The sequence below is a fragment of the Cannabis sativa genome, unplaced genomic scaffold, assembly GCF_029168945.1.
Source record: "Cannabis sativa cultivar Pink pepper isolate KNU-18-1 unplaced genomic scaffold, ASM2916894v1 Contig7, whole genome shotgun sequence".
Lineage (NCBI taxonomy): Eukaryota > Viridiplantae > Streptophyta > Magnoliopsida > Rosales > Cannabaceae > Cannabis > Cannabis sativa.
Genome location: NW_026870043.1, coordinates 9,104,629 through 9,176,717, shown reverse-complemented (window position 1 = coordinate 9,176,717; position 72,089 = coordinate 9,104,629). Strand labels below are relative to the sequence as shown.

At 32.1% G+C, this 72,089-nt stretch overlaps 1 protein-coding gene across 2 annotated transcripts; it reads right to left on the bottom strand.

Annotated features, from left to right (window-relative positions):
* Positions 1-49,055: 49,055 nt before the first annotated feature.
* On the bottom strand, positions 49,056-54,517 carry LOC115716478 (protein ALP1-like). Of its 2 annotated transcripts, none has more exons than XM_061108181.1 (4): positions 54,232-54,517; positions 54,032-54,120; positions 49,906-50,271; positions 49,056-49,779 (listed from the first exon to the last, which is right to left on the bottom strand). In XM_061108181.1, the coding sequence occupies exons 3-4, from the start codon at positions 50,263-50,265 to the stop codon at positions 49,288-49,290; spliced, it is 852 nt and encodes a 283-aa protein (XP_060964164.1). In that variant the 5' UTR covers positions 50,266-50,271; positions 54,032-54,120; positions 54,232-54,517; the 3' UTR covers positions 49,056-49,287. The 2 variants fall into 2 exon arrangements, with proteins under 2 accessions (XP_060964164.1, XP_060964163.1); XM_061108180.1 differs by lacking the exons at positions 49,056-49,779; positions 49,906-50,271 and adding exons at positions 50,377-51,015; positions 51,112-51,849 and having other exon boundaries at positions 54,232-54,504.
* Between the last annotated feature and the right edge of the window lie 17,572 nt (positions 54,518-72,089).

Here is a 72,089-nt window from a genome sequence, read left to right as displayed (position 1 = left end):
CTTATGAAAATTTGATTGGAGGACCCAAGAAGAAAGGGAGTAAACCTCACAATCCTGGGAATGGTAATGGGACGATAAAACCTGAAGCAAATGTTGCATCTGCTTCAAAGCCCAAATCGAAGAGGAAGTGGCACAACACTAAGAAGCGAACAAAAGCCAATAAAAAGGCTGCTCCTTCCGGTGATGCTACACTTAAAGGAAAGTGTTTCTACTGCAATGAGAAAGGTCATTGGAAACCCCAGTGTCCTAAACTTCTTGCAAAGAAACAAGGTATTTCCATTTATAAACTTTAAGAGTTTTAGTGAATTATTATCCATTTGGATTTATGATTCTCGACTAAGTTTGTTTATTTGTTTTCTTCTTCTTATAGGCCAAGCTACTTGAACTCAATTGAGTTGGATCAGAAAGCTGGAACAAGGGTAAAATCGTCCAGATGAAGATGAAGCTCTTCAATTTTTTGAATTAATTGTTTTAGTTTAAAGACAATTTGGATTTCAAATTTTAGTCAGGGATATTTATCCCTGTTTCTCTCATATTGTTGCAATACATTTTTTTTATTAATAAAGTTTCTAATTTTCGAAATTTACTATTGCAAATTATGAGATTGAGCTTTATTTATTTTATCTTCATCAATTATTACCACATTATATTTATATGTTTGTATGTGTAAGTGTTTTTTTTTATTATTGATGCAAATTCTATAATATTTACAACTCTTCGTAGAGTTATATTAAATAAACACTAGAAATTATTTCTATGTTTATCAATAATTGTTAATTCTCATACAATTATTAAGAATTTGTTTAATAAAAGGATCTTATGATCTGATAGGGGTGGAGAAAAGTTAAGAAAACTATGCAGTTCAACGATCTTTTATATCTAATGAACTCTGGATAGTATTCAACTCCACATAAACTCTATCACACTAAGAGAATAATGATCTTTACAACCTTTAGGGGTGGATCATAATCTCTATATACTTAGGGGTGGAGGTTATCCATAGTACCCTATATGTATATTCTTAGGGGTGGAGTCTATTCCACAATTCCCTATGTAACACATATTTTCTTTAAACATGGAAGTAATATAATGAGTCAGCTATTGTCAATATAAATTCTTGATCTTGATTGTATGTTCCATTCCGATTTTACTGTTGTAAGTAAAAGTTTGATACCTTTGAAAGTTATTTGTTAAAGTTTCACACTACCTTAATTGAGTGGGAGAATTTTAAAGTTCTATACCCATCTTCATTTGGTTGATACTTGTCATAGATACTTAAGAACACTACTGAAAAGCAAATCTAACCATTCACATGGATAGGTATAGCTTATCAGAATTATGAGAATAAGATAAAGAACTCTAGTTCAGTCCATTCGAATGACTTGAACCAAGAATTCTTAATCCTCATAAAAATTTGATGGTATCTTAATTTTGATTGCTTTATCTCTGGCATGTATTTTTCACTTCAAATACTAGTCTGCTATGTTGATGACTTAGTCTTGACTTAAAGTTTCAGACTAATACAAAAGTCACAACTAGGTAACTCTCCAAACAATCAGAGGTTAAAAGTATTATTTAACCAGACATCTGCTATTGAGTGGGAGCTATCTGAGATGTAATCAAATAGGGAACATTAGAAGATATTCAAGAAAGATTTATGAAAGTGATCTATATGTTAGATATTAAGGAACTGTGTATCAGTTATCCTTGTATCTCACCATCTAATTTCGAATTCTAGAGATGGTGTTTACTTTGGGGGTGGAGGAATTATTGTATAATAATTCAAGCTCTACCAGAGAAGAATTGTAACTTGGTCTATTCGAAAATACCAGAAAGTTATATCACTGAAGAAAAATCTACACTGTATTATCTCAATTACATATTTTAAAATATGAGAGATATGTCTTCTGTTTATTCAGATGTACTTTTAAAACAGTAAAGATTTCAGTATCCCTTGATGAGTAAAGCATATAGTAAAGGATGTTTCATAAGAGTTTTTATGAACTACTTCCAGAAGTTTGGGTGGATTCAAATATACTACACTTGATCTGAAGATCAAGACATCAGATTGACCTATTTGCATAGTTTGTTTTATATTAGTGCAAGTGGGAGTTTGTTGGGTTTTATGCCCTAAATAAAACTCTTTACAATCTGATTAGTTATCAATATAAGAAATTTGAAGTGATTGATGTTTGCATGAATTTTACATGCTAATGGTTTAATATGTTTATTACATTCATACACACAAAATCAGTTAAATCCAGATCATATGTTTATTCACAATTACAGTATCGTCAACACAGTGGAATGTGATTGTGATCATATGAATCAAAAGTTTTGGTCCCTGTTTCATCAGTGTTATTGGATTTACACTGATGTGATAATCAGCGATGATGTATACTTACACTTGGAGTAAGTGTTATGTTCTTTCCAGGACATTAGTAAAGTATACTAGTTTCGAATGTATGGAGTATACATTGGACTGGACCGATATTGCAACTAAGTTAAGATATTACAAACTTACCGTTATACATATCTTTCCAAGTCAATATCAGTAGTTGATCTTAAGATTAAAAGAATCTAAATCCTGATATGCTTAGGCTCAACTCAGGAGTGCTATTCATGTTCTTAGATTTATTAGTTAAGCCTACTTTTGGGTCAGGGTGATACGTATATTTTGGGAACATGATAGTATGATTGAGTGGGAGTGCTGAACATAAATATGGAATCTATAGCTTCCAATGTATACTCCATACATTCGAAACTAGTATACTTTACTAATGTCCTGGAAAGAACATAACACTTACTCCAAGTGTGAGTATACATCATCGCTGATTATCACATCAGTGTAAATCCAATAACACTTATGAAACAGGGACCAAAACTTTTGATTCGTATGATCATAATCACACTCCACTGTGTTGACGATACTGTAATTGTGAATAAACATATGATCTGGATTTAACTGATTTTGTGTGTATGAATGTAATAAACATATTAAACCATTAGCATGTAAAATTCATGCAAACATCAATCACTTCAAATTTCTTATATTGATAACTAATCAGATTGTAAAGAGTTTTATTTAGGGCATAAAACCCAACAAACTCCCACTTGCACTAATATAAAACAAAAAAGTGCGTTTCAAATAATCTCAACACCTTGATATACAAATCAAGTGTAGTAGTAGTAAACTCCTCGTAATAGGATCTGAAAGGTATAATTAAACACAACCTTTTCTCCACCATTACTCTTCCTTTAATCACAAAATCATTGATAATGTGAAATTCCTCTCTATATGTCTACTCTCTTGGGATACTGGATTCTATACATACCTTTGGCAACTACTTTTGGTTAATCAGGAAATTAACACTAGTAGTTTAGGCAATTTGGAATGGTAGCAAAATGTATAGAACTTTCCTTAGACTGAATAAGTACCTTTCCTGCAACTTTAACATTCAGTCCCTTTTTGGTAGACCTAGAGACTTCAGATAGGTTTTTACACATCTCCAAAATCAATATTGCACCCCCAGAGTAATCACCATCTTATCAGAATGATTTTCTAGCACAAAGGCAAATTTCGAAATCTGATGTGGTGTAGTCTAAGAGTTTTAAACACACCCTTATAGACTAACATATAGTTCTTCTTCTTTATCTTAAGATTTACTTGATTGTCTTCCAATGTTCTTCTCCTGGATTAATCTGATACCTACTCATTACTCCCACTCAACAGCAGGTGTCTGGTCTAAGGCATACTAAGGCATATCTGAGACCTCTCACTGTTGATGTAAGAAATTCTTTCATGGCTTTATCTTTTCTGGAATAGTTGAGACTTTTTCTTAGATAAATAAAATCTATGCCTAAGAAGTTGTGAAGCTTCTATAGATCGCCATTAGAAAGAAAATGCTTCAGCATCTTACTAAAGTAAGTTGCTTGCATTAGAGTAAGTAATTACCAGGTATACCACAAGCCATAGGTTTAGATAAACTCAAACCTATAATACTAGGAACAGGAAATTTTTTTAACTCCATTGAATAGACTTATAAACAAAAATTTCCTTTTATGTCCTTGTAATAGAAAAATTTAGGTTACTCCATGTGAATGGATTAAACCATAGTTCTATTGGCTTTTCTTCTTAGTTTCTTATCTTGACAATCCATTACTTGTTTAAACTCACATTGGATTTTAAATAACTAGTGTGTCCCAAGTCATAAGAAGGTGAATTCCTAGAAACTCTCCCACTACGACAAGGTACCGTGAATTATGTCTAAGAAAACTAAATGGTATTAACCTCTTTAGTTGTGACAAGACAACAGAGGCAGTGGGATCATCATATGTCATATAAGATGATAGAACACTTTTGGAATCAAGAAATAAATATCTCATTTATTTGCTACTTTATTTTCAGACTTAGTCATTATCTTAGAAAAGTAGTATTTGTTTGAACAAACACTTTCTTATCTATTGACTATGGGATAGTCCACCCCTAATCACTTAGAATAGCTAACAAACCATGGTTAACAGTTCTAGCTTTTCTTAAGATTTTGATTAGGTCATCCATGAATCTAGTAATGATTTACTTTAAGTATACAACCATTACATCATTCTGAAATTGTATTACCATAGAAGGATTTAGGCAACGACTAGTAACTAATCATCAATATGCAACTCGAAATTTCTGGGGAGGTAAGTTTGGATATAATTCAAAAATTAATTTAATGATCTTTGAACTGCATATCAACTAACTATTTCTCTACCCCTATCAGTTCGCAAGATCTTTAACCACTTACCTTAATGGTTTTAACCATTGCTAGAAATTAATGAAATTTTTCAAACATTTCAAATTTCTTGCTAAAAGGTATAATCTAGAGTTATCGTTTTAAGAATACAACGAAAAACTCATATCCACCCCTGAATGTACATCCATCTGCGAATGAGATGAACTACTTTCTGTGGATATAGGCATATTAACTCTTTGCAGAGATTGATCTTGTCAAATCCACTATGAACAAGATACAAATGCCGTAGATAAAAAAAAATGTGGTAGTGTCTTTTGATGACTTAGGTTTAGTTACATCAAAGAATTCTTAGAATAGTGCAAGTGGATCCTGGTCACAGAATACCTAACTCATATTCCATACAGTTTGAATCCATTAATAGAAGATGGATATTAAACACTTGGAAAGTGTAACTGTATTGCTTCCTGGAAATAGAAATATAAGAAAATTTCTATTTGGATTCTAAAATTAAAGTCAAAGACTTAAATTCAACCAAATATAATGAGTAATTCTTTCTTGGACCACCACTACTAATTTAACTCTAAGTCTGATTTGCCCATACAAGTAGGAGATTTCTAAGATTGAGGATTTATATCAATTGGGAATATAATTTCGGGATTATAATCATATGTGTCATTTAATTTCTTAAGAGAAAATATAAAATGACATTAAATGATATATACACCATTCATCCAATGATATGTTATTGAGCTAATTCGAAATGCATAAGCTAAGAGGAATTAGGATAATTTCGTTTATTAAATAAGAATCCAACGATGCTTCGATTAGCGAAAGTCAAAGTAATCTTATTTATACAATCTTCTTGTTTCATATCGTAAAAATACTAGTCTAAGGTGTCATCAATTGATGAACAGCTAGATGTCGCATATACAATATTTATCTTTCGAGATCTAACACTATTATGTATGTCTAATGGTGAAAATCCACTAGGGATTTATCTCATTAGATTAACAAACCAAGTTAGATCAACAATGAAGATTCAAAATTAAACTACAATTTAATAGCAGAAAATAACATGGTTCAATATAAATTCATACACAATTCAGAAATTATTAAACATATAGCAAGTAGGAATGACCAGTGAAAATACTAAAACATACAATCCTAAATAATTTCCAAGGTTTTTAACAAACTAATATCAGTGTCTCGTTTAGGCGAGAGTCAAAGCTACCATCCATTGAATAGAGTTGTCAGCTCATCTAAAATGTTAAACATTCTAGCAACCTTTTATTCGATCAAGATTGGAATTCAGCGTTGTCCCGTTTAGGCGAGAGTCAAGGCAATTCTATCTTATGAGCTTCCACCATTGTTTCGCAATTTGCAAGTCAAATATGGTCACCACCATTAGGGTGATCCATACCATATAAAACACTTACAAACTACTTATCTTTCGAGATTAAACGGTGTGAAATTGCTAATGAACGTTCCTTCATTAGGGAGGATTACTCACTAAAACAAACGCGATGTAAAACCAACAATGGACATCGAATATCTTAATAATAAAGCTCATTATTTAAAGAGAGTTGTATTTTCTTTGATTCTCTTTATTTAATCTATTTATTTTAAATATATATTTATTTAATTAAAATTTCCAATTTAGAATGAAAAATTCTAAATATAAATTTTAATTCAATATTTATAAATTTTACTTAGATGGATATGAAAATAACATGAATTATTTCCATCTTAGTAATAATTTCCAATAAATATTTAGAAAAATATTCAATTTAAGTTGTTACAAAATTAATTTAAATTAATTTACCACTCAAATTTAATTTTCTATAAATATATATTGCATTTCGAAAAATTAAAGTATACAAGAATACAATTTTCGAAAATGCATGTTAAAATAGAAAATAAATCCTCGAAAAATTATTCTAATTTAATGTTGGCCCAAAATTAATTAATAAAATTAATTTACAACAAAAAATATAATTTTCCTATTTAATTAAATATTAATTTTCTATTTAATTAAATACAATAGAAAAATACTTCAAGCAAAAATATCACCTATCTAGATTTTCCTTTGACTAATTAATTCAATTTCTAATAATATATTTTAATTCATTTATTTTAAATTAATCAATTAATGAAAAAATCATTGATTTAAGTTGGTCCAAAATTAAAATAAATAATTTACAACTTTAATCTATTTTTCAAATAAAATTCGAAATTCCAGCATTTAAGAAATGCAATTTCGAAATTTGATTAATAAAATAAAGAAAAAATATATTTTGAAAATTATTTAAATTTAGTTGAAAAAATAAATTTCAACTAAAAATAATTTCTATTTAATTAAGTGTCATGAAAAAGAAATATTTAAGTATCATGATGAAAATCAACTTAGATATTTAATTTTCAAATTAATTAAATGTATTAAATTCAAGAAATAAATAATTAAGTGTAGATAAGGCTTAATTATTAATCTCCAGTTTAATACTAGGAGAAATAACTATCTAGAAAATATCTTATTTGACTAAGTATCTTTTCCACAAAATTTGAAAAAAAAATTATCTAATTTAAGTTGTATTAGAAAAAAAATCTAGAACTTAAATATTTTCAAATTTAAATTTAATTAAATATCAAAAATTAAGTTGTAACCACTTAATTTGAAAATATTCCATTTTAAGTTAATATTCGAAAAGATATCAACTTAAAAAATATCTAAAATATTCCATTTTAAGTTAATATTCGAAAAGATATTAACTTAAAAAATATCTAAAGAATCTTAATAACCAATGCCTAAAATTCCTCAACTTAATTTTGAAATTTTAAATCCAAAAGATATTCAGATTTAAATTGATTAGTTAGACATAACTAAATATCAACTTAAATAGGAATATTTAATGAAAAATTTAAATTAAGCTTCAGAAAGAATCTAGATGGTTATAATTCTATATTTAATTAAATACAAGAAAATACACATAGTTTAGCTTAGAATAAAATTCTTTAAACTATGATTTTCTTAAATTAACTTCAAAATAAATGAAATTAATTATGTTGCTAATCAATTTTATTAGGTTAAACTAGTTTAATTAACCTAGTACAGTTATTCAAATCAGGCAAATGGGCCTTCACAATTGGGGTGGTTCATGTGAGGGGGTGCTGGGTTCAGTATGTAGTACCCACTTCTATGGCTCCCAACTCTCACACAAGGCCCAAAAGAGAGGAATTTAACCTTAAAATGAACAACTGTTATTAATTGAATAGGCCCAAAAACTAAATGGGCCTAAATAAAATCTATCAAGAACTATGATATTTTATTTAGCAACAACAACCTATATGCATCTATAATGAAATTAAACACATAGGCTCACACAGGCACACTTTGGATGTGTCCTATCATGTTGCTAGGTCATACACAGATGAAAGAAGATTGTAAATATACCTGTTACAAATTATTGACTTGACCAAGGGAGCCATCAGATCATTAGATCTGGAAAAAATTTAACCATGGCTATTTGCAATCAAGCAATAATAGGTTTTGAAAACTTACAAACATGCTAAAACATATACTCCTGCAACAAGCTAAAACAAGCTAAAACATATACTCCAAAAAAAAATAATTAAATAAAAAAAAAATTATTTTCAAAAATTTTAAAAAAAATTAAAAAAAAAATCGAAATTTAAAAAAATATATATTTAAAATTAAACCTACAATTTTGAAAAATTAGGTTTCAACCAACCTAAATATCATTTCAAAATTTTGCTAACTACTTTTAAATATTTAATGTTATTTTATAAATAAAAATTAAATAAAAAATTAAAAAAGATAAATGAATATCTTTTCCAGATTTTAAATGTAATTTAAATAAATAAAATAACAAAATTTAAAAGTTAGCAAAATATCTTACATCTATTTAAAATTACATGATTATAGTTATCTTATTTTAAGTTTAAATAAGGTCAAATTATTTAAAAAAAGATTTAATTGAAAATTTTAAAATCTGACCTTAAATTTAAAAATAAGATAAGATATAATTAAATTTAAAAAATAAGATAGATAATTAAGCAAAAAAGATAGATACTAACTATTTTTAAATTCAAATTACACTAATATCATGAATTAAATTTAAAAAATATTAATAAATTTAATTATGATAATTAGAATTGAATTAGGAATAGTAAATGTATAAATACAGAACTACACAAAAAATCGGAAGTTAATTCCATAAAAAAGCATGAAAAAATGAAGAAAAATGAAAAAATTGCAAGCTGTGCGGACAGTATGCCAAGCATACTGTCCATGGGCGCGCAAGGGGCTGCATGGGCGTGTAACCTCGGCGCAGGGGGCTGCTAGCAGCCTCTCCGCGCGCGCACGTGCCCTGTTGATCATCCCCGATTTTTTCGAAACTTCAAAAAATCATAACTAATTCAAATTAAATCGAAATTGAGTTCTATAAAAAAGTAAATTGCTTAATTTTTTCCATACTATCCAATAAAAATAATTACAGAAATAGATATTCAATTAATTTTCACGAAAATTCACAAACATCAATCAATCATCAAATAACACTCAATACAACATGATACCATCCAAAACATCAAACAATCGTTTTAAAGTCCAAATTTCTTACAAGCAAATCAATTACCATGGGTCTAAGGCCAGTTGCTGGAAATTATTTTACCACGATCTTAGATCTACTCACAAGTATGTTGATTAACACCCTAAATATAAATTTTCTAAAAGGATGAAATAAACACATATAAAGTTTAGGAAACCTTACATTGGGGGCAGCGGAATAATATGACTCGTTCCATTCAGATATCTAGCCCTTGGTGCTGAAAACTCCTTCTTGCTGAAAGTCTTTCTTCACGATCTTCCTCACTATGGTTGAGGTATCACTTGCTGTGTGTGGGCACTACTCATACACTAAGAATTTCGAAATTTAAGAGGGAAGAAAGAGAGAGGGAGTGGTCGGCCAGAGGGTGAGAGAGAAGGCTCAGGTTTTTCTCTGAATCAGAAGTGTAATTTTCCTGAAGCCTTCCCTATCTATTTATAGCATTCCACTAGGGTTAGGTTTGAATTATTTGACATTAAAATAATGAAAATATCAGTTTAAATTCCCTACAAAAGTGGCCGGCCATGCTTAGTGGATTTAGGCCTCACTTTTTGCAATTTTGCAGTTTTATCTTTTCTGCATCTGATTTTCTCAAAAACGCCAATTTTCCAATTCAACCATTTAAATGCCAATTCTAACTATTTAATAACTATAAATAATTATTAAATAATATTGTCATTTATCATATTTATTAATTGAACCATACAAAGTATCAATATTAACAAATATGCCCCTAAAACTCTTTCTTTACAATTTCGCCCTTACTTAGTGAAACAATTCACAAATAGACATAGTCTAATTTGAGAATTATAATTGATTAATCAAAACTAATTATATGAGTCTTACAAGCAATATTATCTCAACTAGTGTGGGGACCATGGGTCTATATAACCGAGCTTCCAATAAGTAGATCAAGAATTTATCACTAAAATTCACTAACTTATTAATTCTTTGTTGAATCCACGCATAGAACGTAGAATTGAACTCTCAGTATATAGAATGCTCTATATGTTCCACCATATAAACACATCATTAGTTATCCATTGTTATAATCCTAATTTGATCAATGATCCTCTATATGAATGATCTACACTGTAAAGGGATTAGATTACTGTTACACCCTACAATGTATTTAATCCGTAAAACGCTTAACCCCGTATAAATGATATTTCAGCTTATGTGAAATGAGATCTCCACCATTTAATTTCGTTTGGTCAAGCTCGAAGGAGATCATCCTTTACTTACTATTCGACAGATAGAAGCTATAGATTCCATGTTTATGTTAGCGCTCCCACTCAATTGCACTACCGTGTTCCCAAAATGTACGTATCACCCTGACCTAAAAGTAGGCTTATCTAACAAATCAAAGAACACGAATAGCCTCTTGAGATTGAGCCTAATCATAACAGGATTAAGATCATTTGATCTAGGATCAACTAGGTGATATTGACTTCAATAGATATTACAATAAGTTTAATAAATCTAAGTCAAAGTTCAATATCGGTCCCTTCCGATGCATACTCCATGCATCCAACCTGAGCTTTACTTTAACCAATGCTCTGGAAAGAACATAGCACTTCTCCAAATGCAAGTAAACTCTGTTGTAGATTATCATATCAGTAAAACCCTATGTCTGATAAATCTAGGAAACTTTATTCACATAGTCATGTTTACTTTCCAATGTGTTGACGGCACAATAAACACATTAAATGTTATTTATACATTATGTACATATAATCATGAAATAAATCATGTGAACCATGCAACATTAAATGTTATTTCTGATCTATATTAATAAGTAAATCTGATTATATTGAAATGAGTTTTATTTAGGGCATAAAATCCAACATTAGTTAGTAAATAGTAACCACATTCGTAATTGTATAGTTATTTTGGACAAACAAAATTATATATTTGCGGTCCCTTTGGGCCAAATACAATAGTATTTAAGCTAAGATTTGTGTATGCACTATTAAAGACATTAAAGAAATTATAAGTTAAGCATTTCAAAATTTATTAATTGATGATTATATTAGAATGAATAGCTTAAAGTTCTAAACTTACGTCTCTATCATCTCAACAATTATTGACGGGATTTAAGATTCAACCGAGTTTAAGAATACAACTCTTCCCGATGTCATTGCTATGATCAACAGCCAATGCTTGCTGAAAAAAGTAACAGTGTTATATTAATATGAAAACAAATATTATAGTGAAAGGGAAATAGATGTGTGATTCTTACCCTGTGTTCCATGGCATAAAAAAAATATTATCGTATTTGAGTCATAGTGTCTAACCACATTGATAATTTGATTCATGGCTATCACCTTGTCCTGCTCATTATTATAACTAAGAAGCTCGACATCATAAAACTTGTATAGCTCTTTTTGTCTCTGATTTAAATTTTCCCAATTACATCTATTTAAAAAAGAAAAAAATCAAATAGAGTCCTAAAAAAATAGGCAGAGTTTCCTCTATTTCCATAACATTCCCAAAATTTTTTAAAGTGCATAGCAATACAACAAATGGGCAAAGTTCTTCCTTATATCTTCACATAGTCAACAAACACAGATTCTACTTCACTACGGATGAATATCTAAGATATTCAAAATCCACTAACATAATATATATGTATGATACATTAGTCAAAGTTAATGAGATACATTAGTCCAAATAACATAACTGAACCCGTAAGTTCATCTTGAGTGGTCACTTGTATGACATCTTTGAAATTTATGTAGATGTGAAGTCGGTAGAATAAAGATGGGTTGACAGGAACCCTAACATACTCATTTTGACCTTTTACTCTCATAAATTCCAAGAACGTGGCCTAAAGAGAAATATGAGTCTTGTTGAGTACCTTTGCAATGAATGACTCATAAGATTCAGCTGAAGCAAGATGTTCCATTGTCTTCTCTTTTCCTTTACATTTCTCTTTCCCCTTCGAGTTGTTTGAACTATGAAGCTTCTTAATTAGAGGACCCTGCATAATTACAAGAAAAATTGTAATACAATTCATACATAATATAACATTAGTGTAAATACAAGTAAATTATTACATACCTCTTCAGTCAAATTCAATTTCTTAGGCCAAGAAACCAATGTGTTACATGCAGCATAAATATAGCATATTGCACCACTTGAATATGGGATTTCAGCTTCCCCTTGAATAGCTTGTGTGATTTGAACTCGTGCATAATCATTTGAAATTACGACACCATGATATGGAAAGAAATCAATTGCCTCAATTATGACACCCTCAGCCACGATATTGTCAATATTATCCGAACATAATTTTACACATCGACTTACATCCTCATAGTCCATTGGTTGTCGTTGGTCTTCATCAAGCTCAGGTTCTTGGTCTTCATTTGCCAAGGGTTTTTCTTGGTCTTCATAGTTGTCGGTCGGTTCTTGGTCCTCAGAATAGTCTTCATGTCGCTTTTCAATTCTATATTCATTGTCTAACATTTGAAGCTCTTTTGTTTGTGCATTTCTTTGTACTTTTAGCCTCTCAATTTTAGCTTTTAATATCTTGATTTCAGGGACATGTTCAATACCGACATCGACCTCAACTTTTTTCTTTCTTTGTATTCTACCAAACACGGTAGAAATCTTGGCAAATGACCTGCAGCATAATGTACCAACGTAGTTAGACTTTAAATATAGAAAAAAAATGTAATATGTCTCAATTAAAGAAACATCATACCCAACAACTTTAACACAACCTAGGTGCTAAGGTGTGCCTAAAGATTCTGTTAAGATATCATTCCAACTCTTAGCTTCAATTTCACCAGTACTAACTTTCACTTTTAATTCATTCTTTGAAACAAACCAGTGACAAAGTTAGTAACTTACATATTGTTATTGTTCATTCTTACCATAATTGACACTTACTATTTTCTGCTCACTTACCTTGTCATATTCTGCGATCAAAGTATTGTTCTTTGTCCTTCCTCTCATCCAGAGTTGATATCTCTCAACATTGTCAACACCGAGTTCTTTTTCCTGTATATAAGAACTAGATTAAATTTTGTTGGTGTTTTCAAAAGTTAACATTATAAAAGTAGTGATACTAACTACTTACAAAATCTTGTTCGACATTGGGCATGCCTCTACGAGATGAACGATGATGGTTAACGTGATTTTTAACTAACTATGCAGCTCGTTGCTAATCAATGAGTTTATTGAAAATCGTAATTAATTAATAATTTATTTAATTAATTATAAACACTAAAACAACATACTTATATAAAAGCAGGATCCCGTTTACAAAAGTATTTACAAAAGTTTCCCTGTGCATATACAAAAGTTTGTCGCCTAGCGACTATACAAAATAAGCCCTGATGTCCCAATGATCGTACGCTCCAGGCCTAACCGCCCCGACATGTACAATCTCTATCTACTCGCTATCACGGCTGCTCAACCTTAGCATTGCCCTTACCTACCCATGCAAACAATAACTGTGAGTCGACAGACTCAGTAAGAAAAGCATAAACAATAACATAGCAATAACTCGGATTGTAATTAGGCTCCCATAGACCTAACCATAACCCTATCCTTGTGTCCAACATGGTTCTTGTTGGCTTTTGTGCCCTAAATAAAACTCATTTCAATATAATCAGATTTACTTATTAATAAAGATCAGAAATAACATTTTATGTTGCATGGTTCACATGATTTATTTCATGATTATATGTATATAATGTATGAATTCTTTTTAAGTCCAGAACATATGAGTTTGTTAAAGATTATAGTGTTGTCAGCAAAGTGGAATAGATGCATATAGGAAGCCCATTTAAGTTTTTACTAAGTAAATAGACTAGGTTGCTAAAATAAAATTTGACATAAGTAATTTTATTTAGGCCCAATTAGATTTGGGCTTATTCAATGACTAACAATTGTTTATTTAAAGGTTAAATTCCTCTCTTTTGGGCCTTGTGTGAGAGTTGGGGGCCAATAGAAGTGGGTATGACATACTGAACCCAACTCCCCCTCACATGAACTACCCCAATTGTGAAGGCCCATTTGCCTTATTTAAATAATTGTATTAGGTTAATTATATTAGTCTAACCTAATTAAAATTGAATTAGCAACATAATTAACTTTTAAAATATATGAAATTTATTTTTCATTTTAATATTTTGAAGTTAATTTTAGAAAAACACTTAGTTAATGATATATATTCTAGATAGTTATTTCTATACTAGTTATTATTTCTAATTTTAATTAGGAAAATATCATTGATTGTAAAATTAATTGTTTCATAATTAATTTTGGTACAATCTAAGTTTAGTATATTTTCCTAGTATTAAAGTAGAATTAATAATTAAGTTTCCTCTATACTTAATTATTTCTTGAATTTAATACATTTAATTAAATTGAAAATTTCAATATCTAAGTTGATTTTCATCATGATACTTAAATATTGTTATTTTCATGTTATTTAATTAAAGTTGAAACTTATCTTAAAGTTTGGAATCTTAATTCAGAATAACTTAAGTTTGAATAATTTTCCAAATATATTTTATTTTATTTTATTAATCTTTTTCCCAAAATTTCGAAATTGCATTTCTTTAATGCAGAAATTTCGAATTTTATTTGAAAAATAGATTAAAGTTGAAAATAATTTATTTAATTTTGGACCAACTTAAATCAATGACTTTTTCATTTAATGATTAATTAAAATGAATGAACTAAAATATATTATAATTAGAAATTGAATTAATTAGTCAATGAAAGTCTAGATAGTTATTATTTGTTTTGCTTGAAGTATTTTTCTAGTGTATTTAATTAAATAGAAAATTAATATTTAAGTTGATTTTTAATCATGATACTTAAATATTTGAAATTTTTCTTAGATAATTAATTAAATAGGAAAATTATATTTTTTGTTGAAGATTGATTTTTATTAATTTTGGGCCAACATAAAATTAGATTAATTTTCCAGGATTTATTTTTATTTTATTTTAAAGCATTTTCGAAAGTAGTATTCTTATACACTTCATTTTTCGAAATGCAATATATATTTATAGAAAATTAAATTTGAGTTGTAAATTAATTAAAATTAATTTTGAAACAACTTAAATTGAATAATTTTTTTTAAATATTTATGGAAATTATTCATATTATTTTCATATCCATCTAAGTATAATTTATAAATATTAAATTAAAATTTATATTTAGAATATTTTATTCTAAATTAAAATTTTTAATTAAATAAATATATATTTAAAATAAATTGATATTAGAAGAAAATACAACCTTCATTAAATGATGAGCTTGATTATTATAAGGATATTCGATCTCCATTGTTGGTTTTACATAGCTATTGTTTTAGTGAGTAATCCTCCCAAATGGAGGAACGTTCATTAGCAAGTTAACACCGTTTAATCTCGAAAGATAAGTAATCTTGTAAGTTTTTTATATAGTATTGATCACCCTAATGGTGGCGACTGTATAAGACTTGCAAGAATATGAAACAATGGTGGAAGCTCATAAGATAGAATAGCCTTGACTCTCGCCTAAACGGGACAACGCGGATTCCAATCTTTATCGAATAAAAGGTTGCTAGAATGTTGATCATTTTAGATGAGCTGACAACTCTATTCAATGAATGATAGCTTTGACTCTTGCCTAAACGGGATACTGATATCAGTTTGTTGAAGACCTTGGAAATTATTTAGGATTGTATGTTTTAGTATTTTCACTTGTCATTCCTACTTGCTATGTGATTAATAATTTCTGAATTGTGTATGAATATATATTGAACCATGTTATTTTCTGTTATTAAATTGTAGTTTAATTTCGAATCTTCATTGTTGGTCTAACTTGGTTTGTTTTTCTAATGAGATAAATCCCTAATGGATTTTCACCATTAGACTAACATAATAGTGTTAGATCTCGAAAGCTAAATATTGTATATGCAGCATCTAGCTGTTCATCAATTGATGACACCTTAGACTAGTATTTTAAAATATGAAACAAGAAGATTGTATAAATAAGATTACTTTGACTCTCGCTAATCGGAGCATCGTTGGATTCTTATTTAAAACGAAATTATCCTAATTCCTCTCAGCTTATTCATTTCGAATTACCTCATTGACATATCATTGGATGAAAGGTCTATAAATCATATAAAGTCATTCCATATTTTCTTAAGAAATTAAATGACGCATATGATTATATTCCTGAAATTCTTTCCCAAAATGATAGAAATCCTCAATCTTAGAAATCTCCTACTTGTATAGGCAAAACATAGAGTTAGATTAGTAGTGGTGGTCCAAGAAAGAATTACTAATTATACAGTTACACTTTCACAAGTGTTTCATAACCATTTTCTATCATGGATTCAAACTGTATGAGTTTAGCATTCTGTGACCAGAATCCACTTGCACTATTCTAAGAACTCTTTGATGTAACTAAACTGAAGTCATCAAAAGATACAACCACATATTTTATAAATCTATGGCATTTGTATCTTGTTCATAGTGGTTTTGACAAGATCATTCTCTGCAAAGAGTTAATATGCCTATATCCACTGAAAGTATAATCATCTCATTCGTAGATGGATGTACATTCAGGGGTGGATATGAGTTTTCGTTGTATTCTTAAAACGATCACTCTAGATTTTACCTTATGCAAAAGAAATTTGAAATGTTTGAAAAATTTCATGAATTTCTAGCAATGGTAAATGGTTAAAGATCTTGCGAACTGATAAGGGTGGAGAAAAAGTTAGTAGATATGCAGTTCAAAGATCATTAATTTGATTTTTAATCTATATCCAAACTTACCTCCCCAGAAATTCGAGTTGCATATTGATAATTAGTTACTAGTCGTTGCCTAAATCCTTCTATGGTAATATTATTTTAGAATGATGCAATGGTTGTATACTTAATGTAAATCATTACTAGATTCATGGATGACCTAATCGAAATCTTAAGAAAATCTAGAACTGCTAACCCTCGTTTGCATATTTGTTAGCTATTCTAAGTGATTAGGGGTGGATCATCCCATAGTCATTAGATAAAAAAGTGTTTGTTTAAACAAATACTACTTTTCTAAGAAAATGACTAAGTCTGAAAATAAAGTAGCGAATAAAGGAGATAATTTTCCTTGATTCCATAAGTGTTCTATCATCTTATTCGTCACAAGATGATCCCACTGCCTCTGTTGTCTTAACACAACCGAAGAGGTCAATACCATTTAGTTTTCTTAGACATAATTCACGGTACCTTGTCGTAGTGGGAGAGTTTCAAGGAACTTCACCTTCTTATGACTTGGAAGACACTAGTGATTAAAATCCATCGTGAGTTTAAACAAGTAATGGATTGTCAAGATAAGAAACTAAGAAGAAATCCAAGAGAACTATGGTTTGATCCATTCACATGGAGTAACCTAAAGTTTTCTATTATAAGGACATGAAAGGAAATTTTCGTTAATAAGTCTATTCAATAGACTTAACAAAACTTCATGTTCCTAGTATTATAGGTTTGAGTTTATCTAAACCTATGGCTTGTGGTATACCTAGTAATTACTTTCTCTAATGCAAGCATAAGATCCTGAAGCATTTTCTTTCCAACGACAATCTATAGAAGCTTCACAACTTCTAGACATAGATTTTATTTATCTAAGGAAAAGTCACAACTAATCCAGAGAAGATAAAGCCATGGAGGAATTTCTTAAATCAACAGTGAGAGGTCTCAGATATGCTTTTGTATGCCTTAGACCAGACACCTGCTGTTGAGTGGGAGTAATGAGTAAGTATTAGATTAATCCAGGAGAGGAACATTGGAAGACAATCAAGTAAATCTTAAGATTAAGAAGAGGAACTATATGTTAGTCAATAAGGGTGATTTTAAAACTCTTAGACTACACCACATCAGATTTCGAGACTTGCCTGTGTGCTAGAAAATCTACTGATAAGATGGTGATTACTCTGGGGGTGGAGTAGTGATTTTGGAGAAGTGTAAAAACCTATATGAATTCTCTTAGTCTACCAGAGAGAGACTGAATGTTAAAGTTGCAGCAAATGTACTTATTCAGTCTAAGGAAAGTTCTATACAATTGTGGCACCGTTCCAACCTGTCTTAACTACTAGTGTTAATGTCCTGATTAACCAAAAGTAGTTGCCAAAGGTATAGAATCCAGTATCCCAAAAGAGTAGACATATAGAGAGGAATTTTCCCAATATCAAGGATTTTGTGATTAAGGGAAAGTAATGGTGGAGAAAAGGTTGTTGTTAATTCAACCTGTCAGATCCTATTACAAGGAGTTTACTACTACTATACTTATCAAGGTGTTAATGATTATTTGAAATGCACATTTTGTTTTATATTAGTGCAAGTGGGAGTTTGTTGGGTTTTGTGCCCTAAATAAAACTCATTTCAATATAATCAGATTTACTTATTAATAAGATTAGAAATAACATTTTATGTTGCATGGTTCACATGATTTATTTCATGATTATATGTATATAATGTATGAATTCTTTTTAAGTCCAGAACATATGAGTTTGTTAAAGATTATAGTGTTGTCAGCACAGTGGAATATAATCTTAATTATATGTTCAAAAGTTTATTCCCTGATTTGTCAGAACACTGGATTTAGACTGACATGGTATAATCAGCGATAGGTATTCTTACACCTTGGAAAAGTTTTATGTCCTTTCTAGGACATTGGCAAAGTTTACCAGTATCGGATGTATGGAGTATACATCGGAAAGGACCGATATTAAAATTTGATTAGATAAAACTTACCGTAATATCTATTCAATGCAATATCACCTGTTGATCCTAGATCAAATGACCTTAATCCTGATATGGGTAGGTTCGATCTCAAGAGTACTATTGGAACTTAGAAGTGAAACGATGATATCCTTTGAGCTTGGCTAAACAGAAATAAATGGTGGAGATCTCATTTCACTTCGCTGAAATATCATTTATACGGAGCTAAGTGTTTTAAGGATAAAATACATTGAAGGTGTAGCAGTAACAGTAGTGCCTTTTCAATGTAGATCATCTATTAGAGGGTCATTGATCACATTAGGGTTATAACAATGGATAACTAATGACGTGTCTATATCATGGAACATATAGAGCGTTCTATATGACTGAGAGTGCAATTCCAAGTTCTAAGTGTGGATTCAATGAGGAATTAATAAGTTAGGGAATTTACTTGGTAAATTCGGTTCGAATTATTGGAAGCTCGGTTATATAGACCCACGGTCCCCATACTAGTTGAGACCATACTGCTTGTAAGACTCAGTGAATTGATTTTAATTAATCAATTATAATGCTAAAAGTTAGACTATGTCTACTTTATGAATTTTCACTAAGCAAGGGCGAAATTGTAAAGAAAAGAGATTCTAGGTTTATTCATTGATTAAGAGACTTTACATGTCTAAATTAATAAATATATTAAATGGCAATATTATTTAATAATTATTTTCAAGTTATTAAATAATTAGAATTGGCATTTAAAAGGTTAAATGAGAAAATTGGCATTTTTGAGAAAATGGGAATGGAAAATAACAAAATGGAAAAGTTGCAAAGTGAGGCCCAATTCCCTTCGTATGGCCGGCCACTATGCACAAGAAATACCATTTGTAGTTTCTATTATTTTAATGTCATAGAATTCTAACCTAAACCTAGAGGGTATTCTATAAATAGAAAGTGTTGGCTTCAGAAAACAAACAACTTACACATAACTTTGATCATTTAGTTTCTCTCAGAAAGCCACACGCCTCTCTCTCTTTTCTTCTCTCTAAATTTTGAAATCTTTGAGTGAATGAGTAGTGCCCACACACATCAAGTGGTATCTCAATCATAATATGTAAGACTATGGAAAATTTGCATCAAAGAAGGAGAAAAGAAGATCCAAATTCAGATCTTGATTATGCTCTGCTACAGAAAGGAATCAAGGGCTAGAGATCTTTATGGAAGGAGTCATATTATTCCGCTGCACCCACTGTAAGGTTTTCTAACTTTATATGTGTTTATTTTCATTGTTTTAGAATTCATATTAGGGTGTTAATTAAACATACTTACTAGTAAATCTAGATCTTGGTAAAATAATTTCCAACAGTTCTAAGTCTAGAACATTCGTACGATAGTACTACTGACCATAATATGAGCCTATACTCGAGACGCTAGTGGTACTCTAGTCATACTAATGTGATACTATCAAGTAGTACAGTACTATCGACCATGATATCATCCTATACTCGATACGCTAGTTGTACTCTAGTCGTACCGATGTAATATTGTCGAACACTACTTACGCTAACATACATTTATTGATATCCAATATAATACAAAACATAATGATATCGCTAGTATAATGTAATCTAATATGCTTAACTAACATCCACGCTAAACATGTATATACGTATGCATTTCATTACACTAATCTTACCTTGCAACCTAATTCAGCTGTGTCAGCCAACCTGTGTGGACTGCTCAATGAATTATAGGCCCCTAAATCACATTTATTGTAAAATTGGTGAGTGACACGCTAAATCACTTTCTGGGACTTAAACTTGAAATTAAAAGTTTCCCTATCGATAAGTAACATGGCAATACCCTAAATGTCGTAAAAATGGGAAGAGCTAGGGTTCCCAAAACTGCCCCAACCGGTAGACCGGTTCTCCAACCGAAATTCTGGTTCTGTGGGGTTTCTTGGGGACCAACCGGAATTCTAGTTCCTACAGGTCCCATTGAACCGGTCGACCGGTTTAGTACAGGAAAATTTCAAAATTGCACTACTCACTCAATTCAACCCCAAACTTTACCAAACTTTCCAGACCTACTATATATACCATTAAACAACAAAATAACTAAACAAGCTCAAAATCAAAATCTACCACTAAAGATCAAAGCTTGAGTTCTTAAACCCAAAGCTTGCTCAAACAGCACAACAGCCCTTAAATCCTCTTCAATTCAACATATTAAATCGTAATTACACTTCAGAAAATAACTACTTGCACTGTATAGAACCACATAACCCTAACTCAAGCTATTCATGCAAATATTCAACTAAAACTATAAGAAAATTAAAGGGAGAAGTGGTAAAGCTATATAACCTTGGATTGGATCACTTAACAACCTGCTGAAATTCCTTGAATTATTGAGCTAAAAAAGCTCAAACATTAGCTGGTTTCCATGGAGAGAGAGAGAGAGAGAGAGAGAGAGAGAGAGAGAGAGAGAGAGAGAGAGAGAGAGAGAGAGAGAGAGAGAGAGAGAGAGAGAGAGAGAGAGAGAGAGAGAGAGAGAGTGCACTTTTCTAATTTCTTATTTTTGTTAAAATAAAATGAAAACCAAGTGTTTTATTTAATAAATATCAGCATAAAAAATCATATTGATAACTTAAATTAATCAAGTAAAGACAGAACTCCAATTGGGCGAAAACACCATTTTTCCACTCACTTAACCAAAAAGTCACAAAACCACCTAGGGGTAATTTGGTCCATCTAAAATCTCGACTATTCGCAACATTCCCAATGTATAACTATATTTTCTCGCTGCACTAATTCTAAAATATAATTCTAATGGCCAAACGCCGCGTTCCGATGTTGTCGGGCACAAAACATGTAAAAATATAAAATTTCATATATGTCATATATAATGCATTCTGAATTCAAATAAATCTCCGTAAAATGATAATTCATATCTAATATTCAACTTTCATAATTACACCCTATTTAATTGATAATTTAAGTTAAGCGGTCTTTACAATTATCCCCCCGTTAAAAAGATTTTGTCCTCAAAATTTAACCTGAACAACTCTGGATACTGAACCCTCATGTCAGATTCTATCTCCCAGTTGACTTCCTCCACTTAGCTATTTCTCAAGAGTACCTTGACCAAAGTTATGGTCTTTTTCCAAAGGACTTTATCTTTTCTGTCTAAGATCTAAACAAGGTGCTCTTTGTAAGATAAGTCTGGTTGCAGCTCAAGATTCTCATAACTCAGCACATGAGTAGGGTCTGAACTGTATTTTCGTAACATGGAAATATGAAACACATTGTGAACTGCGAATAGAGCTGGAGGCAAATCTAAACAATATGCCACTAGTCCAAGCTTCTCGAGAATATCAAAAGGTCTTGTAAACCTAGGGCATAACTTGCCTCTTTTCCCAAAACGTTTGATCCCCTTCATTAGAGACACCCATAGGAATACATGATCCCCTACCTGAAACTCCACATTTCTGCGCTTCGGATTTGCATAACTCTTTTGCCAACTCTAAGAGGCAAGCATTCTGGCCTTAATCTTTTCTACAGCCTCATTAGTCTGTTGCATTGATTCAGGACCTAAGTATTTCTTTTCTCCCGTTTCATCCCAATGAATGGGAGATCTGTATTTCTGGCCATATAATAACTCATAGGGAGCCATCCCTATTGTACTCTGATAACTATTATTGTATGAGAATTCTATCAGTGGCAGGTACTTGCTCTAGGAGCCCTGAAAATCCATAACACAGGCTTGTAACATGTCTTCCAGTATCTGAATTGTCCTTTCGGACTATCCATTAGTCTGAGGATGGAAAGCTATAATGAATTTTAGTTTGGTACCCATAGCCTGCTAAAGACTCTGCCATAACTTAGAAGTAAACTTCAGATCTCTATCTGAAATAATAGATTTTGGAATGCCATGTAAGCTTACTATCTCTTTCACGTACAAATCTGCATACTGATCCACTGTAAAGGTTGTTTTTACCGGTAGAAAGTGTGCAGACTTCATGAATCGATCTGCCACAACCAAAATTGAATTGTACAATCCTGTGGTTCTAGGTAATCCAAACATAAAGTCCATGGTTATATCCTCCCACTTCCATTTAGGAAGTGTCAATGGCTGCAATAAACCTGCCGGTCTCTGATGTTCAGCCTTAATCTATTGACAAGTTAGGCATCAGGATACAAATTCTACAACATTCTTCTTCATCCCGCTCCACCAGAAGTAGGGTTTAAGATCTTGGTACATCTTGTTAGTGCCAGGATGCAATGAATATGGAGTGGTATGAGCCTCCTCAAGAATCTCATTTCTAAGTTCCACACTACTTGGAACACAAACCCTAGTCTTAAACAACAACATCCCACTATCTATCACTGTAAAATCTTTGGCTTGACCAGACAAAACCTTTTCTTGGATCTTCACTTATTTTGGATCAACTAATTGAGGAGCTTTAATTCATTCCAATAGATCAGATTGCAGTGTCAAGTTATGAAGTTTGCCTATAACAAACTTGATGCTTGATCTGACCATGTCTTCTGCTAACTGAGGTGAAATCTTAATCATACTAGTTATCTGCTCGGGGCCCTTCCTTCTCAAGGCATCAACCACTTCATTGGCCTTCCTAGGATGGTAAAAGATTTCCCAATCATAATCCTCAACCAACTCTAACCAACACCTCTGTCTCATATTCAAATCTTTCTGAGTAAAGAAATATTTGAGGCTCTTATGGTTAGTATAAATTTCACACTTCTCTCTGTAGAGATAATGCTGCCAAATCTTCAAAGTAAACACCACCGCGACAAGTTCAAAATCATGAGTCAGGCATCGCCGTTCATGTTCTTTCAGCTGATGGAAGGCATAGGCGATAGCCTGATTGACCTGCATTAGTACACACCCCAGACCCTGCTTGGATGCATCACAGTTAACTATGAGCTTTTCTTTATCTGACGCTAGGGCTAATACCGGAGCGGTAATCAATCTTTTTTCAGCTCTTGAATGCTTGTTTCACACTTGTCTGTCCACACAAACTGCTGATTCTTTTTAGTAGCTTGGTTAAGGACGTACAAATCTTAGAGAACCCTTCTACAAACTGACAGTAATAACCAGCTGACCCAGGAAACTTCTTACTTCTGTAATTATCTTCGGTCTTGGCAAATCCCTAACAGATTCAATCTTTCCTGGATCAATCTTGATTCGATTTTTATTGACAACGTGTCCAAGAAAAGATACCTGAGATAGCCAAAACTCGCACTTCTTGAATTTGGCATACAGTATATGTTCTCGTAGCCGTTGTAGAACCATCCGAAGATGTTACTCATGCTCTTCTTCTGATTGAGAGTACACAAGGATGTCGTCGATAAGTACAATAAGAAAGATATCGAGGAAATCCTTGAATGCCCTATTCATCAGATCCATAAATGCTGCAGGAGCATTGGTTAGTCCAAAAGTCATAACCAAAAATTCATAATGCCCATACCTAGTGCGAAAAGCCATATTTGGAATGTCCTCCTTTCGGATTCTCAACTGATAATAGCCCAATTGGAGATCAATCTTTGAGAAAATTGTCCTCCCCTGAAGCTGATTAAAAAGATCATCGATCCTAGGTAAATAATACTTGTTCTTGACAGTCAGTTTATTCAATTCTCGGTATTCAATGCACATACGCAAAGATCCATCTTTCTTCTTGAAAAATAATATGGGAGCTCCCCAGGGTGACACACTAGGTCGTGAAAACCCTAGGTCAAGCAACCCCTAAATTTGAATTTCAATTCCTTATGTTCTGGTGGAGCCATCCTATATGGTGCCTTAGAAACCGATTCTGCTCTAGGTGCCAAATCAATAATAAACTCAATTTCTCTCCGCAGTGGTAAACCTGTAAGTTCATAAGGAATAACATCTAAAATTCCCAAACCACCCTGATGTCTTCTGGCCGAATTGTCTCAGGCCGTGTGGTATCAATACCACAGCCAGAAACCCTAAAAATCCATCTTATAACAATTCTCTAGCTATTAATACTGAAGTCACTTGGATCCGGGATCCCTGAAATGATCCCACAAAAACAAACGGCTCCTCACCCTGTGGTTGGAAGATTACCATTTTCTGTTTACAATCAATGCTGGCTAAGTACTTGGATAAGAAATCCATTCGAAGTATAATATCAAAATTCGCTAAACCCAATTCTATTAACTCAGCACTCAACTCCCTATCCTCAATTCTAATCGGCATAGACCTTATCCACCTTTTGGAGATGACTAATTTTCTGTCAGGCAATAGGGTTCTAAACCCTTGATCATAACTATCATGCGGTCTATCCAACTTACTAAAAATTCTGGATGCCACATAAGAGTGAGTGGCCCCAGAGTCAAACAACATAGAGAAATAAGAGTTTTTGTCAGAGAGCTGACCTGTTACAACTGAGGGCCTAGCCCCTGCATCTGCCTGAGTTAGAGCAAACACCCTTGCTGGAGCGGGTTTTGCAGCAATCTTCTGCTCTTCTTTTTTAAGCTGTGGATAGTCTCTACACTCACCCAAATAACGCTATTTTATAAGTGAGGCATTTCGAGTAAGTGTCCTCGACCCTAGTTCCCTTAGAACCTCTTGTTCTAACTTGAGCCACCGGATGCAGTTGGTGCCCTTCTTTCCTGATCAGTGGTCGAGCCATTACCACCCCTACTAATACCAAAGGTAGGAGGAATAGGAGCCCCACAAACGACCTAAGTCCCTCGAGACTCCCGAGTGCACTCCACTACGCCCTTAGCTCGTAGTGCCTTTCCCACCATATCATCATAGGTGGTGTTATCATCAGTGGTGATCATAAGATCATGTCTTATCTTTGAATTCAATCCCTCTAGGTATTTCTCTTTCTTACTAAAATCAGTTGGCACTATTCCCGAGGCTAATCTTGCCAATCGATCAAACTGAGTTGTGTATTCAGGTACACTCATATTTTATTTTTGGGTCAGCTGAGTAAATTCCTTCCTTTTTGCAATTCTAACTGCTTCATTGTAGTACTTTACGTTGAACAACTCCCGAAACTTTTCCTAGGTCATAGTAGTAACATCAAAAGTTAGGGACACCATGTCCCATGAAATTTAAAATTCTAGTAATAACCGTTAGCCACTACTCGGCTTTCATTACATCGGGTCCTCCCAAAAAGACTGAAGGTGCCTGCTTGCGGAACCTTTCATACAGTGGTTTCATACGATTCACTGCAACAACTGGTCCTCCCTGCACAGTAGGGGTAGGAGCTACCTACATTTTTTGAGCAGGGATCGCAAGAGCACCCTGCTATCTCAAGCGTCTAATATCTTCATCCTGCTCATTAATTCTGGCTTGCATTTCTACAAACCTATTTTCCCACTCCTGGGCAGCTTGGGCAGTCTACGGCGGGTTAACATCACCCGACCGCGTGCCCTATCTCTAAGGCCTCTGCCTCGGCCACAAACATTTGTGGGAATCTGAACTCCCTGACTGCCACTAGATCCGACCGAGTTACCCTGACTCCTAGTGTTTCGCCTGGTTTTATACCCAAAATTCGGCTATTGTTTCAGAGGAGGACACATGTGAAATTGGGAAGAATATGAATCAATAAATGTAATGATAATTATATTTGAAAATGGAATAACTCATTAATGCATAATTGACAGAGTATATTTACAACTTCCTGACTGTAAGGGCTTATATGAGATAAAGATATACAAACTGTTGCCTCGTGCATTGACAAGAAACCATTAGACTTCAGTTGTACAAACATTAGGAGACGAGACATGGTGACTGGTAAAATATTTAGTGTATAATACACATTATATAGACCAAGTATAACAGTCAGGCAAATCCAAACAATTAATAGTGAGGCATCCATCTTGCCATCGGAAGGCGTGCTCATAGTACCTTCACAAATCAGCTCCAAACATCTTTCAGTTGGGTTCATGGCCCCGTCGAGTCAATTCTCTCAAATAGAAGCTGACATACAAATGATGTTGAATGCTGAGGTCCACCTTGTCACCAAGAACTGCGATTTTCAAATGAAGCATTATGTCTTCAAGCCCAGGAAACAAGGCTTACATTATCAACCTCGGAAAGACATGGGAATAGCTCTAGCTCGCTACCAAGGTTGTTGTTATTGTTTTCCCAATAACGAGACATCCCAGAACAATACAATTTACAATGTATTTAATACACGTTTACATTGACCCAGTAAAAGCAAACCTATCACAGTTGTGTGATTTTCAAATATTAATCACATTTATTTTACGTGGTATGTAATCAAACCCCACGATTTTCGGGGATAATTGTTGTAAGATATCAGTCAACTATGTAATTAATTGCCTTATTAGGTAATTATAAATAGGGTCATGTAAAAGGGACAAAAAATCATTAGAGAAAAGTCCTGAGAGCTGTATCAGAAATCGAATAAGATTGACTCGTGGACTAAACAGAATTTTCACTGCAAAACAACGTAAAAACCTCTGTGTTCTTATATTTTCTTTACCGCTTTTAATTATGTGGAAGTCTATCACAATTTAGGCTCAAATAGTTAACGAAACTCTTCATTAACAGTTTGGTGCTTTCATTGAGAGCCTTCGTGAAAAAAGCTCAGAAAAAACCCTCCTTACATACAAAAAAAACAATTTTCTCCATGGCTGGCAATGGAGAGAACGTTGACACACCACATGAAGAAACCCCTCACTGTCCTATAAAAGAGCCAATGGGCTCCAGGAGGCCTTCCAACTCACAATCTAAGCGGACCATTCGCTCCAGGAGGACCCAACCTTAGGGTGGCCTAAGAACTCGGACCACTCGTTCCAGGAGGACCCAACCTGAGGGTGGCCTTAGAACACGAACCACTCGCTCCAGGAGGACCCAACCTAAGGGTGGCCCGAGTACATGGACCACACGTTCAAGGAGGAATCAACATGGAAATGGCCAAAATCCTAGAGTAAGTGATCAAGAACCCAATCTTTGAGGTGCTCAGCTAATTGATGACGATGCTTATGACCCTACAAGGTACATGCCTATCGTCGAATTAGAAAACCGCCATCTCAAGCACCGCTTGGAGGAGGAAAACTGGCGGAATGCTGATAGGAATGTGAGGCAACCGTAGGCAGGGCGGCACGAGGGAATAATACTCAAAATCAACCTGACCCTAGAGTGAGAAAACCACGAGGCAGACCTCGTGGATCACAAACCAAGAGGCAGGAGACTGCTTAGGAGAACCCTCAGAGTGCTCAGGAAGAACAACCTGGGGAAACTGAGGGACCCCCTGAAAACAAACAACCAGGGGAAACTAAGGTTCCCCCTGCTAATCCAAATGATTAGCCAGAACCATCTCATAAAAATGAGAATACGAGGCGGCCATAAACTAGGGATAAGGAAATTCCTCATGGAAATGAGGAAAATCCTGGGACACAACTTGGGGGACGTAGTGTTGGGTTTTATGCCCTAAATAAAACTCATTTCATATAATCAGATTTACTTATTAATAAAGATCAGAAATAACATTTTATGTTGCATGGTTCACATGATTTATTTCATGATTTATTTCATGATTATATGTATATAATGTATGAATTCTTTTTAAGTCCAGAACATATGAATTTGTTAAGATTATAGTGTTCTCAGCACAGTGGAATATAATCTTAATTATATGTTCAAAAGTTTATTCCCTGATTTGTCAGAACACTGGATTTAGACTGACATGGTACAATCAGCGATAGGTATTCTTACACCTTGGAAAAGTGTTATGTCCTTTCCAAGACATTGGCAAAGTTTACCAGTATCGGATGTATGGAGTATACATCGGAAGGGACCGATATTGAACTTTGATTAAATATATTAAAACTTACCGTAATATCTATTCAATTCAATATCACCTGTTGATCCTAGATAAAATGATCTTAATCCTGATATGGTTAGGTTCAATCTCAAGAGTGTTACTCGTGTTCTTTGATTTGTTAGTTAAGCCTACTTTTGGGTCAGGATGATATGTACATTTTGGGAACACGGTAGTGCAATTGAGTGGGAGCGCTAACATAAACATGGAATCTATAGCTTCTATTTGGCAAATAGAAAGTAAAGGATGATTTCCTTCGAGCTTAACCAAACAAAAATAAATGGTGGAGATCTCATTTCACTTAGCTGAAATATCATTTATACAGGGTTAAGTGTTTTAAGGATAAAATACATTGTATGGTGTTACGGTAATTTAATCCCTTTACAGTGTAAATCATCTATATAGAGGATCATTGATCACATTAGGGTTATAACAATGGATAACTAATGACGTGTCTATATGATGGAACATATAGAGCGTTCTATATGACTGAGAGTGCAATTCCAAGTTCTAAGTGTGGATTCAATGAGGAATTAATAAGTTAGGGAATTTACTTGGTAAATTCGGTTCGACTTATTGGAAGCTCGGTTATATAGACCCATGGTCCCCATACTAGTTGAGACCATATGTCTTGTAAGACTCAGTTAATTGATTTTGATTAATAAATTATAATTCTAAAAGTTAGACTATGTCTACTTTATGAATTTTCACTAAGCAAGGGCGAAATTGTAAAGAAAAGAGATTTTAGGTTTATTTATTGATTAAGAGACTTTATATGTCTAAATTAATAAATATATTAAATGGCAATATTATTTAATAATTATTTCCAAGTTATTAAATAATTGGAATTGGCATTTAAAAGGTTAAATTGAAAATTGGCATTTTTGAGAAAATGGGAATGGAAAATAACAAAATGGGAAAGTTACTAAGTGAGGCCCAATCCCTTTGTATGGCCGGCCCTATGCATAGGAAATTCCATTTGTTGTTTCCATTATTTTAATGCCATGCAATTCTAACCTAAACCTAGAGGGTTTTCTATAAATAGAAAGTGTTGGCTTGAGGAAACATACACACATCTTTGATCACTTTGTTTCCCTCAGAAAATGCCTCACACGCCTCTCTCTCTTTTCTTCTCTCTAAATTTCGAAACCTTTGAGTGAAAGAGTAGTGCCCACACACATCAAGTGGTATCTCAATCATATTATGTAAGACTATAGAAATTCTGCATCAAAGACGGAGAAAAGAAGATCCAGGTTCAGATCTTGGTAATGCTCTGCTACAGAAAGGAATCAAGGGCTAGAGATCTGAACGAAAGGAGTCATAATATTCCGCTGCACCCACTGTAAGGTTTTCTAACTTTATATGTGTTTATTTTCATTATTTTAGAATTCATATTAGGTTGTTAATCCAACATACATGATAGTAAATAGATCCTGGTAAAATAATTTCCAACAACTGGTATCAGAGCCATGTAATGATTTACTTTCATGTAATATGAATTACAACAATGTGTTATATGTTTCTGTGTTGATTTGGATGGTTTCATGTGGTTTATGTGTTAGTTGATGAATGTTGATGTTGTAGAGTTTCGTTTTCCATGAGAAATATTTTTTCGATTTTTGAAAATATTTTATTTGGATTCCTTGTAAAAAATTAAGCAATTTTGTTTTTTTCGGAACTTGATTCCGATAAAAATTGAGAAAGTTATGAATTTTGGAAAATCGAGATTTCGGGTATGCATGGGTGCTCAATCGCACGCGTAGGTGCTTCGGACAAGAACCTCTTGCGCGCGCGTGAGCCTCGGCGTGCACCCTGTAGACGCTGAAGTCTGCCGCACACGGGACCCTGCTCCCGCCGAGTTTTCCTGCCCAAGTCCCTGTGTCCGCGCGTGACAGGCTGCTAGCAGCCTATCCTGGACTGCGGATGCAGCCTTCTTGGCTGCTTTCCCAAAATTGCGATTTTTAAGGTTTTTTCCCCAAAAATCCATTTTTCTATTTTTAAAATTTCTAAATTGAAATATTTCAAATTTTAAATATTTTCAATTTGGAATTTTTCCAATTTTAAATATTTCCTTTTGGAATATTTCCAATTTTAAATATTTCCTATTATGGTCAGATTTAAAAATTTGTTACCTTCTTTAATATTTATTTGTTATTTAATTATAAGATTAGATATTTTGATATTTAATATATTTTAAATTTAAAGATAACTTTGTCTTTTTATTTAAAATATTATATTAAAATTATCTTATATGACAAATTAAATAATTAATAATTTTGAAATTAACATAGATATTTTTATAGATATACTTACCATAATATTTTCAAATTCAAAATTCGTTATTTTGTTAAATATTTAATTATTTATAAATTATAAGTTTAAAATGATATTTTTTCTATATATATCATTTTTTTTCTTATTGAAAATTTATAAATCATATCTTAAATATTTAAATAACATAGATATTTTGTAGAGATTTGAATATTGCTTAATTTGAGATATTTTGACATATAATTATGGTAATTATTATTCATTTATTATTTTATTCCTAAAATAAGAATTATCTAACCAAATCTATTTTAAAATTGGTTTATTTTATTAATTTATAAGATTTGAAAGTGATTGAAGATTCTTTCCTTTCAAATCATTGATCTTATTAGATATTTAATTTAATTTGATTCAAATAAACCTAGATATTTTAAAATTAGTTTCCTTTAGTTGGTTAGTTTAAGAATAATAATTTAATTATATTAATATCTTATTTTCACATCTGTTAGATGGACAATATTTGTTTATTTATATTGTTTATTCAAAATTTTTTTTACAAACCTATTATTTATCTAATCTAAATTGCTATGATTAACTTGTTGACAAATCCAATGATCCGATTTTAATCATAGTCCAATTGACGATAAATCTTATAAATAATTTGTAACAGGTAAATTTTGTACTTCTTTCATCTGTGTAAACCTAGTAACATGATAGGGCCCATCCAAATCATTTGACCTGTGTGAGCCTATATGTTTGCTTTTGGGCTTAGATGCATATAGGAAGCCCATTTAAGTTTTTACTAAGTAAATAGACTAGGTTGCTAAAATAAATTTTGACATAAGGAAATTTATTTAGGTCCAATTAGATTTCGGCTTATATAATGAATAATAATTGTTTATTTAAAGGTTAAATTCCTCTCTTTTGGGCCTTGTGTGAGAGTTGGGGGCCAATAGAAGTGGGTACGACATACTGAACCCAGCTCCCCCTCACATGAACTATCCCAACTGTGAAGGCCCATTTGCCTTATTTAAATAATTGTATTAGGTATTATATTAGTCTAACCTAATTAAAATTGAATTAGCAACATAATTAACTTTTAAAATATATGAAATTTATTTTTCATTGTAATATTTTAAAGTTAATTTTAGAAAAACACTTAGTTAATGATATATATTCTAGATAGTTATTTCTAGTACTAATTATTATTTCTAATACTAAATAGAAAAATATCATTGATTGTGAAATTAATTGTTTCATAATTAATTTTGGTACAATCTAAGTTTAGTATATTTTCCTAGTATTAAACTAGAATTAATAATTAAGTTTCCTCTATACTCAATTATTTATTTCTTGAATTTAATACATTTAATTAAATTGAAAATTTTAATATCTAAGTTGATTTTCATCATGATACTTAAATATTGTTATTTTCATGTTATTTGATTAAAGTTAAAAATTATCTTAAGTTTAGAATCTTATTTCAGAATAACTTAAAGCTAAATAATTTTCAATATATATTTTATTTTATTTTATTAATCATTTTCCCAAATTTCGAAATTACATTTCTTTAATGTAGAAATTTCGAATTTTATTTAAAAATAGATTAAAGTTGAAAATTTTTTATTTAATTTTGGACCAACTTAAATCAATGATTTTTCATTTAATGATTAATTAAAATAAATAAACTAAAATATATAATAATTAGAAATTGAATTAATTAGTGTATGAAAGTCTAGATAGATATTATCTGTTTTGCTTGAAGTATTTTTCTAGTGTATTTAATTAAATAGAAAATTAATATTTAAGTTCATTTTTAATCATGATACTTAAATATTTGAAATTTTTCTTAGATATTTAATTAAATAGGAAAGTTATATTTTTTGTTAACAATTAATTTTATTAATGAATTTTGGGCCAACATAAAATTAGATAATTTTCCAGGATTTATTTTTATTTTATTTTAAAGCATTTTCGAAAATGCAATATATATTTATAGAAAATTAAATTTGAAGTTGTAAATTAATTTAAATTAATTTTGAAACAACTTAAATTGAATAATTCTAAATATTTATGGAAATTATTACTAAGATGGAAATAATTCACGTTATTTTCATATCCATCTAAGTATAATTTATAAATATTAAATTAAAATTTATATTTAGAATATTTTATTATAAATTGGAAATTTTAATTAAAATAAATATATATTTAAAATAAATTGATTACAATAAATATTAGAAGAAAATACAACCTTCATTAAATAATGAGCTTTATTATTATTATAAGGATATTCGATCTCCATTGTTGGTTTTACATAGCTATTGTTTTAGTGAGTAATCCTCCCTAACAGAGGAACGTTCATTAGCAAGTTAGCAACGTTTAATCTCGAAAGATAAGTAATCTTGTAAGTTTTTTATATAGTTTATGATCACCCTAATGGTGGCGAATGTATAAGACTTGCAAGAATATAAAACAATGGTGGAAGCTCATAAGATAGAATAGCCTTGACTCTCGCCTAAACGGGACAACGCGAATTCCAATCTTGATCGAATAAAAGGTTGCTAGAATGTTGATCATTTTAGATGAGCTGACAACTCTATTCAATGAATGGTAGCTTTGACTCTCGCCTAAACGGGACACTGATATCATTTTGTTGAAAACCTTGGAAATTATATAGGATTGTATGTTTTAGTATTTTCACTTGTCATTCCTACTTGCTATATGCTTAATAATTTCTGAATTGTGTATGAATTTGTATTGAACCATGTTATTTTCTGTTATTAAATTGTAGTTTAATTTCGAATCTTCATTGTTGGTCTAACTTGGCTTGTTTTTCAAATGAGAGAAATCCCTAATAGATTTTCACCATTAGACTAACATAATAGTGTTAGATCTCGAAAGATAAATATTGTATATGCAACATCTAGTTGTTCATCAATTGATGACACCTTAGACTAGTATTTTACAATATGAAACAAGAAGATTGTATAAATAAGATTACTTTGACTCTCGCTAATCGGAGCATCGTGGGATTCTTATTTAAAATGAAATTATCCTAATTCCTCTTAGCTTATTCATTTCGAATTAGCTTAATGACATATCATTGGATGAATGGTCTATAAATCATATAAAGTCTTATTTTCTCTTAAGAAATTAGATGACGCATATGATTATATTCCCGGAATTCTGTCCCAAAATGATATAAATCCTCAATCTTAGATATCTCCTACTTGTATAGGCAAATCATAGAGTTAGATTAGTAGTGGTGGTCCAAGAAAGATTTAGTAATTATACAGTTACACTTTCACAAGTGTTTAATAACGATTTTCTATCAATGGATTCAAACTGTATGAGTTTAGTATTCTGTGACCAGAATCCACTTGCACTATTCTAAGAACTCTTTGATGTAACTAACCTAAGTCATCAAAAGATACAACCACATTTTTTATAAATCTATGGCATTTGTATCTTGTTCATAGTTGTTTTGACAAGATCATTCTCTGCAAAGAGTTAATATGCCTATATCCACTGAAATTAAGTTCATCTCATTCGCAGATGGATGTACATTCAGGGGTGGATATGAGTTTTCGTTGTATTCTTAAAACGATCACTCTAGATTTTACCTTACGCAAAAGAAATTTGAAATGTTTGAAAAATTTCATGAATTTCTAGCAATGGTAAGTGGTTAAAGATCTTGCGAACTGATAGGGGTGGAGAAAAAGTTAGTAGATATGCAGTTCAAAGATCATTAATTTGATTTTTGAATTATATCCAAACTTACCTCCCCAGAAATTCGAGTTGCATATTGGTGATTAGTTACTAGTCGTTGCCTAAATCCTTCTATGGTAATAAAATTTCAGAATGATGCAATGGTTGTATACTTAATGTAAATCATTACTACATTCATGGATGACCTAATCGAAATCTTAAGAAAAGCTAGAACTGCTAACCTTGGTTTGCATGTTTGTTAGCTATTCTAAGTGATTAGGGGTGGACCATCCCATAGTCATTAGATAAGAAAGTGTTTGTTTAAACAAATACTACTTTTCTAAGAAAATGACTAAGTCTGAAAATAAAGTAGCAAATAAAGGAGATATTTTTTCTTGATTCCATAAGTGTTCTATCATCTTATTCGTTACAAGATGATCCCACTGCCTCTGTTGTCTAACCACAACTGAAGAGGTCAATACCATTTAGTTTTCTTAGACATAATTCACGGTACCTTGTCGTAGTGGGAAAGTTTCAAGGAACTTTACCTTCTTATGACTTGGAAGATACTAGTGATTAAGATCCATTGTGAGTTCAAACAAGTAATGGATTGTCAAGATAAGAAACTAAGAAGAAACCCAATAGAACTATGTTTTGATCCATTCACATGGAGTAACCTAAAGTTTTCTATTACAAGGACATGAAAGGAAATTTTTGTTCATAAGTCTATTCAATGGATTTAACAAAACATCCTGTTCCTAGTATTATAGGTTTGAGTTTATCTAAACCAATGGCTTATGGTATACCTGGTAATTACTTACTCTAATGCAAGCATAAGATGCTGAAGCATTTTCTTTCGAATGGCAATCTATAGAAGCTTCACAACTTCTTAGATATAGATTTTATTTATCTAAGGAAAAGTCTCAACTATTCCAGAAAAGATAAAGCCATGAAAGATTTCTTAAATCAACAGTGAGAGGTCTAAGATATGCTTTAGTATGCCTTAGACCAGACACCTGCTGTTGAGTGGGAGTAATGAGTAAGTATCAGATTAATCCAGGAGAGGAACATTGGAAGACAATCAAGTAAATTTTAAGATTAAGAAGAGGAACTATATGTTAGTCAATAAGGGTGGTTTTGAAACTCTTAGACTACACCACATCAGTTTTTGAGACTTGCCTGTGTGCTAGAAAGTCTGTTGATGAGATGGTGATTACTTTGGGAGTGGAGTAGTGATTTTGGAGAAGTGTAAAAACCTATCTGAAATCTCTTAGTCTACCAGAAAGAGACTGAATGTTAAAAGTTGCAGGAAAGATACTTATTCAGTCTAAGGAAAGTTCTATACATTTGTGGCACTGTTCCAACTTTCCTTAACTACTATGGTTACTTCCTGAATAACCAAAGAGTAGTTGCCAAAAGTATAGAATCCAGTATCCCAAGAGAGTAGACATATAGAGAGGAATTTCACATTATCAAGGATTTTGTGATTAAGGAAGAGTAATGGTGGAGAAGAGGTTGTGTTTAATTCAACCTGTCAGATCCTATTACGAGGAGTTTACTACTATTACACTTGATTGGTATATCAAGGTGTTAATGATTATTTGAAATGCACTTTTTGTTTTATATTAGTGCAAGTGGGAGTTTGTTGGGTTTTATGCGCTAAATAAAACTCATTTCATATAATCACACTTACTTATTAATAAAGATCAGAAATAACATTTTATGTTGCATGGTTCACATGATTTATTTCATGATTATATGTATACAATGTATGAATTCTTTTTAATTCCAGAACATATGAATTTGTTAAGATTATAGTGTTGTCGCACAGTGGAATATAATCTTAATTATATGTTCAAAAGTTTATTCCCTGATTTATCAGAACACTGGATTTAGACTGACATGGTATAATCAGCGATAGGTATTCTTACACCTTCAAAAAGTGTTTTGTCCTTTCCAGGACATTGGCAAAGTTTACCAGTATCGGATGTATGGAGTATACATCGGAAGGGACCGATATTGAACTTTGATTAGATATATTGAAACTTACCGTAATATCTATTCAATTCAATATCACCTGTTGATCCTAGATCAAATGATCTTAATCCTGATATGGCTAGGTTCAATCTCAAGAGTGTTACTCCTGTTCTTTGATTTGTTAGTTAAGCCTACTTTTGGGTCAGGGTGATATGTACATTTTGGGAACACGGTAGTGTAATTGAGTGGGAGCGCTAACATAAATATGGAATCTATAGCTTCTATTTGGCAAATAGAAAGTAAACGATGATTTCCTTCGAGCTTAACCAAACGAAAATAAATGGTGGAGATCTCATTTCACTTAGCTGAAATATCATTTATGCAGGGTTAAGTGTTTTGAGGATAAAATACATTGTAGGGTGTTACGGTAATTTAATCCCTTTACAGTGTAAATCATCTATATAGAGGATCATTGATCACATTAGGGTTATAACAATGGATAACTATTGACTTGTCTATATCATGGAACATATAGAGCGTTCTATATGACTGCGAGTGCAATTCCAAGTTCTAAGTGTGGATTCAATGAGGAATTAATAAGTTAGGGAATTTACTTGGTAAATTCGGTTCGACTTATTGGAAGCTCGGTTATATAGACCCATGGTCCCCATACTAGTTGAGACCATACTGCTTGTAAGACTCAGTTAATTGATTTTGATTAATCAATTATAATTCTAAAAGTTAGACTATGTCTACTTTATGAATTTTCACTAAGCAAGGGCGAAATTGTAAAGAAAATTGATTTTAGGTTTATTTATTGATTAAGAGACTTTATATGTCTAAATTAATAAATATATTAAATGGTAATATTATTTAATAATTATTTCCAAGTTATTAAATAATTAGAATTGGCATTTAAAAGGTTAAATTGAAAATTGGCATTTTTGAGAAAATGGGAATGGAAAATAACAAAATGGGAAAGTTGCAAAGTGAGGCCCAATCCCTTTGTATGGCCGGCCCTATCCATAGGAAATTCCATTTGTTGTTTCTATTATTTTAATGCCATGCAATTCTAACCTAAACCTAGAGGGTTTTCTATAAATAGAAAGTGTTGGCTTGAGGAAACATACACACATCTTTGATCACTTTGTTTCCCTAAGAAAATGCCTCACACGCTTCTCTCTCTTTTCTTCTCTCTAAATTTCGAAACCTTTGAGTGAATGAGTAGTGCCCACACACATCAAGTGGTATCTCCATCATAGTATGTAAGACTATGGAAATTCTGCATCAAAGAAGGAGAAAAGAAGATCCAGGTTCAGATCTTGGTGATGCTCTTCTACAGAAAGGAATCAACGGCTAGAGATCTGAACGGAAGGAGTCATAATATTCCGCTGGACCCACTCTAAGGTTTTCTAACTTTATATGTGTTTATTTTCATTGTTTTAGAATTCATATTAGGTTGTTAATCCAACATGCATGATACTAAATAGATCTTGGTAAAATAATTTCCAACACGTAGGTCACAAGGGAGGAACTGCCAACGTTCTTCCCGAACCCATAGGGAAGGGGCTCGTACAAATTTTTGTTAGGGACACCCGAATAACCATGCCCACGGGGGAAGAACGGGGCGTGAAGAAGTGCGTGTAACCTCGGGGCCTACAAGAAGTCATAGTCGATCAACGCGATCAGGAGAAAGTACTCATCACAACAATGATTGAGAAAGTATGGGTACAAGTAAGACTGCAAGTCACTCGACGATGAGGTACATGAGCAGAATAAGGTCCATGAGTAGGACACAATCTGTGAGTTGAACGAGGTCCGCTAGCAATTATAACCAACCGGATCTACGAGAGCACTTGACCAAGAAAAAACCTGATCTTCGCCAACAACTTGTTCCAAAGCAAGAGGATCCAATCCAATTGCGAATAGATGAGTTTGAGGATAAGTTCAAAAGGTATCAAGTGGGGGATCTAGGAAAACAATCTGTATATGACTCAAATGAGGAACTCGAGCCATACCATCCAGATATCATGAATACTCCCTTTGCTCAGGGGTTTAAAATCCCCCACGTCTCGTCCTATGATGGGACCACCGATTTGGTCTTGCATTTGAATAACTTCAACACTATAATGTGAGCTAGCAATGTTACAAACAATTTACGTTGTATTTAGTTTCCCACCTCACTAGTTGGAGCAGCAAGCAGCTGGTTCAATAAATTTACTCATCATTCCTCACTTCTTGGGAACAGCTGTCTAAGGACTTCAAAAAGCAGTTCCATACCGCAAGGGATATGCAACAGCCTGGCGAGATGCTTAAGGTGTACTTAAGCAATTTTAACACGGCTGTTGTGAGATTAAGAAATTTGGATGACTGTACCCAGCTTACCGCCCTTCAGGCGGGGATGACTACTGATCTCTCCACCGCTGTAGGCGAACTGTGGGATGACCTACAGGGTCGTCTAGTGAAGAACATCACTAAGTTCAACGAGAGGGCTCAGGTATTTGTTCGAAAGGAAGAAGCTCGAAAAGAGATGAACTTGTTAAAAACTGGCCCAGGAAGCAAACCCAACACTGTTTCAACAAGTACTGCCTCGACTAAAAACTGATAACCCGTGGGCCTCTGGCTCAAAGAGGAAGGACGATTCTAAGGGATCATCCGAAGACAAGAAGAAACAAAAGAAGCACGACAAGTACGTGCCAGTTTATACCATTTATACCAAGCTTAATGAAACTCAGGAAATATTTACCTCGCGCATGAGCACAAGGTTGCCTTCATTAAACTTGAGCCCATGAGGCACGTGAGGCATAAAAGAGATCCGACCAGATATGTAAGTACCACAAAGACATTGGGCACACGACAGACAAGTGTCATCAGTTGAAAGATGAGATAGAGAGTCTCATCGCGCGAGGCCACTTCAAGAAATATGTGAATAGGCATCGCAACTGACATAACCAGCCCAATCTGCCCGACAACCCAAGCAGCCAGGGATTACAACCTCCTCTTGTTGAAGGAAAGGATATTCTGGTTGTCTCAGGAGGGCCACATATTGCAGAAGAAAGCAATAACGTCCAAAAGAGGTACGTGAAGGAAGTGAAGAACGACCAGTCTGTATTTGCTCGAAAACCATCGAAGAAGGTAAAAACTAAAGAGCCTCCGATTATATTTTTAGAGGAAGATGAGAAGAACGTGAGATACCCTCACGTCGATCCATTGGTGATTACCATCTAACTTTCCAATAAAAGAATAAAGAGGGTGCTAATAGATAATAGGAGTTCAGTGAATATCCTTTGTAGGGAATCACTAAAGAAGATGGGGCTTAAAAAGGCTAAATTGAGGCCTTGCATGGTGAATCTTTAAAGATTCACTGGTGACAGTATCGCCAGTCAAGGTATAATCGAGCTTGCATTGACGTTCGTCGAGGCACCTTTATCCACCACAATTATGCAAGACTTTTTGGTCATCGACCTGCCATGAACTTATAATATATTGCTGGGTAATCCAGCATTTATCAGACTAGGGGCAGTTAGTTCGATCAAGCACTTATCCCTAAAGTTTCAAACACCAGTGGTTGTGGGAGTAGTGCGAGGTGATCAGATGTTGGCCCGTGATTGCTATCGTAGAGAGCAGTAACACAGAAAAGCCAGTCACCAGTTAATGGTAGTTTTGACAGAAGAAAGTGAAAAGAAGGATGAAGATCTTGATCCTTGGATTCAAGATGAAAGAAACTTATTGAAACCAATTCAAGAATTGGAAGATGTTGTTCTGGACCCAAGAATTCCCACAAAGTGTGTTAACACCGGGAAGAACCTGGACGAACAGTTGAAATAGCAGCTAATAAGTTTCTTAAAGGCAAACAAGGATGAGTTCGCCTCAAGTCATGGAGATATGATAGGGATTGACCCTAATATTTGTTGGAAATTATTTTACCAGGATCTTAGATCTACTCACAAGTATGTTTATTAACATCCTAAATAAGAACTTTCTAAAACGATGAAATAAACACATATAAAGTTAAAGAAACCTTACATTGGGTGCAGCGGAATATAATGACTCCTTCCGTTCAGATATCTAGCCCTTGATTCCTTTCTGTAGCAGAGCATTATCAATATCTGAACCTGGATCTCTTTCTCTGAATCCTTGATGCTGAAACTCCTTTGCTGATGATCTTTCTTCACGATCTTCCTCACTATGATTGAGGTATTGCTTGATGTGTGTGGGCACTACTCTAATCACTAAGGATTTCGAAATCTCAATGAGGAAGAGAGAGAGAGTGGGTTCAGCCAAAGATAGGGAGAGAGAAGGCTCAGGTTTTTCTCTGAAGGAAAAATAGAAAATTTAAGTGTAATTTTCCTGAAGCCTTCACTATCTATTTATAGCATTCCACTAGGGTTAGGTTTGAATTATTTCGCATTAAAATAATGAAAAAATCAGTTTAAATTTCCTACAAAAGTGGCTGGCCCTATACAAGTGGATTTGGGCCTCACTTTTTGCAATTTTGCAGTTTTATCTTTTCTGCATCTGATTTTCTCAAAAATGCCAATTTTCTAATTCAACCATTTAAATGCCAATTCTAACTATTTAATAACTATAAATAATTATTAAATAATATTGTCATTTATCAATTTTATTAATTGAACCATACAAAGTATCATAATTAACAAATAGGCCCCTAAAACTCTTTCTTTACAATTTCGCCCTTACTTAGTGAAAAATTCACAAATAGACATAGTCTAATTTGAGAATTATAATTGATTAATCAAAACCAATTACATGAGTCTTACAAGCAATATTATCTCAACTAGTGGGGGGACCATGGGTCTATATAACCGAGCTTCCAATAAGTAGATCAAGAATTTAGCACTAAAATTCACTAACTTATTAATTCTTCGTTGAATCCACGCATAGAACTCAGAATTGCACTCTCAGTATATAGAATGCTCTATATGTTCCACCATATAGACACATCATTAGTTATCCATTGTTATAATCCTAATTTGATCAATGATCCTCTATATGAATGATCTACACTGTAAAGGGATTAAATTACCGTTACACCCTACAATGTATTTATTCCTTAAAACACTTGACCCCGTATAAATGATATTTCAGCTTATGTGAAATGAGTACTCCACCATTTATGTTCGTTTGGTCAAGCTCGAAGGAGATCATCCTTTGCTTACTATTTGCCAGATAGAAGCTATAGATTCCATGTTTATGCTAGCGCTCCCACTCAATTGCACTACCGTGTTCCCAAAATTTACGTATCACCCTGACCTAAAAGTAGGCTTAACTAACAAATCAAAGAACACGAATAGCCTCTCGAGATTGAGCCTAATCATATCAGGATTAAGATCATTTGATCTAGGATCAACTAGGCGATATTGACTTGAATAGATTTTACGGTAAGTTTAATTAAATCTAAGTCAAAGTTCAATATCGGTCCCTTCCGATGCATACTCCATGCATCCAACCTGAGCTTTACTTTAACCAATGTTCTGGAAAGAACATAGTATTTCTCCAAATACAAGTAAACTCTTGTTGTAGATTATCATATCAGTAAAACCCTGTGTCTAATAAATCTAGGAAACTTTATTCACATAGTCATGTTTACTTTCCAATGTGTTGACGGCACAATAAACAGGATCAAGTATGTGAAAAGGGTTTCAGATGAATTTATACATTATGTATATATAATCATGAAATAAATCATGTGAACCATGCAACATTAAATGTTATTTCTGATCTATATTAATAAGTAAATCTGATTATATTGAAATGAGTTTTATTTAGGGCATAAAACCCAACAAACTCCCACTTGCACTAATATAAAACAAAAGTGCGTTTCAAATAATCTCAACACCTTGACATGCAAATCAAGTGTAGTAGTAGTAAACTCCTCGTAATAGGATCTGAAAGGTTGAATTAACCACAACCTTTTCTCCACCATTACTCTTCCTTTAATCACATAATCATTGATAATGTGAAATTCCTCTCTATATGTCTACTCTCTTGGGATACTGGATTCTATATCTTTGGCAACTACTTTTGGTTAATCAGGAAATTAACACTAGTAGTTTAAGACAATTTGGAATGATGCCAAAAATGTATAGAACTTTCCTTAGACTGAATAAGTACCTTTCTTGCAGCTTTAACATTCAGTCCCTTTCTGGTAGACCTAGAGACTTCAGATAGGTTTTTACACTTCTCCAAAATCACTATTCCACCCCCAGAGTAATCACCATCTTATCAGAAAGATTTACTAGCACAAAGGCAAATTTCAAAATCTGATATGGTGTAGTCTAAGAGTTTTAAACACACCCTTATAGACTAACATATAGTTCCTCTTCTTAATCTTAAAATTTACTTGATTGTCTTCCAATGTTCTTCTCCTGGATTAATCTGATACCTACTCATTACTCCCACTCAACAGCAGGTGTCTGGTCTAAGGCATACAAAAGCATATCTAAGAACTCTCACTGTTGATATAAGAAATTCTTTCATGGCTTTATCTTTTCTGGAATAGTTAAGACTTTTCCTTAGATAAATAAAATCTATACCTAAGAAGTTGTGAAACTTCTATAGATTGCCATTAGAAAGAAAATGCTTCAGCATCTTACTAAAGTAAGTTGCTTGCATTAGAGTAAGTAATTACCAGGTATACCACAAGCCATAGGTTTAGATAAAACTCAAACCTATAATACTAGGAACTAGAAGTTTTGTTAAGTCTATAGAATAGACTTATTAACTAAAATTTCCTTTTATGTCCTTGTAATAGAAAACTTTAGGTTATTCCATGTGAATGGATTAAACCATAGTTCTATTGGCTTTCTTCTTAGTTTCTTATCTTGACAATCCATTACTTGTTTAAACTCACAATGGATTTAAATCACTAGTGTCTCCCAAGTCATAAGAAGGTGAGTTCCTAGAAACTCTCCCACTACGACAAGGCACCGTGAATTATGTCGGAGAAAACTAAATGGTATTAACCTCTTTGGTTGTGACAAGACAACAGAGGCAGTGGGATCATCGTATGTTATATAAGATGATAGAACACTTTTGGAATCAAGAATTAAATATCTCCTTTATTTGCTACTTCTTTTTCAGACTTAGTCATTTTCTTAGAAAAGTAGTATTTGTTTGAACAAACACTTTCTTATCTATTGACATTGGGATGGTCCACCCCTAATCACTTAGAATAGCTAACAAACCATGGTTAACAGTTCTAGCTTTTCTTAATATTTTGATTACTTCATCCATGAATCTAGTAATGATTTACATTAAGTATACAACCATTACGTCATTCTAAAATTGTATTACCATAGAAGGAATTAGGCAACGACTAGTAACTAATCATCAACATGCAACTCGAAATTTCTGGGGAGGTAAGTTTGCATATAATTCAAAAATCAATTTAATGATCTTTGAACTGCATATCAACTAACTATTTCTCCACCCCTATCAGTTCGCAAGATCTTTAACCACTTACCTTAATGGTTTTAACCATTGCTAGAAATTTAAGAAATTTTTCAAACATTTCAAATTTCTTTGCATAAGGTATAATCTAGAGTGATCGTTTTAAGAATACAACGAAAAACTCATATCCACCCCTGAATATACATCCATCTGCGAATGAGATGAACTACTTTCAGTAAATATAGGCATATTAACTCTTTGCAGAGATTGATCTTGTCAAATCCACCATGAACAAGATACAAATGCCATAGATTAAAAAAAATGTGGTAGTGTCTATTGATGACATAGGTTTAGTTACATCAAAGAGTTCTTAGAATAGTGCAAGTGGATCCTGGTCACAGAATACCTAACTCATATTCCATACAGTTTGAATCCATTAATAAAAGATGGATATTAAACACTTGAGAAAGTGTAACTGTATTGTATCTGGAATTAGAAATATAAGAAAATTTCTCTTTGGATTCTAAAATTAAAGTCAAGGACTTAAATTCAACCAAATATAATGAGTAATTCTTTCTTCGACCACCACTACTAATACAAACTCTAAGTCTGATTTGCCCATACAAGTAGGAGATTTCTAATATTGAGGATTTATATCAATTGGGAATAGAATTTCGGGATTATAATCATATGCGTCATATAAAATGACATGAAATGATTTATAGACCATTCATCCAATGATATGTTTTTAAAGCTAATTCGAAATGAATAAGCTAAGAGGAATTAGGATAATTTCGTTTAAAATAAGAATCCAACGATGCTTCGATTAGCGAAAGACAAAGTAATCTTATTTATGTAATCTTCTTGTTTCATATTGTAAAAATACTAGTCTAAGGTGTCATCAATTGATGAACAGTTAGATGTCGCAAATACAATACTTATCTTTCGAGATCTTACACTATTATGTATGTCTAATGGTGAAAATCCATTAGGGATTTATCTAATTAGAAAAACAAACATGTTAGACCAACAATGAAGATTCGAAATTAAACTACAACTTAATAACAGAAAATAACATGGTTCAATATAAATTCATACACAATTCAGAAATTATAAACATATAGCAAGTAGGAATGACTAGTGAAAATACTAAAACATACAATCCTAAATAATTTCCAAGGTTTTCAACAAACTGATACAGTGTCCCGGTAGGCGAGAGTCAAAGCATCATTTATTGAATAGAGTTGTCAGCTCATCTAAAATAGAAACCATTCTAGCAACCTTTTATTCGATCAAAATAAGAATCCAACGTTGTCCCGGTAGGCGAGAGTCAAGGTTATTCTCATTTTATGAGCTTCCACCATTGTTTCATGTTTCATAAGTTTATCTCTAAGTAGTCACCGTAGGGGAGAGTCTAATAGAGACGAAAACTTACAAAACACTTATCAAATGAAATCTTACGGTGTTAAATGCGTTCAACGAATAACCATCCATAGGGGGACGAAGTCCAGCGTCTCGAGGTTATATTGAAAACATTTAACTTTTGTAAGACCAACAATGGAGATCAAATATCTTAATAATAATCAAGCTCATTATTTAAAGTGAGTTGTATTTTCTTTGATTCTCTTTATTTAATTTATTTATTTTAAATATATATTTATTTAAAATTTCCAATTTAGAATGAAAAATTCTAAATATAAATTTTAATTTAATATTTATAAATTTTACTTAGATGGATATAAAAATAACATGAATTATTTCCATCTTAGTAATAATTTCCAATAAATATTTAGAAAAATATTCAATTTAAGTTGTTACAAAATTAATATAAATTAATTTACAACTCAAATTTAATTTTCTATAAATATATATTGCATTTCGAAAAATTAAAGTATTTAAGAATACATTTTTCGAAAATGCATGTTAAAATAAAAAATTAATCCTGGAAAAATTATTCTAATTTTAATGTTGGCCCAAAATTAATTAATAAAATTAATTTACAACAAAAAATATAATTTTCCTATTTAATTAAATATATAAGAAAAATTTCAAATATTTAAGTATGATGATGAAAATCAACTTAAATATTAATTTTCTATTTAATTAAATACACTAGAAAAATACTTCAAGCAAAAATATCATCTATCTAGATTTTCCTTAGACTAATTAATTTAATTTCTAATAATATATTTTAGTTCAATTTATTTTAAATTAATCAATAAATAAAAAAAATCATTGATTTAAGTTGATCCAAGAATTAATTAAAATAAATAATTAATTTACAACTTAATCTATTTTTCAAATAAAATTTGAAATTCCAGCATTTAAGAAATGCAATTTCGAAGTTTGATTAATAAAATAAAGAAAAAAATATATTTTGAAAATTATTTAAATTTAGTTGAAAAAATAAATTTCAAATAAAAATAATTTTCTATTTTAATTAAGTGTCATGAAAAAAGAAATATTTAAGTATGATGATAAAAATCAACTTAGATATTTAATTTTCAAATTAATTAAATGTATTAAATTCAAGAAATAAATAATTAAGTGTAGAGAAGGCTTAATTATTAATCTCTAGTTTAATACTAGGAAAAATATACTTAAAATAAATTGTACCAAAATTAATTAAATAATTAATTTCACAATTTATAATATTTTCCTATTTAATATTAGAAATAATAAGTAGTCTAGAAATAATTATCTAGAAAATATCTTATTTGACTAAGTATCTTTTCCACAAAATTTGAAAAAATATCTAATTTAAGTTTTATTAGAAAAAATCTAGAACTTAAATATTTTTCAAATTTAAATTTAATTAAATATCAAAAATTAAGTTGTAACCACTTAATTTGAAAATATTCCATTTTAAGTTAATATTCGAAAAGATATTAACTTAAAAAAATATCTTAAAGAATCTTAATAACCAATACCTAAAATTCCTCAACTTAATTTTGAAATTTGAAATTCAAAAGATATTCAGATTTAAGTTGGTTAGTTGTAGATAACTAAATATCAACTTAAACAAGAATATTTAATGAAAAATTTAAATTAAGTTCCAGAAAGAATCTAGATGGTTATAATTCTATATTTAATTAAATACAAGAAAATACATATAGTTTAGCTTAGAATAAAAAATTCTTTAAACTATGATTTTCTAAATTAATTTCAAAATAAATGAAATTAATTATGTTGCTAATCAATTTTAATTAGGTTAAACTAGTGTAATTAACCTAGTACAGTCATTCAAATCAGGCAAATGGGCCTTCACAATTGGGGTGTTTGTGTGAGGGGGTGCTGGGTTCAGTATGTCGTACCCACTACTATGGCTCCCAACTCTCACACAAGGCCCAAAAGAGAGGAATTTAACCTTAATAAGAACAACTGTTATTAATTGAATAAGCCCAATAACTAAATGGGCCTAAATAAATTCTATCAAGAACTATGATAATTTATTTTAGCAACAACAACCTATATGTATCTATAATCAAATTAAACACATAGGCTCACACAGGCACACTTTGGATGGGTCCTATCATGTTGCTAGGTCATACACAGATGAAAGAAGATTGTAAATATACTTGTTACAAATTATTAACTTGACCAAGGGAGCCATCAGATCATTAGATCTGGCAAAAGGTAACCATGGCTATTTGCAATCAAGTAATAATAGGTTTTAAAAACTTACATACAAGCTAAAACCACATACTCCTGCAACAAGGTTAGCTCGATAGTTGGAAGTAGGATTTATTTAATTTTAAATAAATAATTTCGAAAAATAAATAATTAAAAAATATTTTAATATTCGAAAAATAAAATAAAATTTTTTAAAAAATTTTAATTTCGGAAATAAAATTTAAATTTCGAAAATTAAAAAAAATATTTAAAATTAAACCTACTTTTTGAAAAATTAGGTTTCAACCAACCTAAATATCATTTCAAAATTTGCTAACTACTTTTAAAAATTAAATGTTATTTTAAAAATAAAAATTAAATAAAAATTAGAAAAGATAAATGAAATATCTTTTCAGATTTTAAATTTAATTTAAATAAATAAAATAACAAAATTTAAAAGTTAGCAAAATATCTTACATCTATTTAAATTATAAATATCTTATTTTAAATTTAAATAAGGTCAAAATATCTAAAAAAATTTAATTTTTAAAAAAATATCTTAAAAGATAAGATATAATTAAAAATATCTTAAAAGATAAGATATCTTATAAAATCTGACCTTAAATTTAAAAAAAAATAAGATATAATCAAATTTAAAAATAAGATAGATTTTTAAGCAAGAAGATAGATACTAATTCTATTCAAATTCAAATTACACTAATATCTTGAATTAAATTTAAAAAATATTAAATTAAGGGCTCGTTTGGTACGCCGTATTGTATTGTATTGTAATGTATTGGGTTGTATTGTATTGGATTGGATTGTATAATTTTAATACAATACTATGTTTGGCATTGAATTGTATTAGTGTTGTGTTAAATTATACAATGTTTGGCTCACATTGTATTGTATTGTATTAATTAAAAATTTTGCAAAAATTAAAAAAATCAAATAAAAACTGAAAATAAAAATTAATAACTAAAAAAAAAATTAATGACACTATTTTTTTTTTAAAAAAAAAAGAAATTAAAAATGTTGAAATATTGAAAAAAACTAAAAAAAAAAAATAAATCAACTAAAAATATTAACTTTTTTTTTTAAAAAAAAAAACGTGATTATAACCCGAATATTAATGTCAATTCTAAATAAATTGTCATAAAAAAGTAACCAATTTTTTTTTTTTTTTAAAAAATAAAGTTTACATAACTAAAATAAACCTTGTAGCACCGTCAAAGTTCAACCGACCAAATCAAAGTTCAACCAATAAAACCAAAGTTCAACCGACCAAATTAAAGTTCAACCAATAAAACTAAAGTTCAACCGACCAAATCAAAGTTCAACCGACCAAATTAAAGTTCAACCATTAAAACCAAAGTTCTCCATCAACGACTTGATCTAACTTCTCTGAGAACTCTTGTCACAAAAGCCTCTCGAATTTCTCCATCTATTGACTTGAAGGTTGCTACATATTCTGGCTTCTTCAACATGTACGTCAATGCATCAAGTTGATCATCAACTGAAAGTCCCATCGATTTCAACTCCTTAGCCAACTCCTTATCATTAGTAGTCCCTTGCACCATCAACCTCATTTGCTCGATTGAATGTTCAAACATTGTTTTGAACGTTGAAGCAATCTCCTTCATACCATCATCATCTGATCTAGATCTCTTTCTTCGACCTCTAGGTGAAGAAAGATTCTGATTTACTGACCTAGAATCGTCAGTCTCTTCTTCAGCTTCTATGTTCATATTCTCAACCATGTCTGCTGGTGCTTCTGCTCCTTTTCCGGTTGCTCTATCTTTTCCAAAAATATTAGCTAGTCTCTCATACATAGGAAAAGGTTTGTTTCTCCATCCCTTAGCATCCTTAATATTCTGCATAGATAAGTTAAATGTACATTAATATAATACCAAGAACAGTACTTGCCATAACATGTTGAATTAGTGAGAAAACATAAAATATACAAGAAAATAATAATAAATAATCTATAAAAAAGATACCTGAGTATATGTCAACCAAGCCTCATCACTATCAACCTGCACACATTTTTTTACATCGTTCCAAGAAAAGCCACTAGTGTTGAGCATGTCGAAGACTATACTATATTGCTTCTTCAACATTCGATATTTGTTCTCGATGTGTGGACTAGCTCTTATACCACTGCTGGGAATCAAGACATTCAATGCCTTTTCTATCTCCTTCCATGTCCCGGGTCTAACAGTTCCATTATCACATCTATTGCCGCCTTTCACCAGAACATCTTCAAGAATATTCAGCAATGCATCTTCTTCAAATTTACTCCACGTACGCCTAGAACTTTTATCGCTATAAACTTGGTCACTACTACCTCCAATATCCATATTCACCTGTATTTCTCATTTTCAAGTGTCACCATATTAATAAATTCTGCATGTATATCTCAAATTAATGTGTCTAATGTAAACAATGGTAAGAATAAAATCATCCAAACATTTAAAAGACAAAATAAAATTGAATAACTAAGATCAATGCGTCCAATACAAACAAAGTTAAATGACAACAAAAAGCAAGTAAGAATACATTCAAATTAATTAATGTGTCTAATACAAACAACAAGTAAGCAAAGTTTGTCCATACATGCAAGACTAAGAACCTCTACCATTAAAGTCCTCTATGTAGCCTCCATTCATTATACATTTGCATAGCTAAAGTGTTTCTCCATTCAGTCCATTGAGTTGAGGCTTCAACAGTATCAATTATTTCATGATCTTCATTAATTGTCTGATGAGTATCTTCTGCAGTATCCACTTGTCTATCAAGCTCAATTTCTGCTGGATCTAGAGACATTTCTCGCCGAATCAAATTATGCAAAATACAACACGCTGTAATTATTCGGCATTGTGTTGTTATTGGAAAAAATGACGTGCTCCTCAAGATTGACCATCTAATCTTAAGCAATCCAAAACATCTCTCAATGACATTTCTTGCAGATGCATGTTTCATATTAAAGTACTCCTCATGATTTCTAGGGACGTTTCTACCCCACTCAGATAAATGGTACGCAACTCCTCTATAAGGTGCTAAGAATCCTTCACCGTTAGTATATCCACCATCCACCAAATAATAATAACCTAAAGATAAAAAATTAACCAAAACTAATTTAGTGATCTAGAAAATTAAAATTTAGTGATGATTCAAAATATAAAATAATTTTTCACTAAAATTACCTTTAGGGATCTTTAAGCCATTTTGCCTATTAATGGCATCACGAAGTACTCTAGAATCTGATGCTGAGCCCTCCCAACCCGGTAAAACAAATATAAACTTCATATCTCGAGAACAAACTCCTAATACATTTGTTGCGATCTTGCCTTTTCTTGTTCGATACCTTGGTTTGTCAACTTCAGACACTCGTACCTCAATGTAAGTACCATCTAATGCTCCTAGACAATTTTCAAACCATCTCCATCGACTATCAATGCAATTGGCAGGTACAGGATCTTGAGAAACTAATAAGTTTTCTTGTAACCTTAAAACCCCATGTAAAATTGAATTAAAATGTCTACTAATGGTTTCTCCCGATCGCTTAAATCTAGCGTTTAATGTACGATTTTTTACATGATGAGCAAGTGTATGAACAAACATACACACTTGTTCCTCAATTGTGACCGAACCATTTCTTTTCACCCTTCCATCAGTATGGAGCAATTCACATAATACTCCAAATGTTCTCCTATTCATTCTTAGATCATTCACACATGCTATGTCACTTTCACCAATCAAACTATCCAAATATTTTAACCGAGTCTCATGTCTAGCAAAAGTACGATCTAGAAACATACGTCTCCTATGACGGTTGCGTACCATTTTATACAATAATAATTGCAACATCATACACATGCTCATCATTTGAAAATGCCATGTGAAAAGAAATATCATAATCTTCTTTTGTTGCATATCCATATCTATTAATAGCATTCCATGTACATATAAAATGTCATATAACAACCATAGACACTAAAGCAAAAACTATATTATCATGAAAAACTACAGTACTATACAGTTTATTAGCAAACAATAAGATGTATCATTTCTTCAGAGTGGAACTTATTCTGATGTATTTACCAATTTCCACATGCAAAGTACAATAGTATGCTAGAGATGACTGAACAACTTTAGCTGAGTTGCAGGCCTTCCCTAAAATAATAACAGAGCATGGATTCATGTGGACTGTGTGTTACTATGAAGTTGGAACTTTCAATGTTCATAACAAAAGAGGGAGAGAATAAAGTATGTGAAAGCTGAGTGACTTTGGGTGGCGTGACAACTTTCTTTAAGCAATACATCTAACATAATAATACATTTACCACGTAATCAAATCAAATATTCAATCAAAATTTGCAAGTGCTTGGTGATGAATACTCATATATATCAGAGGAACTTGAGAAAAGCAAGAAAGTAGAAAAAGACACATACATTAAGTTGCTTGACGAGCTATTAAATATAACTTGTGATTTAATATAAGCTTAAAAATTGTGAACACCAATGAAGTTGACCTCATTTGCTTGTCTTCATGAACTGTCCATTTCATATTCTGTTTTTTTTAATTTATTGTCCCCTTTATTTTTCTTGTCAAGTAAATTGTGCCATTACTAAAGCACAACTTATTCAAATGACAGCAGTGAATAGTGATGACATGAGGCCCTCTATTAAAAGGTACACTCACATCTACCCATTTTTTTTTTGTTTTTCAATGAAAACATTTGACAAAAAAAAGTATAAATATGGTCATTGACCTTTCACTTCGCCGACTATTCAAACAGTCATCTAAATAGTTAATTTCAATTTATATATTTAAAAAAACAAAACAAAAAACCATTTAATTAGAATTGTCTGAAATATTGCTCATATGTAATACTACTTACAAAAATGGAAGTTAAAGTGCAGTGTAGGTCCTATATAATATGTCCATGTTTTGAGAGTAGAAATTGCTATGATATAATTGCCAATTTCCAAATGCATAAAGTCTTAAGAAATACACAGAGAAAAATCAAGTCTTTACCTCAAAATTAAGCAAAAGTAATTACAATTCTCCCATATAGAGAGAATCTTACACTACTTTACTTCATAAGATTCATTAAGGTTTTTAACTAAAGAAACCAATTTCAGTTCAAAAGTTTATGTCTCTAACACTAAAAATTTCCCAAGTTCCAAAAGAATTTCACTTCAAAATTCAAACTTTACGAGTTTCCCCGAAAGCTTGAATTAAACTGTCATTGTTCCATCCCGATCCTACCCAACTAACAAAATAAAGACAAGGAATTGCTTACTACAAACAGCAGAGGATTCTACTATCGTATTAGCTCTATCAAGCATAACTTGTCCTGTCCAAGTTTAAAATATCATAATAATTCTGCCTATTGACAAAGCTCTTCACCAAAAAAACGTAATAACAAACATTTATAACTACATGAAAGTTTAGAATCTCTCAATGAAAGATACCATTGTGCTCTTGCTAGAGCCACTGCTTCAAACTAAAGCAGCGGTCTTTCGGCTAACATTTAGGCAGAAGTTATTTAAAATTACAAAAGCTATTGTGTTTGCATCAGATGGCAAGTCTAAACTTGTGAATTATTTCAATAATGTTCTACTGTATGAATAGAAAAATTTTAGTGTATTTTCTTAAGAAGCACAGCAGCCTAGCTATAAATGAAACTCTAAACATTGTTTATGTGTGAAACTGTAAAAAGCCTAAAAACAATGGTGATGAGAGTGAAATGGCAGTTATTTTCTTCTTCTCATTCCATAACCCAATGTGTCTCTCGCCACACAGTTTGATTCCCAAAAAATAAATAAATAAATAAATAAATAAAAGGGATTCAATTTCAAACTCTTATCAAATCAGATATCAAAACCGTAGGAAAAAGAAGATGAATTCACAAACTACGAAATCTGAGATTCATACGAAATTTGAACAATATAGCGAAATTCAAACCCACTAAGGCTTAGCTTGGCTAATTAATAATATGGCTTTGGGTCAAAGAGAAAACCAGAACAAAATTGAAACAAGTCCCAACAACATTACAATTAATACAATGAAATATCAAAAGTAGAATAAACTACAAATACAAAAAATTGATAACTCACCTAGAGCAAAATAGCAGAACCTCGGCTCTTTCTGGGTTGTACGGAGAAGAATCGAGCAGCGTCTACTAGCAGCGGACGGCACACCTGGTCTATGAAAGGGAAAAGGGAATGATGACAATGGTAAATTAGGGAAAGAGATACACACACATACCAGAAGAATTAGAGAGAGAGAGAGAGAGAGAGAGAGAGAGAGAGAATACCAAATGAATCTGAGACATTGATATGCTAGAGAAGATGAAGTTGCTTTTCACTGAGAAATGAATCTGAGAGATCGATCTGCCAGAGAACCTCTTCACCGAGAAATCCAGGCCAAATCGGCCAGAGAATCGATGGCTGAACGGGAAAATGAAGAAGTTTGGGTGAGAGGGAGAGTACAATACAGCCTTATACACTGTTTTTATTCAGCATAAAATAATACAGGATAGATTGTATTAAAAATTAGGGTTGTAATATCTATTACAATACAAGGTTCCACCCAAACATTGTACTCTTATAATTTAATACAATACGGACCCCTTATACAGGGATCCAAACGAGCCCTAATTCAAAATGATAATTAGAATTGAATTAGGAATAGTAATAGTATAAATACAAAACTATACAAAAAATTGGAAGTTAATTCCATGAAAAAGCATGAAAAAACGAAGAAAAACAAAAAAATTCGAAACTGTACGGACAGATTTGCGATCAGAGGAAAAAATCAGCACAGCCCCGATTTTTCCAAATCTTCAAAAAATCATAACTAATTCAAATAAAATCCAAATTAAGTTCTGTAAAAGGCTAACTTGCTTAATTTTTTCCATACTATCCAATAAAAATAATTTCAGAGATAAAATCGCAATTATTTTTTACGAAAATTTAACAAACATCAATCAATCATCAAATAACACTCAATACAACATGATACCATCCAAAGAACATACAAACAATCGCTTTAAAGTCCAAATTTCTTGCAAGTAAATCAATTACCATGGCTCTGATACCAGTTGTTGGAAATTATTTTACCAGGATCTTAGATCTACTCACAAGTATGTTTATTAACATCCTAAATAAGAACTTTCTAAAACGATGAAATAAACACATATAAAGTTAAAGAAACCTTACATTGGGTGCAGCGGAATATAATGACTCCTTCCGTTCAGATATCTAGCTCTTGATTCCTTTCTGTAGCAGAGCATTATCAATATCTGAACCTGGATCTCTTTCTCTGAATCCTTGATACTGAAACTCCTTTGCTGATGATCTTTCTTCACGATCTTCCTCACTATGATTGAGGTATTGCTTGATGTGTGTGGGCACTACTCTAATCACTAAGGATTTCGAAATCTCAATGAGGAAGAGAGAGAGAGAGTGGGTTCAGCCAAAGATAGGGAGAGAGAAGGCTCAGGTTTTTCTCTGAAGGAAAAATAGAAAATTTAAGTGTAATTTTCCTGAAGCCTTCACTATCTATTTATAGCATTCCACTAGGGTTAGGTTTGAATTATTTCGCATTAAAATAATGAAAAAATCAGTTTAAATTTCCTACAAAAGTGGCTGGCCCTATACAAGTGGATTTGGGCCTCACTTTTTGCAATTTTGCAGTTTTATCTTTTCTGCATCTGATTTTCTCAAAAATGCCAATTTTCTAATTCAACCATTTAAATGCCAATTCTAACTATTTAATAACTATAAATAATTATTAAATAATATTGTCATTTATCAATTTTATTAATTGAACCATACAAAGTATCATAATTAACAAATATGCCCCTAAAACTCTTTCTTTACAATTTCGCCCTTACTTAGTGAAAAATTCACAAATAGACATAGTCTAATTTGAGAATTATAATTGATTAATCAAAACCAATTACATGAGTCTTACAAGCAATATTATCTCAACTAGTGGGGGGACCATGGGTCTATATAACCGAGCTTCCAATAAGTAGATCAAGAATTTAGCACTAAAATTCACTAACTTATTAATTCTTCGTTGAATCCACGCATAGAACTCAGAATTGCACTCTCAGTATATAGAATGCTCTATATGTTCCACCATATAGACACATCATTAGTTATCCATTGTTATAATCCTAATTTGATCAATGATCCTCTATATGAATGATCTACACTGTAGAGGGATTAAATTACCGTTACACCCTACAATGTATTTATTCCTTAAAACACTTGACCCCGTATAAATGATATTTCAGCTTATGTGAAATGAGTACTCCACCATTTATGTTTGTTTGGTCAAGCTCAAAGGAGATCATCCTTTGCTTACTATTTGCCAGATAGAAGCTATAGATTCCATGTTTATGCTAGCGCTCCCACAAAATTGCACTACCGTGTTCCCAAAATGTACGTATCACCCTGACCTAAAAGTAGGCTTAACTAACAAATCAAAGAACACGAATAGCCTCTCGAGATTGAGCCTAATCATATCAGGATTAAGATCATTGGATCTAGGATTAACTAGGCGATATTGACTTGAATAGATTTTACGGTAAGTTTAATTAAATCTAAGTCAAAGTTCAATATCGGTCCCTTCCGATGCATACTCCATGCATCCAACCTGAGCTTTACTTTAACCAATGTTCTGGAAAGAACATAGTATTTCTCCAAATACAAGTAAACTCTTGTTGTAGATTATCATATCAGTAAAACCCTGTGTCTAATAAATCTAGGAAACTTTATTCACATAGTCATGTTTACTTTCCAATGTGTTGACGGCACAATAAACAGGATCAAGTATGTGAAAAGGGTTTCAGATGAATTTATACATTATGTACATATAATCATGAAATAAATCATGTGAACCATGCAACATTAAATGTTATTTCTGATCTATATTAATAAGTAAATCTGATTATATTGAAATGAGTTTTATTTAGGGCATAAAACCCAACAATATTATATGCCATCATTTAAACATCGATCCAAACTACCCAGCCAAGAGACAGAAGAGGAGTCCCTTGGATTCTGAGAGACAAGGGGCACTCAAACAGGAAGTGGATAAGTTATTGGCCAACGACTTTATACGCAAGGTGTTTTCTCCCTCGTGGATAGCAATCCTGTTCTTGTCCCAAAACTTAACGAAACTTGGAGAACATGTATTGACTTTTCAGATATGAATAAGGCATGCCCAAAGGATTGTTTTCAACTACCCAGGATTGACCAGTTGGTGGATGTAACTACCGGGCACGAGCTTATGTCGTTCATTGATGCATATTCAAGATATAGCCAGATAAAAATGCATGTCCTAGATCAGGAACATACGAGCTTCGTAACCAACATGGGACTTTACTGTTACAAAGTCATGTTGTTTAGGTTGAAGAATGTTAGGGCAACAAATCAACGATTGTGAATGAAATGTTCGCGAATCAGATCAGATGAAACATGGAGGTTTACGTCGATGATATGTTGGTGAAATCAGTAAAAAGCGGAATTCATACCATGGACCTCGTAGAGTGCTTCAAAATATTAAGGAAGTACAATATGAAGCTTAACACGGAAAAGTGTTCCTTCCAGTTTCCTTAGGAAAGTTTCTGGGATTCATAGTCAATGCAAGGGGGATTGAAGAAAATCCCGAGAAAGTCAAGGCTTTGATAGATATGCCATCACCAATAAAGCCTAAGGAAGTCCAAGCCCTAGCAGGAAGGATGGATGCACTTAACAGATTCATTTCGAAGTCAACTGATAAGTGTTTTCCATTTTTCAATGTATTGCGAGGAAACAAGAAATTCGAGTGGACAGAAGAATGCGAGGAGGCCTTTCAGAGTACTAAAAGGCATTTGGAAAAACCTCCAGTTTTGGCAAAACCAGTGACTGGAGAGACATTACTCCTCTATCTAGCTATCTCAGAAGACACGATTAGTGCAGCTATAATGCGAGAAGAGGGAAAGCACCAACAACCAGTTTACTATGTTAGTAAAAGGTTGATGGGGGAAGAATCGAGGTATCCCCCTCTCAAAAAACTTGCCTTATGCCTAAGCCATGCATCTCGCAAGTTACGACCTTAATTCCAAGAACACCCAATCAAAGTGTTAGCTGATCAACCCTTAAGACAAGCTTTATCAAAACTAGACGCTTCTGGAAGATTGATAAAATGGTCGATTGAACTGGGGCAGTTCGACATAACCTATCACCCTCTAACATCCATCAAGGGCCAAGCTTTGGTGGATTTCCTAATAGAAGGAATAACTCCAGAAGAAAGGCCACTAGTTAAGTGAGACACGGATACTCGAAAGTTATTCGTGGATGGTGCATCCAACGAGTAGGGTCCCGGTGTAGGGGTGATATTGATTTCGCAAGAAGGCTTTCAGTTTCACTATGCTTTGAGATTTCAATTTGACGCATCGAACAATGAGGTTGAGTATGAAGCATTGATAACTGGTTTGGGGATAGCAGAAGCATTGAACGTCAAAAGTTTGGTATATCATAGTGATTCACAAGTGATTGTGAATTAGGTTCTCGGGGAATAACAGGCTAAGGGCCTAAAAATGGCTAAGAGATGGTTCATAAAAAGTTGGAAAAGTTCAATTACTTTAAAATCAAGCAAATCCCAAAAGAACAAAACTCTAACGCTAATGCCTTAGCAAAACTAGCCTCGTAGAACGACTTGGATGAATTAAACTTGGTTCTAGTGGAAATGCTAAATGAGCCAAGTATATGTGAAAAAGAAGATGTTGAGATGATAGATAGCTCACCTACATGGATGACTCCTATAATAAACTATCTACTCGACGAAAAACTTCCAATTGACAAAAACAAGGCACTGAAACTCCTATATATAGTGCCTTGCTACACAATAATTGAAGGCAAACTATACAGAAGAGGTTATTCCATGCCTCTACTTCGGTGTGTTCTTCCTACAGAAGCAAACAAGATCATCAAAGAAATTCATGAGGGCGTTTGCGGGGATCATTAGACAAGGATATTACTGGCCAACAATCAACAAGGACATCAATGAGTTTGTCAAGAAATGTGATAAGTGTTAGACATTTTCACATATACCTCATGTATAACCAACGGAACTAAGGATGATGACCTCGCCTTACCTAGTTGATATATGAGGGATTAATGTAGTAGGGGCACTTCCCATAGGGTGAGGGAGAACCAAGTACACAGTGGTAGCTATTGATTTCTTCACTAAATTGACTGAGGTTGAACCTCTTGTCTCCATAACCTGCAAGAAAGTCCTCGACTTTGTTGTCAAAATTATTTTCTGCATGTTTGGAATTCCAATGAAGATAGTGTCCGATAACAGAACTCAGTTTGATGGTGACTTATTCACCGAGTTCTGAGAGAGGAACAAGATAATTAAGAGCTTCTTGTCAGTATCTAGGGATCAGGTTAATGGACAAGTGGAAGCTGTTAACAAAACCTTGAAGGATACTATCAAGAAGAAGTTAGATGTTGCCAAAGGTAGATGGGTCGATGAACTGCCTCAAGTACTTTGGGCTCACAGAACTACTAAAAAAAAAGCAACAGGACACACTCCATTCTCGCTAGCATTTGGCTCAGAAGCATGTTACCTGTAGAAGTGAACATCTCAACTCATAGACAAGAATTTTATGATCAAGAAGAAAACTAAGAACTCCTAAAACTGTCCTTGGATCTGGTTGATGAAAAACGAACTGAGTCGCAAGTTACTAATGCAGCGTACAAATACCAAGTAACAAGATACTTCAACAAATGGGTCAAGAAGAGGCTATTCAACGTTGGAGACTTGGTGCTAAGGCGGGTATTTAAAAATACGAGAGATGCATTTACAGGAGTATTCAACCCGAACTGGGAGGGTCCTTATGTGATTGAAGCGATAGTAGGAATCGAGGTTTACAAATTGGCTTGGTCGAATGGCTCGCTAATAAAGAACTACTGGACCATGGAACATTTGTGACCCTACTACGAGTAAATTAATGATTGTAACTCGCATTATTGATGTAATATTTTGAACTTCATTTATGAATAAAGTTATGTTGGGTTTTATGCCCTAAATAAAACTCCATTTCAATGTAATCCATTTTATTCAACATCAATAAAGAAAAAGAAGTATTTTTCATTCATTTGTGTATGTTTTGGTTCATCTTATCATTTGCTTGTCTATTTGATTTATAAATTCATCTGAAACCCTTTTCACATACTTGATCCTGTTTATTGTGTTGTCAACACATTGGAAAGTAAACATGACTATGTGAATAAAGATTCCTAGATTTATCAGACACAGGGTTTTACTGATATGATAATCTACAACAGAGTTTACTTGCATTTGGTATAATGCTATGTTCTTTCCAGAGCATTGGCTAAAGTAAAGCTCAGGTTGGGTGCATGGAGTATGCATCGGAAGGGACCGATATTGAACTTTGACATAGATTTATCAAACTTACCGTAATATCTATTCAAGTCAATATCGCCTAGTTGATCCTAGATCAAATGATCTTAATCCTGATATGATTAGGTTCAATCTCAAGAGTGTTATTCGTTCTCTTGGATTTGTTAATTAAGCCTACTTTTGGGTCAGGGTGATACGTACATTTTGGGAACACGGTAGTGCAATTGAGTGGGAGCGCTAACATAAATATGGAATCTATAGATTCTATCTGGCAAATAGTAAGTAAAAGGATGATTTCCTTCGAGCTTGACCAAACGAAAATAAATGGTGGAGTACTCATTTCACATAGCTGAAATATCATTTGTACGAGGTTAAGTGTTTTAAGGATAAAATACATTGTAGGGTGTTACGGTAATCTAATCCCTTTACAGTGTAGATCATTCATATAGAGGATCATTGATCAAATTAGGATTATAACAATGAATAACTAATGACGTGTCTCTATGGTGGAACATATAGAGCGTTCTATATACTGAGAGTGCAATTCTAAGTTCTATGCGTGGATTCAACGAAGAATTAATAAGTCAGTGAATTTATGTTATAAATTCTTGATCTGCTTATTGGAAGCTCGGTTATATAGACCCATGGTCCCCCCACTAGTTGAGATAATATTACTTGTAAGACTCATTTAATTGGTTTTGATTAATCAATTATAATTCTCAAGTTAGACTATGTCTATTTGTGAATTTTTCACTCAGTAAGGGCGAAATTGTAAAGAAAGAGTTTTTAGGGCATATTTGTTAATTAAGATACTTTGTATGGTTCAATTAATAAATATGATAAATGACAATATTATTTAATAATTATTTATAGTTATTAAATAGTTAGAATTGGCATTTAAATGGTTGAATTTGAAAATTGGCGTTTTTGAGAAAATGAGATGCAGAAATGATAAAACTGCAAAATTGCAAAAAGTGAGGCCCAAATCCATATAGCCATGGCCGGCCACTTTTATAGGCTTTATCATCTGATATTTTCATTATTTTAATGCCAAATAATTCAAACCTAACCCTATGTGGTATGCTATAAATAGATAGTGAAGGCTTCAGGAAATTTACACTTACACATCTTGTTTTCTTCAGAGAAAAACCTGAGCCTTCTCTTTCTAAACCCTAGCCGCCACCTTCATACTCTTCTTCTTCCTTGAATAATTTTGAACCTCTTTGTGATAGAGTAGTGCCCACACACAACAAGTGATTCCTCAATCATAGTGAGGAAGATCGTGAAGAAAGACATTCAACAAGAAGGAGATTCAACACTAAAGAAAGGAGAGAAAGAGATCCAGGTTCAGATCTTGATAATACTCTGCGACAGAAAGGATACAAGGGTTAGAGATCTGAACGGAAGGAGACATTTTATTCCGCTGCACCCAATGTAAGGTTTCTCATACTTTATATGTGTTTATTTTATAATCGTTTTAGAAGTTCATATTTAGGGTGTTAATCAACATACTTGTGAGTAGATCTAAGATCCTGGTAAAATAATTTCCAACAAGTTAATCATTTCTTTTTTCAAGTAATTACAAAGTGTTAGTCTTTAAAATTATTTAAGAGGCATATGTATATGATTAACCGAAATTTATCTAGAAATACATGATACAGTGCAAACCCACAACTTTAAATTTTTTTTTTAATTTTTTAAAGTTTTTGATCAAACCTTTCTGAAGAGAAAGGGATCAAACCATCATACCTTTTTGCGAGGATAGCATGATTGGCCTCTTGGTTATATGTCAATCTTCTATGGGTTAGCGGTTCAAGTTCTACAGGTAGCATTGCTTCATATCCATATGTCATGGAAAATGGAGTATATCCGGTCGCTGTTTTGTTTATTGTTTTGTATGACCATAGTACTTCAGGAAGTTCCTTCGGCCAGTTTCCTTTAGCATCCTAAAGTTTCTTCTTTAAGGTATCTTTGAGGGCCTTATTTACTGCTTCGACCTGACGATTTGCTTGGGGATGTGCCACTGCCGAGAAACTTTTTATGATTCCATGGTTTGCACAAAAATCAATGAAGTACTGATTGTTAAATTTCTTACCATTGTCCGAGACTATCTTGTATGGTAATTCAACCGACAAATTATGTTCTTAATAATGAAGTCTTGCAATTGTTTGGACGTGATGGTTCCCAGCGGCTCCGCCTTCGTCCACTTGGTAAAATAATCAATTGCAACCACTGCGTATTGCACTCCACCTTTGCCTTTGGGTAACTGTCCGATCAGGTCAATTCCCCAATTGGCAAAAGGCCAAGGACTTTGCATCTGAGTTAGCTCGTTGGGCGGTGCATGAGGTATGTTTGAAAATCTCTGGCACTTGTCACATTTCTTAACGTGGGCCTTGGAGTCTTTAATCATGGTCTGCCAGAAATATCCTTGCCTTAGAATTTTCTTAAATAAACTCTGCCCAGCTGCGTGGTTGCCACAGAATCCATCATGTACTTCTAACAAAACTCGTCCAGCTTCATCGTATGTGACACATTTGAGTAGTGGCATGGAGAATCCTCTTCTATACCTAACTCCCTCTATAAGATGTACCGTGCAACCTTTCTCCTCATTTTTTGAGCTTCGTTTCTATTATCTGGGAGTTCCCCAATGTTGAGGTAGGCTGCTATTCGCGTCATCCAATTTGGGGATGCATCAATCATTTCAATTTCTTCTGTGCTGGTGATATTAGGTTTTTCAAGAAATCGGATGGGGATTAGATTTGCTTTATCATTTATGTTGCTGCTCGCAAATTGGGCTAGTGCATCGGCAGTTGTGTTTTCTTCCCTTGGAATTTGCTTGAGAGCATAGCTCTTGAATTGTGCGAGCAGATCATGTATTTTTCTCAGATATGTTATCATCTTTTACCCACGAGCTTCGTACTTCCTAGATACATAACTTACCACCAACTGTGAGTCACTGCAGATCTAAATGTGTTCGGCATGTAATTTCTGAGCGAGTTTTAGGCAAGCAATAAGGGCTTCATATTCAGATTCATTATTAGATGCCTTAAATCTGAATTTGACTGTGCCGTGCAGGTGATGCCCCCTAGGTGTGACAAGGGAGATTCCTGCATTAGACAGCTGATCTATAGCTGACCCCTCCACATGTAGCTTCCAAGTTGACTTGTCTTCACTATTGCTCGGCTGAGGTATTTGTAGTGGCTCTGGGTTACTTTCTAAAATGCTCTCTTCTTTACCCATACATTTAACGACAAAATCTGCTAAGGCTTCACCTTTAATCGCTGTTTGGGGTTGAAAGATAACTTCATACTTGGCCAACTCTACTGCCCATTTGCGCAACCATCTAGAGGCATCTGATTTTTGTAACACTTGACGTAAGAGTCTGAAAGTAGGGCCTTAGCTTTCTTATTCCTAGGATTAGGCAATAGGTGAACTTTTCTATCAATGGGTACTGGCCTTCAGCTTCAATGATTCTTTTGCTGATGTAGTAGACCGAGTGTTGTGTTGGGTTTTACGCCCTAAATAAAACTCATTTCATATAATCAGATTTACTTATTAATAAAGATCAGAAATAACATTTTATGTTGGATGGTTCACATGATTTATTTCATGATTATATGTATATAATGTATGAATTCTTTTTAAGTCCAGAACATATGAGTTGGTTAAAGATTATAGTGTTGTCAGCACAGTGGAATATAATCTTTATTATATGTTCAAAAGTTGATTCCCTGATTTGTCAGAACACTGGATTTAGACTGACATGGTATAATCAGCGATAGGTATTCTTACACCTTGGAAAAGTGTTATGTCCTTTCCAGGACATTGGCAAAGTTTACCAGTATCGGATGTATGGAGTATACATCGGAAGGGACCGATATTGAACTTTGATTAGATATGTTAAAATTTACCGTAATATCTATTCAATTCAATATCAACTGTTGATCCTAGATCACATGATCGAAATCCTGATATGGTTAGGCTCAATTTCAAGAGTGTTACTCGTGTTCTTTGATTTGTTAGTTAAGCCTAGTTTTGTATCAGGGTGATACGTACATTTTGGGAACACGGTAATGCAATTGAGTGGGAGCGCTAACATAAATATGGAATCTATAGCTTCTATTTGGCAAATAGAAGTAAAGGATGATTTCCTTCGAGCTTAACCAAACGAAGATAAATGGTGGAGATCTCATTTCACTTAGGTGAAATATCATTTATACAGGGTTAAGTGTTTTAAGGATAAAATACATTGTAGGGTGTTACGGTAATTTAATCCTTGTACAGTGTAAATCATCTATATAGAGGATCATTGATCACATTAGGGTTATAACAATGGATAACTAATGACGTGTCTATATCGTGGAACATATAGAGCGTTTCTATATGACTGAGAGTGCAATTCCAAGTTCTAAGTGTGGATTCAATGAGGAATTAATAAGTTAGGGAATTTACTTGGTAAATTCGGTTCGACTTATTGGAAGCTCGGTTATATGGACCCATGGTCCCCATACTAGTTGAGGCCATACTGCTTGTAAGACTCAGTTAATTGATTTTAATTAATCAATTAAAATTCTAAAAGTTAGACTATGTCTACTTTATGAATTTTCACTAAGCAAGGGCGAAATTGTAAAGAAAAGAGATTTTAGGTTTATTTATTGATTAAGAGACTTTATATGTCTAAATTAATAAATATATTAAATGGCAATATTATTTGATAATTATTTCCAAGTTATTAAATAATTAGAATTGGCATTTAAAAGGTTAAATTGGAAAATTGGCTTTTTTGAGAAAATGGGAATGGAAAATAACAAAATGGGAAAGTTGCAAAGTGAGGCCCAATACCCTTTGTATGGTCGGCCCTATGCATGAGAAATACCATTTGTAGTTTCCATTATTTTAATGCCATACAATTCTAACCTAAACCTAGAGGGTTTTCTATAAATAGAAAGTGTTGGCTTGAGGAAACTAAAAGACACACATCTTTGATCACTTTGTTTCTCTCAGAAAAGCCTCACACGCCACCTTCTCTCTCTCTTTTCTTCTTTGTAATTTTGAAACTTTGAGTGAATGAGTAGTGCCCACACACATCAAGTGGTATCTCAATCATAGTATGGAAGACTATGGAAATTCTACATCAAAGAAGGAGAAAAGAAGATCCAGGTTCAGATCTTGGTGATGCTCTGCTACAGAAAGGAATCAAGGGCTAGAGATCTGAACGGAAGGAGTCATATTATTCCGCTGCACCCACTGTAAGGTTTTCTAACTTTATATGTGTTTATTTTCATTGTTTTAGAATTCATATTAGGTTGTTAATCAAACATACTTGTTAGTAAATCTAGATCCTGGTAAAATAATTTCCAACAACTTGCACCAGAGCCATGTAATGATTTACTTTCATGTAATATGAATTAAAACGATGATTGCATGTTTCTTCGTTGATTTGGATGGTTTCATGTTGGTTTATGTGTTGTTTGATGAATGTTGATATTGTACGAAATTTTTCCATGAAATATATTTTTCCAATTTTTAAAAATATTTTATTTGGATTCCTTGTGAAAAATTGAGCAATTTTCGTATTTACGGAACTCGATTCCGATAAAAATTGAGAAAGGTATGAATTTTGGAAGATTGGAAATCATGGTTGCTGCATGTAGCCTTTCTTGGCAGTTCCCCACAAATTGCGAATTTTTGAGGTTTTTTCCCCAAAAATCCAATTTTTCATGGGTTTGTTTCCCAAAATTTATTTTTCCAATTTTAAATATTTCTAAATTGAAATGTTTCCAATTTTAAATATTTTCAATTTGGAATTTTTCCAATTTTAAATATTTCTATTTTGTAATGTTTCCAATTTTAAATATTTCCTATTATGGTAAGATTTAAAATTTGTTAACTTCTTTAATATTTATTTATTATTTAATTATAAGATTAGATATTTTGATATTTAAGATATTTTAAATTAAAAGATAACTTTGTCTTTTTATTTAAAATATTATATTAAAATTATCTTATATGACAAATTAAATAATTAATAAATTTGAAATTAACATAGATATTTTTATAGATATACTTACCATAATGTTTTTCAAATTCAAAAATTTGTTATTTTGTTAAATATTTAATTATTTATAAATTATAAGTTTAAAAATGATTTTTTTTTTCTATATATATCATTTTTTCCTTATTAGAAATTTATAAATCATATCTTAAATATTTAAATAACATAGATATTTTTGTAGAGATTTGAATATTGCTTAATTTGAGATATTTTGACATATAATAATGGTAATTATTATTCATTTATTATTTTATTTCTAAAATAATAATTATCTAACCAAATCTATTTTAAAATTAGTTTATTTTATTAAATTATAAGATCCGAAAGTAATATTGGAGATTCTTTCTTTTCAAATCATTGATCTTATTAGATATTTAATTTAATTTGATTCAAATAAACCTAGATATTTTAAAATTAGTTTCCTTTATTTGGTTAGTTTAAGAATAATAATTTAATTATATTAATATCTTATTTTCACATCTGTTACATGGACAATGTTTGTTTATATTGTTTATTCAAATTTTTTTAACAAACCTATTATTTATCTGATCTAAATTGCTATGATTAACTTGTTGACAGATCATGATCCAATGATCTGATTTTAATCACAGTCCAATTGACGATAGATCTTATAAATAATTTGTAACAGGTAAATTTTGTACTTCTTTCATCTGTGTAAACCTAGTAACATGATAGGGCCCATCCAAATCATTTGACCTGTGTGAGCCTATATGTTTGCTTTTGGGCTTAGATGCATATAGGAAGCCCATTTAAGTTTTTACTAAGTAAATGGACTAGGTTGCTAAAATAAATTTTGACATAAGAAAATTTATTTAGGTCCAATTAGATTTGGGCTTATTCAATGAATAACAATTGTTTATTTTAAGGTTAAATTCCTCTCTTTTGGGCCTTGTGTGAGAGTTGGGGGCCATAGAAGTGGGTACGACATACTAAACCCAGCTCCCCCTCACATGAACTACCCCAATTGTGAAGGCCCATTTGCCTTATTTAAATAATTGTATTAGGTTAATTATATTAGTCTAACCTAATTAAAATTGAATTAGCAACATAATTCACTTTTAAAATATATGAAATTTATTTTTCATTGTAATATTTTAAAGTTAATTTTAGAAAAACACTTAGTTAATGATATATTCTAGATAGTTATTTCTAGTACTAGTTATTATTTCTAATCTTAAATAGGAAAATATCATTGATTGTGAAATTAATTGTCTCTTAATTAATTTTGGTACAATCTAAGTTTAGTATATTTTCCTAGTATTAAACTAGAATTAATAATTAAGTTTCCTCTTTACTTATTTATTTATTTCTTGAATTTAATACATTTAATTAAATTGAAAATTTCAATATCTAAGTTGATTTTAATCATGATACTTTAATATTGTTATTTTCATGTTATTTAATTAAAGTTGAAAATTATTTTAAGTTTGGAATTTTATTTCAGAATAACTTAAGTTTGAATAATTTTCAGAATATATTTTATTTTATTTTATTAATCATTTCCCAAAATTTCGAAATTACATTTCTTTAATGTAGAAATTTCGAATTTTATTTGAAAAATAGATTAAAGTTGAAAATTATTTATTTAATTTTGGACCAACTTAAATCAGTGACTTTTTCATTTGATGGTTAATTAAAATAAATGAACTAAAATATATTATAATTAGAAATTGGATTAATTAGTCTATGAAAGTCTAGATAGATATTATCTGTTTTGCTTGAAGTATTTTTCTAGTGTATTTCATTAAATAGAAAATTAATATTTAAGTTGATTTTTTAATCATGATACTTAAATATTTGAAATTTTTCTTAGATATTTAATTAAATAGGGAAATTATATTTTTTGTTGAAAATTAATTTTATTAATTTTGGGCCAACATAAAATTAGAGTAATTTTCCAGGATTTATTTTTATTTTATTTTAAAGCATTTTCGAAATGCAATATATATTTATAGAAAATTAAATTTGAGTTGTAAATTAATTTAAATTAATTTTGAAACAACTTAAATTGAATAATTTTCTAAATATTTATGGAAATTATTACTAAGATGGAAATAATTCACGTTATTTTCATATCCATCTAAGTATAATTTATAAATATTACATTAAAATTTATATTTAGAATTTTTCATTCTAAATTAGAAATTTTAATTAAATAAATATATATTTAAAATAAATGGATTAAAATAAATATTAGAAGAAAATACAATTCTTCATTAAATAATGAGCTTTATTATTATAAGGACATTCGATCTCCATTGTTGGTTTTACATAGCTATTGTTTTAGTGAGTAATCCTCCCTAATGGAGGAACGTTCATTAGCAAGTTAGCACCGTTTAATCTCGAAAGATAAGTAATCTTGTAAGTTTTTTTTTTATATAGTTTATGCCTACCCTAATGGTGGCGACTGTATAAGACTTGCAAGAATATGAAACAATGGTGGAAGCTCATAAGATAAAATAGCCTTGACTCTCGCCTAAACGGGACAACGCGGATTCAAATCTTGATCGAATAAAAGGTTGCTAGAATGTTTGACATTTTAGATGAGCTGACAACTCTATTCAATGAATGATAGCTTTGACTCTCGCTTAAACGGGACACTGATATCAGTTTGTTGAAAACCTTGGAAATTATTTAGGATTGTATGTTTTAGTATTTTCACTTGTCATTCCTACTTGCTATGTGCTTCATAATTTCTGAATTGTGTATGAATTTGTATTGAACCATGTTATTTTCTGTTATTAAATTGTAGTTTAATTTCGAATCTTCATTGTTGGTCTAACTTGATTTGTTTTTCTAATGAGATAAATCCCTAATGGATTTTCACCATTAGACTAACATAATAGTGTTAGATCTCGAAAGATAAATATTGTATATGCAACATCTGAAATTTGTTCATCAATTGATGACACCTTAGACTAGTGTTTTACAATATGAAACAAGAAGATTGTATAAATAAGATTACTTTGACTCTCGCTAATCGGAGCATCGTTGGATTCTTATTTAAAACGAAATTATCCTAATTCCTCTTAGCTTATTCATTTCGAATTAGCTTAATGACATATCATTGGATGAATGGTCTATAAATCATATAAAGTCTTATTTTCTCTTAAGAAATTAGATGACGCATATGATTATATTCCCGGAATTCTATCCCTAAATGATATAAATCCTCAATCTTAGATATCTCCTACTTGTATAGGCAAATCATAGAGTTAGATTAGTAGTGGTGGTCCAAGAGAGAATTACTAATTATACAGTTACACTTTCACAAGTGTTTCATAACCATTTTCTTTCAATGGATTCAAACTGTATGAGTTTAGTGATACGTGACGGAATCCACTTGCACTATTCTAAGAACTCTTTGATGAAACTAAAGTAAGTCATCAAAAGATACAACCACATATTTTATAAATTTATGTCATTTGTATCTTGTTCATAGTGGTTTTGACAAGATCATTCTCTGCAAAGAGTTAATATGCCTATATCCACTGAAAGTATAATCATCTCATTCGCAGATGGATGTACATTCAGGGGTGGATATGAGTTTTAGTTGTATTCTTAAAACGATCACTCTAGATTTTACCTTATGCAAAAGAAATTTGAAATGTTTGAAAAATTTCATGAATTTCTAGCAATGGTGAAGGTAAGTGGTTAAAGATCTTGCGAACTGATAGGGGTGGAGAAAAAGTTAGTAGATATGCAGTTCAAAGATCATTAATTTGATTTTGAATAATATCCAAACTTACCTCCCTAGAAATTCGAGTTGCATATTGATGATTAGTTAATAGTCGTTGCCTAAATCCTTCTATGGAAATAAAATTTCAGAATGATGCAATGGTTGTATACTTAATGTAAATCATTACTAGATTCATGGATGACCTAATCGAAATCTTAAGAACTGCTAACCCTGGTTTGCATGTTTGTTAGCTATTCTAAGTGATTAGGGGTGGAGCATCCCGTAGTCATTAGATAAGAAAGTGTTTGTTTAAACAAATACCATTTTTTCTAAGAAAATGACTAAGTCTGAAAGTAAAGTAGCAAATAAAGGAGATATTTTTTCTTGATTCCATAAGTGTTCTATCATCTTATTCGTTACAAGATGATCCCACTGCCTCTGTTGTCTTAACACAACTGAAGAGGTCTATACAATTTAGTTTTCTTTGACATAGTTCACGGTACCTTGTTGTAGTGGGAGAGTTTCTAGGAACTCACCTTCTTGTAACTTGGAAGAAACTAGTGATTAAAATCCATAGTGAGTTTAAACAAGTAATGGATTGTCAAGATAAGAAACTAAGAAGAAATCCAAGAGAACTATGGTTTGATCCATTCACATGGAGTAACCTAAAGTTTTCTGTTACAAGGACATGAAAGGAAATTTTCGTTAATAAGTCTATTCAATGGACTTAACAAAACTTCTTGTTCCTAGTATTGTAGGTTTAAGTTTATCTAAACCTATGGCTTATTGTATACCTGGTAATTACTTACTCTAATGCAAGCATGAGATGCTGAAGCATTTTCTTTCCAATGGAAATCTATAGAAGCTTCACAACTTCTTAGACATAGATTTTATTTATCTAAGGAAAAGTCTCAACTATTCCAGAGAAGATAAAGCCATGAAAGAATTTCTTAAATCAACAGTGAGAGGTCTCAGATATGCTTTTGTATGCCTTAGACCAGACACCGGCTGTTGAGTGGGAGTAATGAGTAAGTATCAGATTAATCCAGGAGAGAAACATTGGAAGACAATCAAGTAAATCTTAAGATTAAGAAGAGGAACTATATGTTAGTCAATAAGGGTGGTTTTGAAACTCTTAGACTACACCACATCAGATTTCGAGACTTGCCTGTGTGCTAGAAAGTCTGCTGATGAGATGGTGATTACCTTGGGGGTGGAGTAGCGATTTTGGAGAAGCGTAAAAACCTATCTGAAATCTCTTGGTCTACCAGAGAGAGACTGAATGTTAAAAGTTGCAGGAAAGATACTTTTTCAGTCTAAGGAAAGTTCTATACATTTGTGGCAGTGTTCCAACTCGCCTTAACTACTAGGGTTACTTCCTGAATAACAAAAGAGTAGTTGCCCAAAAGTATAGAATCCAGTATCCCAAGAAAGTAGACATATAGAGAGGAATTTCACATTATCAAGGATTTTGTGATAAAGGAAGAGTAATGGTGGAGAAAAGGTTGTGTTTAATTCAACCTGTCAGATGCCATTACGAGGAGTTTACTACTATTACACTTGATTGGTATATCAAGGCGTTAATGATTATTTGAAATGCACTTTTTGTTTTATATTAGTGCAAGTGGGAGTTTGTTGGGTTTTATGCCCTAAATAAAACTCATTTCATATAATCAGATTTACTTATTAATAAAGATCAGAAATAACATTTATGTTGGATGGTTCACATGATTTATTTCATGATTATATGTATATAATGTATGAATTCTTTTTAAGTCCAGAACATATGAGTTGGTTAAAGATTATAGTGTTGTCAGCACAGTGGAATATAATCTTTATTATATGTTCAAAAGTTGATTCCCTGATTTGTCAGAACACTGGATTTAGACTGACATGGTATAATCAGCGATAGGTATTCTTACACCTTGGAAAAGTGTTATGTCCTTTCCAGGACATTGGCAAAGTTTACCAGTATCGGATGTATGGAGTATAC

Excerpts from the sequence above, each read along its gene's own strand:
- LOC115716478 (XM_061108180.1), bottom strand. The coding sequence starts at position 51,847 with ATGGATATGCAACAAAAGAAGATTATGATATTTCTTTTCACATGGCAT. Across the intron at positions 51,016-51,111 it reads TGGCTTAAAGATCCCTAAAG|GTTATTATTATTTGGTGGAT; the intron begins GTAATTTTAGTG and ends TTTTATCTTTAG.